This window comes from Ailuropoda melanoleuca, chromosome 2, assembly GCF_002007445.2.
Source record: "Ailuropoda melanoleuca isolate Jingjing chromosome 2, ASM200744v2, whole genome shotgun sequence".
Classification (NCBI taxonomy): domain Eukaryota; kingdom Metazoa; phylum Chordata; class Mammalia; order Carnivora; family Ursidae; genus Ailuropoda; species Ailuropoda melanoleuca.
Genome location: NC_048219.1, coordinates 86369396 through 86441484, shown reverse-complemented (window position 1 = coordinate 86441484; position 72089 = coordinate 86369396). Strand labels below are relative to the sequence as shown.

Below are 72089 nucleotides of genomic sequence, written 5' to 3'. Positions count from 1 at the left end.
GATCCTAGCTCCACCCTTTTGAGCTGCTTAGAATAAGCTCGATCTTCCTTTTAGTGCCAGTCTTTCAAATACCAAGATGCTCTGTTTATATTCCCTCTGTCCTCCAGGCTTAGTATGCCTGGCTTCTTTCTGTCTTACCTGTGGACTTCTTCGCAGTCAGGCCAAGACCCTCTTTGTGGTCTACACTGATCAAACTGGAAAGATCCAAACCCGTCTTCAACTTGTCTCCCTCATTACTTTATCAAAAGTAAAACACAAATAAACATCTTATAAAGTTTCCCCCCAGGGAAGTTCTGTGCCAACAACTTGAGTCTTTGAGCACCATTCCACTACCTGGGCCTGAGGGTGGAGATGGGGTCAGGAGGAGAATGGCATATGAAGGCATAAAGGCACAATAACAGTGGGGAAAACTTCCCACCTCCCCTGCTGGTCCCCACCCAGGCTTGTACAGAAGCTGACCAGACATACTTCCTGCACTTTACCTGCTTTGCCCTAGAATCATGGGCACAGCTCCATGCTAAGCTGTTCCTGGTTGTCGACATGCTACTGACAGGCCTGAATAGTTTCCACTCGTAGGAAGAGCTTTCCTCATGGTATGGGGAGCAAGAATCTGATTGATAATAATATTGGTTGCATGGCACTTTGCAGTTTGGAACACGTTAGTTAATTACAATATTGTGATGGATTTGTCACAGGCAGAACAAAAGGAATTCCTTTTACCAAAGGAATACCTGTTTTACAATGAAGACTTTAAGGTTTGAAGAGGTTAAGGGACTCTCACCCATTCACATAGCCTCAAGTGACAGGGCATGTGTTTGAGCTGATCTTCGAGTACTTTGTGACACACCTTGTTCTGAAGTCTTTGGGGCTGCTGTTGGATTGTTGCTGTGAGTGTGTCACTCTGCCCTGGAGTCTACAGGACCTCTGGTAGCCTCTTTCTTAATGGTCAGCATAGACACCAAGAAACAGGTGGCCTGAGACCTATAAGTAGGTCTAGCCTATTCCACTTATAAGTCAGGGAAACGTTTGAATGTAGAGACACAGTGACTTGAAAGACGCATGATGTTTGGGAAGGATGCAGTAGTGTCCTGGAGAGAATGACAAATGACTGGTGAATTGGAAGTTGTGTTGTTGGGGGAGTCGAGTTCTAATGTCTAGTTATCCTCTCACAAAACCCAAGGGAGCCTTCTGACTAAGGTGCTTATTCTTAGGGCTCTTTCTAGAGATTCTAAGGAAAATAAGTTATTTGCTGGCATCCATTTGAATTTTCTTGGATTTGGGGATCCTAGGGTGAGAGAGGAGCCCAGGATTCCATTGGTGGAAAGTGCTGCCGTGTCCTGCCCAGCTCTGCCTTTGAGCAACTATGTATCCGTCCAGCCCTAGACTGGCAGTAAGACTAAATTTCCCAGCCCTGAGCTCTATCTGTAATTGCTGGGGGTGGGGAGGCTAAAAGCAAGGAGCAGGTGGCCAAAGCAGAAGTGATTTTATATTGGGTGTGATCCAGGATAGGGCAACTGAGAAATCATCCTGTGAATCCTTGAAAATTAGAAGACAGTCCTGACTCATCCCTTTCTTTGGCTCGTGGCAGAACAAATTAATATGGTTTGCAAAGCTCCTAAAAATCTGGCCTCAAACTCTGACTTCTTTGTAAGCCAAGCTCCCACATACCTTTTGGTCTAGCTATGTGGAATTATTTACTGGTCTTTAAAAATGCCATCTCTCTTTCTTACTTCATGCCTTTTCTCATGCTGTCTCATACTGCCTGGGATGTCCTTCTCCCCATTTCTCTGTCTGGAGAACATCTACTCACTCTTCAAGACGTACCACAAAGTTATCTCCTATGTGGAGCTCCCCTGGCACTTTTATGACTTGCCTCATTCTTGGTTCCTACAGCATTCTGATCTTAGCTTTACTGTGGCAGTTCTTACACTGTCATGTAATTGATTTGGTGGTTGAATGCCCAGACATTGAAACCAAACTGCTTGGATTCAAATCCCAGTGGTACCACTAACCAGTGTGGGACCTTGGACAGTCCCTGCTCTTGCTTCCCTCCTAAGTAGAATGGGTCACTAGTACTCACCCTACAGAGTTATTATGAATATTCAATGAGCCACCATGTATTAAGGACTTAGATCACTGTCTGGCACTGTAGGCATTGGTGCTGTTGCTGTTGTCGTTATCATTATCTGTTTGAAGTCACCTGTCAAGTTTCCCTCCTATTCAAGTCTACTTGTGCTTCAGCCATTACGATGAGGCCACTTGCACATCCACGGCCAATAAGCCAGAACTGGAATGTGACTTTCTCTCTCTGCACCCTTGTGTGTTGGGTGAATAGCTGCCAATAGGCAAGGTTCCTAATTTCCATTCAATGTTCCTCTGAGATCAGAGCCCCACCTTGATCCTTTCTACAGTCTTTGCCATCAATTTCCAGCATGTGTTGCCCAGCCCCCTCAATCCAGATATCAGGATATCGTCCTAGACATGGCAATCTAAACCAAGATAGCATTTTTCTTCCAACTAGTTCTCTACGCGCATGGAATGCTTGGCTGGTAACACCACTCATTTGGCTCTCAGAGGAGTCTGGGCCCCCCCGACACCTTGACACCTTAGGTTTTGGTATCTTTTAATGTAGATGCCGTGTTTGAGTCATTTGTACATCTGGTTCCCAACACAGTACCAAAGTCAGTGGGTTTTTTAAATGACTAGATGCATGGATAAATTATGAGTAGGCCATCCAGTGGCATTAACACACCCTCTACTTTCCTGGGCTTTCTGTTATTGACAGCTGAAACAGTCTCAATTGAAACACACCTCCAAGGGTTTGGTCATTTCTGTTCTCCTTATCTGAAGTACCCTTGAGTTTTCAATACAGTGCCGCCATCTGGGATAAAAAGGGTCTAAGGACATCTTTGTGCTCCCTAGAAAGCAGCTACAAGAGCATGTACAGTTGTGCGCCCAATACAAACTTCAGATTCCTCCAAGCTTGGGCTTGGTATGGAGAGAACCAATTGCTTAGAATTGTAGAGATATTGAAATGGAAGGAATGGTCACTGTAATGAAGCCCAATCTCTTCTTTTTACCAACATGGAAACTGAGGTCCAAAGACCATGAGTGACTTCTCAAGGTCACTTGACTCTAAGTGTCAGTAAGTGTCAGTAAGGTTTCCTGAGTCCCTGATCAGCACCTTTCTCCCTGGGCTCACTGTTCCTTCAGCCTTTGTGTCTCACACATGTCCTTGCCTCCATGGGCAGAGCTGCTACACAATCCCAAGGACGCCTCAGAGCTCACTGAAAGCTAGGCGGGGCTGGAGGCCAGAAGCACAGGAAGTAGTTGTGCTGGGGGGCAAGCAGGCTCCATGGGGGAGGCAAGGGTTTTTACAAAGTTTGGTTTAGCTATCCAGGATTTAAACTTCTACCCATGCTTACCCATAGAAGTCTTCTTTCAAGCTTTTTGCAGGGTTTTCTCAGGGTCTGTCAAGGTCACTCTTATCTCCACTTATTCACCACTCATCAAGCACACTTCCTTTTGTGTGTTACATGTGGCGGGGAAGGGGTTGGCTGGATGCGGGAGCCTATATTTTTTGTTTTGTTTTGAATTGTTCTGTTCAGAAATTCTGCTTTTTCCCACGAGCTGTTTGCAAGGCTTTGAAATGAGGGCTCAGAATCACACGGAGAAACCCACGTGGGGCAGAGAGGGAATGTGTCAGCAGCACGAAATTACTTTGTTTTAGAAATTAAAAAGGGCGATACCTTTTCGAGTGATATTTATAGCGACAAAAAATTGAAATGCCCCCATAATAGGGAATGAAATGAACTTTGGTAAATCCAAGCAGTTACCTACTAACTATGTAACCCAAGGATTTAGTGGGGGGGGGTAGGAGACATATCAGTCTAGGGGGTACCATGCAGATGCTACTCTTTGCAAATTCTAGTGCAGTGGTAATATTTTTGTAGAGAGAAAGGCATGAACAGATTAACAGATTATATTGCTATTGGGTGCCGTTTCCTGTCACTATACTCGTGATAAGCACTAAAAATGTGAAGAGGATGTATATCTATTGACATAGAAAATGTCCCTGACATACTGTTAAGTGAAAGAAAAGCAGATTACAAAACAATGTTCATAATACAATTTCAGTTTTATAAAAAAATTATAAAGATAAAAGTATGGTGGATAAAAAATAATTATCAATATATTAACAGTGATTACAGGGGATTTTAAATCCTGTTTACACTTTTTCTGTGCTACCAAAAATTTTATAGTAATGTACGTTTACTTTTGATACTTGGAAAACATTATAAGGGTTGGAAAGAAATAAAGCTTTCTATTTGTGACTGGGCCCAGAGATTCATTTACGAAGGGGATGTTGCTGAAGGGGTCAGAAACTCCAAAGAGGAGGATGTATTCCTGGAGTCCCAGGACTTAGCATCATTATTTCCCATCCCGAGACCATTTTAAGTAGGTTGTTAGAGATTCCAGAACTCTCAGTGCTGTAGTTAAGCAACATTATGCCTTAAATAAACTTTTAGGGGCTAGCCCGCGAAGCTACCTACCCTTTACAACATTATTTCTATGGGAAAACATACTCCAAATTCCACATCACTAATTTACATTGGAGCATTTAAGACACAGCTGTTTTCGGTTTGGAGACCTATTTGACCTTTTCCTCTTTATTCACTAAGTATTTCAAAAACCCCTATTAGTCTGAGAAAGATTGCAAACTTATGGATAAATCCTTTGGTTTGTGCTGCATTTGTTAGCCTGGCACCCAGTCCAAGGGTTTTCAAGGCTGAAGCGTTCTTGGAAACTGGCACCACTAACTAGTTTTTTACTTCTCATTTATCAAATTGGCTGGAGTTGCTCAGGGATCACTAGGTACACTATTGATTTATGTCTCACCCAGCACTCCTTTTCTTACTGTGGTGGTGAATTTTATGTGTCAACTTGACTGGACTAAGGATGCCCAGGTAATTGGTAAAACATGATTTCTGGGTATGTTTGTGAGGCTGTTTTCAGAAGAGATTAGTATTTGATTCAGTAGACTGGGTGAAGAGATCCACCCTTACCAATCTGGGCAGGCATCATCTGATCTCTTGAGGGTCCGAAAGAACAAAAGGTAGAGGAAGGGCAAATTCTCTCTGTCTTCTGAGCTGGGACATCCATCTTCTCCTGCCTTTGGACATTGGAGCTCCTGGTTCTTGGGCTTTTGGATTCTGGGACTTACACCACTAGCTTCCCTGGTTCTCAGACCTCCAGATTCAGACTGAATTATACTACTGGATTTCCTACGTCTCCACCTTGTGGGTGGCATATTGTGGCATATCTCAGTTTCCATAATTCCCAATTTCCATAATTGTGTGATAATAATCTATTGTGTGATCTCTTTCTCTTTCTCTCTCCTCCCCACTGCCCCCGCCCCAAGTATTAATAAATATTTGGAAATGTCATGAGGTAGCAGAAAGAGTGCTGGACTTGGTGTGATTAAAGCTGGGTGCTGGCCTTGGGTAGCTGTGTGAGTTTACAAAAGTTATAAAAGGAAGGGATGGACAACCTGATCTCAGAGGGCCTTTTCCATATCTGACAGGTGAAGACTGAACCAAGAAGCTCACCTCTTGTTTGTGGGATAGATTTCAACCTGTTTGATAAGAGGCTTCTAGGTCAGGGAAAGGATAGGTCATGTTGGCCTCTGTTAGATTTGTCAGCCATTTCAATTACTTTGGAGGTTGGTGAAAAATGACCTTTCTTGACCTTCTCAACCTAGAGCAGGGATCTTTAACCTTTTCTGGGTGGAGAATGCTTTGTGAATCAGATCAATGGTCCCTGTCCCCTAAAGCTTTGTGTATGAATGCAGGGGCTCTTAGGCCCCATGAATGTCACCATAAATCTTCTAAGGGTCCATGCATGTATAGAAGATCCTTCGGCTAAAGTCCAAACCAGCAAGTTCATGATTTGGCCAGAGGTGTTTAAAAACAGCTCAAGAGCAAAAGTTTTGCATTTCCTCTCAAAACCTTCAGGATCTAGAGTCATCCCTAGCTCTTGGAGACAAGTTGTTTCAGGACCTAAAGAGGTCAAGCAATCATGTTTTTCTCTAGTTCTTAATAGGTTAAGCTCCAGGGACTTTCAGCTAAGAGACCCAGGAGAGGTCAGAGGATCTGCTGTCAGTTAACTGGCCTGTTCTGCCCTAAGGGAAGTCCCCAGGTTTCCTCAATTCTTTGAGAGATCTGGCTTCTGCTCCTGACCTTGGACAAGCTGCCTCCCCACTGTGGGCCTCAGTGCCCTCATCTGGCATAGCTGCTGTTTACGTTCTTGTCAAGCTCCAGTGTTCTGTCATTTGTGAGTCCTGATATCTGTGTGGCAGAGACAACCCTCTAAGAAGTCATGATTCTGGATCTTAACTCTGGTCTGCTCCTGTCACTGAGCGAACGCCTGTCCACAGAAATTTTTAGAGTACCCTGCCTGAGAAGCATCTACCTTCCCAGAGGCCTTCAGGGGAAAGGCAAGGAACAGAGTTGTTTTTTGTTTGTTTTCTGCTCTGGGAAGAAACTTATTAAGAGTCATCTTGAAAGGCAGATGTCCACTGGGCACATACCTGTATCCAAATGAAACTCACCCAGAGGACCAGGAAAGGCAGGCTAGTATCAGAAATTTAGCTGTGCTCTGAAGAAACAGAAATCTCTGCTCCACTCTCAGACATTCTCCCATTTCCATGACTCACCTCCTCTCATTCCAGAAAGTCATGCACAGGAATTAATTTATGGGTCCTGTCCAGAGGTCTTTAAGTAAACAGTGCTACCAGTCCTTTCAGCTACCCAGACATGCTTGCTTTCAGGCCCCAGGCAGGAAGCTAATGACTTGTAGTTACTTGGCTATTGTTTTCCGAAAACAATTTGACTTCCTTTCTGATAGCCTCAGAATTCCTTCTTTACAAATTAAGTTGCTGGAGCCAGGGAAAGGCTGAGCTCACCAGCCTGGTAGCACAATGCTCCAGGACAAGCTCTCCTTTCTGTAACAAGTTACAGAGGCTCCTCAGAGGCTGGTGGACAGGCAGCTCTGGGGATGTAAGCCCCTACTGGGAATGGAAGGGGCCTCTGGGCCTCTTCTCTCTTGAGATCTTACTTCCATTCCATAGCATGTAATAATGAAGGTGTATAGTGTCCAAAGAACAAACTTGCGAAGACAATGTTATAACCATTTTACAGATCAGGATGTTGAGGCTCAGTGGTTTGCCCAAGATCACACAACAAGTAAGGGACAGGGTTGAGAGTCCATCTCGTCTTCTGACTCTGAAATATGACCTCTTTGAAAGAGGACATGCAGAAGCAAAGAGAAGCCATCTGTCCAAAGTTCACAGATTTTGGTCCATCATCTGAGAATTGAGTCTGCATGTTAGGTTAAGAATCTACATTTGAAATTCACTGGATGAGGGGTTTAAGTGATAGATTCCTGTCCCTTCTCCTCTTCCCCTACCACATACTCCAAAGCTGGGGTTGGGTTGGGTCTTGTGTTAGGAGAGCTATTTCTGAAACTTCCTCCTGCCAGGGAGGTTTGATGAACACTCAACAGAGTGGCCAGTCCCTTTTTTGCCAATAAAGAACATTCCTCACTGGCTTTCTCTAGCAGTCTGGACCCCATTACAGAGACATGTTAGTTCTTTTTTATTATGGTGCTTGTGGAAACTTTTATTTTTGAAGGGAAGTAGACTTTCTCACTTTTTGCTCTTGTTAACCACTCTGCCCTCTACCCCACCAGTCTGAAGGAAAGCTGGTATAGTAGTGTCTCCATATCTGCAGGGGGTATGTACCAAGACCCCCAGTGGTGGATGCCTGAAACCACCGTTTGTACCAAACCCTATATATGCTCTGTTTTTTCCTATACATACATAACTATGATAAAATTTAGTTTATAAAGTAGGCAAGTAAGAGATTAACAACAATAACTAATAATAAAATAGAACAATTATGACAATATACTGTAACAAAAAATATGTGAATGTGGTCTCTCTCTCTCCCTCTCAGAATATCTTACTGTACTGTGCTCACTCTTGTGATCATGTGAGGTGATAAAATGCCTGTATAATGCGATGAAGTGAGGTGAATGACGTAGGCACTGTGACATAGTGTTGGGCCGCTATTGACCTTTTGCTCATAGGTCAGAGGAGGATCATCTGCTTCTGGACCCACAGCGGACCACAGGTAGCTGAAACCACAGAAAGCTAAACCACAAATAAGGGGAGCTACTGTAACCCGCCCGTACCATTTTGTATATATGCCCATTTTTGCACTCATTACATTGCATCCTACTTATTGGTGCCCAGGGCTCTCTCCCTAGCCATGGTAAGTGTCAGGGGGAGGGGGCAACCTGGGTCTCCTTTATCTTCGCATGCCCTGTCCTTGCACATAGTATGTCTTCAGTATACCTTCACTGAATTAATGATTAGCGAATGAATGACTACAGGGTAGGTGCATTTCTTCAGACTCTGGAGGAGGATGCTGTGAAGGAAATATAGTGTCACCTGGAAAAGCAGTTGTTACGTGCTCTCAGGTACAAAGGGAAGGTTATTTCAATGGCACCTTTGGATGTCTGTTGTGTACAATCTATGTGGCCAGATCTGGTGGCCTTGCTCAAAGGAAGCAATGAAGATGGACATGATAGTTATAGCTATAATAATGATAGCACCATGTTTCCATTGTTAATCTTTAATTTTTTTTCTTTCAAAGTAGTCTCCCTTCCATAATTTAATTTTAATCTTCAGAACAGATTCATGACTCATTGTATGCTGTATGTACGTATATATCTATCTATATCTGTAATCTATCTATGTGGATATATGTATATATATATATATGTGTATATATATATATGCATTATATATAGAGAGAGAATATTTAGCACTCACTACATGCCAAACATGATATATATCTCATTCAACCTTCATAACCAATCTATAAGTTTCTTAGTTACTATGTTATTCTCATTTTAAAAGTGAGCCAGATGAGGCTGCCAGGGAGAAAAAAATATTTCCTCTACCCTTTACGTTCAGTTATTGGAGGCTTGAGAATTAAACTGACAGTAGATAGATAATAGGGGAATATAGGTTTATTCGTATGCATAGGGAAACTAACAAAAGTAACTAGCTCACTAAAAGGTTAAAGTTTAAACTTAGTAGTGAAAAGGGAGGAGGGAGAAAAGGCTTCTGTGGGAAGAACAAATTGGTTTTTTTAGGAAAGACAAATGAGTTAAGGAAAGTTTGTGATAATGTATGTTTATGAAGATGCAGTGGTCTTTCTGTCTTCATGGCCATGCAACTGCCCCCCCCCCCAGACGGTAGTTATGGCAGCCTCATTTCCCAGAAGTTGCTGCTTTTAGTCAGGTAAGGGAAGCTCCAACAAGGCTTCTACCTGTGTCTGATGAATCTCAAGTGTCTTCAGCTTACAATAATCTCCCTACCAACTCCAGTGTGCCAAATAGGTCCCCACATGGCAAAAGAGGGTCATATAGCTGCTGAGTGGTGGAGCCAAGATCTGAACCCAAATACTCTTAACCACAAGGTTATGCCCCAAATCTTGTCCATTCTACCTTGAGTATTTAGCTGCCTGAATGTGAGAGGAAACTTTGAAAAATGGGATAATCTTAATCTCCTAAATGACTCTAATCTTCTGTAATAATTTGACCCCAGAAGCTAAAGTTGAAGCTGGACACTAATTTAGGAGGAGATGTAAACTTTGTTGTTGAATTAGACTTTGAACTTTATTGTCTAAATTATCAAGACAGGCATGGGATATTGCATCTCTATTTTGCAGGCAAGAAAATGCCTCTATCTTGATGTGATTTGTCTGAGGTCACCTGAGTTAATGGCATATTTGGCAGAAACTTTTCTGACCTTGTATTTTATGATTTTTGCCGATAGACCATTTAGACCTTGGACTTGACTGAAAACACCTTTCAAAATAAGAAGCAAGCTTTTTTTGGTCCTTGTGAGGTGGCCAAGGATGAATAATTTGTTAGAGGAAAAAGAGGTGTGCTCCAGGTACTCATTGCAAACTCTAGATGTTGCTTATAATGACATAATAACCAAAATAACATTAAATTCACAATCTTCTGGCTTTCAAGGACTTCTTTTCAGATCTAGAGGGCATATGCCATCCCAATATCTCCCAGAGAAAGGTCTCCCTTTTGTCATAAAATGAAATCCCTGGACCAGGGACTCTGAAACTCCAGTGAGGCTGCATCCAGCTGTTGCCTTCATGCCCTGAATTTAGTAGGAGAGAATCAGGCTTGGCTGATACTGGATACCTCCTTCTCTTCCCCCTCCTCCTCTTCTTCTCACGTCCATGGAGGCCGCTGGCCAAGCCCACTATAAAAGAGTTCTCAAGTTTGTGATCCCAAAAGATCCCATCTGCCTTAAGCCCAAGAAAAGGTATGGATTTGAGCTTTTCTTTGGGATTAAAACTTGAGATTGAGAGTAGATTCATAGACCAAAGCATCAGGGACAAGGAAGTCTGTGTTTCTTTTGCTTTCTGCTTCTTGGAACGGGGTGTTCTTGCCTTGTTTTAGCCACTATCTGGAAAGCAAAAGTCTTAAAGGGGGCGGCTTCTGCTTGTGGTGTATGACCACTGGCAGAAAAGTGTGACCTCAGCCCACTAACCATGGTTCCAATTACCTCTTTATGACCTCCAATGAGGCATGGGGGACTCATCGCTCTCATAATTAGATTATTTGACAGAACTTATTTGCATGTGTTATGGTTCTAAGTTCTAAGGGAGGAGGCTCTTTAAACATCTGGATCACAGTGTCTTGGGAAGGAAACCAGGGGAGTCAGAGAGTCATTGGGTAGAGGGGACATTGAAAGCTCTCCTCATTTGCCTTCTTACCTCTAAGAAGAAGCAAAAAAAAGAAGGAATTTTCAAAATGCCACCTTTAAAAGACTTGTACAAAAAGGAGATTTTGCCTCTGCCTGGAAATCTCAGATGAGGGTTGTGCCACCTTCATTGTCATGGTCAAACACAGTCTGTCTTGCTGGGGTTGGAGCCCATTCTTCTTGTGGCATCTGCGGTCCTGTTTGCTCCCACCTGGAGGGCCCTGTGCCCTCCTCTTTGACCAGGCCAATGGGTTCCATGAGAATTCCTCTGCAGCCATGTGAGAAAGTGCCTGACCTTTTTCCCACTTATTAACTGACTAATCTTGCACAATTTACCAAACTTCTCTGAGTCCAAATTTTCTTTTCTGTAAAACAGAAATAGTAATGTTGTGTCTACCTTGTAGTGTTGTGAGGTGGAAATGCTCGGTACATCAAAGACTTTAATAAATGCGCGTTGCACTTTCTCCTTCACTAAAGCACAACAAAGAGATCACGCTATATGAACCTGTTTTCCAAAAGATTTTTTTCCCTCACTGTTGGTGGGAATGCAAGCTGGTGCTGCCACTCTGTATGGAGATGCCTCAAGATGTTAAAAATAGAGCTACCCTATGACCCAGCAATTGCACTATTGGGTATTTACCCCAAAGATACAGATGTAGTGAAAAGAAGGGCTATATGTACCCCAATGTTCATAGCAGCCATGTCCACAATAGCCAAACTGTGAAAGGAGCCAAGATGCCCTTTAGCAGACAAATGGATAAAGGAGATGTGGTCCATATATACAATGGAATATTACTCAGCCATCAGAAAGGACTAATACCCATCATTTGCATTGACATGAATGGAACTGGAGGGGATTATGCTAAGTGAAATAAGACAATTATCATATGGTTTCACTCATATATGGAATATAAGGAATAGCACGGAATACCACAGGGGAAGGGAGGGAAAACTGAATGGAAAAAAATCAGAGAGGGAGATCAACTGTGAGAGACTATGCACTCTAGGAAACAAACTGAGGGTTTCAGAGGGGAGGGGGGTAGGGAGATGGGATAGTCAGGTGATGGGTATTAAGGAGGGCATGTGGTGTGATGAGCACTGGGTGTTATACAAAACTAATGCATCATTGAACACTACATCAAAAGCTAATGATACAGTGGCTAACTGAACATAATAAAAAAAACCCTTTTTTTAAAGATTTTTTTTCCTCACCTAACTTTTTTATATCATCATGCTTTGAGGACAGATACATATTGAGTACTGCCATTTATACTAATTGTTTTGTCTATATAGCTGACTAGAATGCCAGCTTGCTGTAGACAAAAGATGGCCCTTCTCTCCTACTTAGCATAGGCTGGGCCCACAGGAGTGGCCAGTGAATCTTTGTCTGGGAGACCCTAAGGCATGGTTCATATGATCTTTAGAAGATCATCTTTCTGTCTTTTCATCTCCTAGTAGAAAAAGGTGAAGAGTGCCTCACACAAGCCTGGCACGTAGTAAATGTTGAATGAAGTCTATTTTGACATCCCACTTCTATAGCCTTTCCCTTACAGGTATTGTTGACCAATTCTTTGGCTTCCTCTCTAAATCCTCTCTGAGTTTCTTCATATTTTTTCATGTGTGACACCACTTTGTAAGACCCTGTCTTAAGCTGAATGTGAGGATGAAGGGGAGGACATGGCAGACCCTCAGTTTCCACCCCTGGCCCTGGCCTGACACCTCCTTTTCTGGAGCATGGTGCATCTCCTCATGGCATCCTTAGATAGGTGGTGACAGCCAGATTCAGCCCCTTTGAATGATCGTCTGGGATCCATAGCCCAAATGACATTTTCCTTAATTTTGTCAGAGTCCTTACCTGAGCCTGGAAGAGATCCAGGTGAGAAATAAACCAGACTTCTGAAGGCCTTACCAAAGCAACGTAGCTTTGAGCCATCGAAATGCACTAGGTACCATCAAGAGCGCAGGGCCTGCCTGGAGAGCTGCTCCACTTCACTGTGTTGGGATGAGCTGAGTTTGAAACCTCAGTCTTCTCCCAATACTGACTCAGACTTCCTGGGTCACCTCTAGCAACCCATCCTGCTTCTTCACTGCCCCACTTTGCGACCTGCCATGCAGGGTGGGAGCATTTGTCTTCCTTGCCCTGTGCTCTATCCCAGATCATGGGTATACCTACATCTTGGCAGTTCTTCCCCTCTGGGCATTCAGAGGAAAAATGGCATTCTCCCTTCATCCCCAGCCATAATTCCAGCTAGATTCTCCTTTGGCAGCCAGTGATCTAGGAATTAATACTTCACTAACCCTTCCCCACTCTCAGATTATCTTTCAACAGAGACAAATGTGTTCTTTAACTGGCCCATCTCCTTGGTGGAGATAATAAGGTGATTCCAGGAGCCCGCATGTTTGCTAGAGTAGCTGGGATGTAAGGACAAAGCCATAGTGTAGGGATGATCTCTGTTGTGGAGAAGAAGCCAGTGTCACCAAAGCTTTCTATGGTTTCACATGCTAAATTCTCTCCTAGGAGTTTGGCCCAGCCATGGTAAGTACAGGCAGAAGGAGACAGCAAATGTATTGTGTTGATCGTACAGTCACATGCACAGCAGTTAGTATGCATCAGACATTGTCCTAAGTGCTTTACACATACTCATTAGTCCTCATCACAACCCTAGGAGGTAGTTATTATTATCCTCAATTTATAAAATTAAGATGCACAGAGGTTAAGTTAACTTGCTCAGTGTTACATAGCTAGTGAGCGGTAGAGCCCCGACTCAAACCCAGACAGGCTGGCCCCAGAATCTGCTCTGATGCTACATAGAGGGAAAAAAAGAGTGAAACTCTGACTAAGGATCCAGAATCCAGAATTTGTTTTCGATAGGGCTGTTGCCTCCCCGGACACAGGAAATTTGGCCCCACATTCTCTCTCCTCTTGCCGATCCTAAGCTTATTCACCCATGAAAAATATCACTGCTAAAGAAACAAACAGCTTTTGCAAAATGTTGGAATACGTGTGAGCCGTGCTATGTGTGACGGTGATAATGTGGAGCAAAGAAATGGATCTGGGTTCTGGTCCTGCCTCTGCCACCTACTTTACTGTGTGTGACACTCGCTAGTGGCCTCGACTCCCTGAGCCTTAGTTTCCATGGCTGTTTCAGATGATTTCTGGGGTTTTCTTCTCGCTGTCACAACATGTGGGCTCTTGGTCGTTGGTCTGTCTGGGTTTAGACCACTCACAGCAACCTCTGTGGTTGATATCTGTCACACTCTGCCTCAGTTCATGGCCAAGTGCTTAAGTTGAGGAATTGGGAATGAGGGGAGTTTGAGAGGAGAGATGCCTTCCAGTTTCTGAATTTGCTCGCCTGTGATATATGATCTAACAAGAGATAAGCTTACTTCTATCTGCTGGATTCCAGCTGGGGGACCTGTATGCTTTTGTGGGAGGAGCACAGAGGTGAATTTTGGCTTTGACTCAAACTTCTGATCTCGACCCTACCATTTACCAGCTGGGTCACCATGATTGAATTTCCTCAAATGTAGGAATGTCTACTACTTAGGATTGGAAACTGGAATGATTAAGTGAAATAAAAATGGAATATATATACATATTCTAGCCCAGTGTTGGGCACATAGAAGGTGTTCTCTTTTCTTTAGAGAAGAGGGAGAGAAGAGTATGATCCTGGTCAGTGGCGGTGCCCTCTCCCTGTCCTTTGGAGCTTTCAGTTACCCCTGGCATCTATTCTGAGTGCTGGAGCTCCTGAGTTGTGAGATTGTTTCCTGTGCTAGCTGCTGCTCAGCTCACTGATGGGGACATTGTGGAGGTCCCAAAAAGACCTCTTCCATGAAGAAGCACTCTTTTTCTCTGATAGTAGGAAAAAGATGGAGAAGAGAGATCTCTTGGGTAATGCCAGTTTTCCCCCTGATGCCCCATTACAGCCCTGGCCAGAGGAGCCTGGGGAGGCTCTGCGGAGACTAGGGAAGCAGTGTGTCACCCGCCCCGCTAACGGAGAGGGAGGACGCCAGGACTGTGGCGACAATGACAGTGGAGGGCAGCGGGGGAGGAGGAAGACTCCGTTGTCTCTTCTCTCCGGGAGAGGAGAGTGGTAAGAAGAGCCTGCACGGGGGTGGAGGGAAGAAAACTTTTGAAGCGAGCAGAGATTCTAAGAGCACGAGGGAGAGCGGGGAGGGAGGGACCTGGGGGGAAGGGGGTGGAGAGTGAAAGAGTAGGAAGAAGTGGGAGGAGGGAGGGCGACAGACACGGAGTCAAAAGGGGGTGGGAGAGCAACTGACAGGCTGAGTGAGAGCCGGGAAGAGTGGGCAGCGGAGGAGGCAGCCAGGAACCCAGGACTGGGGAACCCCGTGGAAGTTCCAGAGAGGAGGACCAGGGAGAAGGTAAGGATAGACTCACTTTTAAGAGATGAAACTACCAGTTGGTGGGAAGGAGCCCGAAGAGACAGCCTTGAGTTCCAGGCTGGAGAACAACAGAGCTCCTTCTCTGTACCTGGGGGCTTATTCCCTGCCCCTCACTAGTCCCTGCAATGGTGAGGTTGGGATATATGGAGAAGGATGGTTGTGAAGCAGCGGATAAATTACTCACTTGATTTATAAGGAGCTGTAGAAATGTGATTGGAGGGCCCTTGGAGTTGGTCTACCTCTGGCGGAATTGCTGCCCTCCAGGGGCATCTTCCAAGCAGCTCAGTGGTCCATTTCCAAGAACTTTGGTTAAGGTGAAATTGGCCCTTTAAAAACAAAAACCATCACTGTTTTATGGTGCTTCCTCTAGGCTTGGAATCTTTTTTTGAACTGCTTTCCGCAGCATCTAGGGGAGTGTTTTGGTTTTCCCCCCTAAGGCATGTTGGATGGTTTAAAAATATTCCCTGCTTAGTTTCCTGCAGAGTATCATGTCCCCGCTGTGCTCTGTGAGCACTCTGGCCTGCCACTCACTGTCGCTGTCGGAGGAAAGTGACTGGTGAAGACTCAGAGTGGAAGTGGGGAGAGGTGTCCACTGAAGGCCCCTTTTCCTCCCGGGTACAGGGTAAGGTAGACGGCTGCAGGGCACAAAGATTTCTGTCAACTCCTTGACTTCTCTTCTGAGCATGTGGTGAAAGAACCCAGACTTGGGGTTGACACACCTGGGTTCTTGTGCCCTGAGAGGCTTGTGTCCTTGGCCCAGACACTTCCCCCTTCTGGGCCTCAGTTTCCTCATCTGGAAATGAGGGTTTTGCGGGGTGCCTGGATGGCTCAGTTGGTTAAACGCGCCACTCTTGATCTTGGCTCGGGTCTTGATCTCAGGGCCGCGTCTACTCCAGCGTGGAGCACTGGACAAGGAGTCAGGAGACCCAGGAGAAATCTAGCAAAACCGAAGAGGAGACAAAAGCCAGTATGTGCAGGTGTAGCACCCTCATTTGCCAGGTGGCGTGGCTCACCACTGGGGACACAAGCTGGTATTTATAGGCACCCCAGTCTGACTTTCATATCAGCGGGCCTTCATCTTTTCCACCCAAAGCCTCCAGAGCCCCAGCTCAGCCCAAGAACCTGATTCACTGCTCTCTAGGGACACCTCTGAACTTTCTACCTTCTGGCACGTTCTCCAGGGCAGTGGAGCTGTGGAGCCTGCTCCCCTGGCCATCCCTCCACGTCTTTTCCTCACTCAGCAGCTACCAAGGAGCCGTCCCCTGACCACAGTGCGCATGGTGGAGAAAACCGAGAGGTGTGTTTCCTGGCTTCCAAACGGGTACCCTCTGGCCATCCCCTCACCCAGATACATGAAGTTCATCGAGCCACGGCAGTAACACAGTCATGTTGCCCTGCTTTGCCACTGCCTTAGAACCCCATGGACGTTCATTATGGGCTCTTGAAACTGCTTATTGTTGTTGTTCCCTAGCTGCCTCACTCCTGTCCCCTCTCCTTATCCTGGCCAAAAGTCCTAGGCATTAGGACTGGAAGAGGTCTGTTACATTGCCTGTACACTTCTTCGACTAATAGGGAAAACAAAGCCCAGGAAAGGAAAGTGACCCATGAGGGATGACGCAGTGAGTCAGGTCAATTTGGTTGGGAGAATACCCTGCTCTGCTCACTTATACCTAGGCTCCTTCTGAATTCTGCCCCAGCTGTGTTTTCTGAGCCTCCATTTCTCCCCAGGACTCCCTGCTTCTTCCATTTAAGTATCTCTACGATTTTGTTTTCTGGCAGGAACACTCACTTGCCCACCTGCTCCTCACCGTCTCTGTTGGCTGTTGTGGGGGTGCGTGCAGTGGAGGGTTCTGGGCTCTGGCAGCCAGCAGGGCTACCACAGTGCAGCCTGGCGCCTTGGGGACTGTCTGATTCCACTGCAGCCAATGAAAGCTGGACAGGGAGTCTGTCTGCCTGGATCAGTCAGGAGACCTTCAGTGCTCAGGGCCAGGGAGACCCAAGGCCCAGGCTCTGCTCCTGTCTCAGGGAAGACCTCCCCCACCTGGGATTCTAGCAGGCCTCTGTGCCAGCTGGCCTCACCTTGGGCTTGAGCATTAAGCTTACCAAAGAGGAGAGATGACCATCTTTCCAGGAAAGTTTCAGGTCTCCTAGAAAAGAAACTGATTCCCTTTCTATATAGTCAGATTCTTGGAGAATGACAGCTCGATGCCACTTTTTCACTCAGTTGTTTCTGGGTATTAGCAAATCGTGGGAAAAAAAAATTCAGCCTTCAACAATCCACTTACTTTCATAAGGAAAGGGAGTTAGGAGGTCTCAGAATCAGAGGTATTAAAATAGCACAGAGGGATCTTAGAGTTCCTCTAATTCAGGGATTGGGCAGAAGGAAGAGTCTGGGCATCTGGAATCACATTTGGGTTAATCAAATTTCAGCTGCGTGACCTGGGGTAAATTATTTAATGTCTCTGAGCCTCAGTTTCTTCATCTGGTTAATAAATGTCTTCCTTATAAGATTTTATGAAGATTAAATAAAATAATGTACAGGTTTCCCTACTATCCAACATTTGCTTTATGCCATTTCACTTTTACAAAAGATCTACATTATAGCACCTGTTTTCACTGATGGAAATCTGAAAGAGTATTTTCATGTTTATGAAATGGTCATTGTATCTTTGCTTTATTGCTATTTCGGCTTACAGCTGGTTTCATAGGAATACTGTGCTTTTTTGTATGGTGGGGGAAACCTGTATTTAAAATGGTTATTATGTATTAAGTGCTCAATGAACAATAGAACAATAGGGTAGAATCCAGGTTACCTGGTTCTCAGCCCATTTCTTTGAACTACATCTCGTTTGATGTAAGAGCCTTCCCACAATGAAGGCTCACCATGACGTGTAATTCTGAGAAAGTACTGCTTGGTTTTTATGAGCACAGATTTCTTCTGGGACTATGCTGACATCTAAGCTGGGGGTCAGAAAATCTAGCTTTCCCTTTCAGCTTTGCCACTAACTTGCCATACTATCGCAATTGGTCAAGTCACAAAGTCCTCAGATGTTCCAACTTAGCAACCATCCAGCTCAACGGCTTTCGTCTACACATGAGCAAACTGAGGCTTGGTAGGGCAGGGGGAGGGGGGATGTCTCATCTAGAATCATAGAGAAACAGCTGGGACTCAGAAGAGCCTCTCTTTCAAGGTCACAGATAACTTCCAGGATCTGAATCCATCCTGGCATCTTCACGATTCAGAACTTCAGGAGGGGGCCCATGTGGTTAGGGGTCGGGATGGCCCTTCTCCACAGGTCACTGATTTCTCTTCCAAGGAGAACTGAGGCAGCTTCAATCCTACCCTGTGCATGTGCCTTTGGATTGGTTGGTGATCAGATTCAGAAGTGCTACAGCTTTTCAGAAGGCAGGAATTACATGAAACACACCTTTTATGATGTGGACTCATATGGAGTCCATCTCTAGGCCCAAAGGCTTGACTTAAAGAAAAGTCCAGAACCAGGCTGGAACAATTACAAGAATGAGAGGGGCCTGATCTGAGTGGGGCCCTGTACCTCCTTCTTCTCCACACTTGCCCCCAACGGTCTGCATGCCTAGTAAAATAACAAAGGTACAGTGAAATTAATATCCTTCCCATCACCCATGTTTTCCTCACCTCTGCCAGTCACCTTCCCCACCTAGTGCCCCATAAGCGTTCTTGTTGGGTCACTCTAACCAGCCTGGTGCACTGCAAATTCTGCATCAGCTTGGCTAGTTGGATCATGCTTGGGAGGAGTCTTTATTGGAAATGTCGGAAAAGAAAACAAGGAACTAACCTGATTGAGTGTCTACTATGTGCCAGATACTGTTGGAGGCGCTTCCCACGTCCGCATACACGTCCGCATACTGTTGAATCCCCATGAGTAAACATTCTCTTTTTTCAGATGAGGAGGAAACAGAGAGGCTGAGTGACTTGCCTAAGGCACCTAACTGGAGTGGAGGCAGGATTCAAATCCCACTACTCCTTAGGAAGCACGAGGCCCACCTCCTATTTTTGTTTCAGTTGTTCTTGTTATGATTTGACATCAATGGAACACCAGAGCCTGTTGTTTGGCCAGCCGAAAACCCGGCAGTAGACACGGCTGCAGCCAAGAGCACTTAGTGGCTAAAAAAGGAAATAACTTTCTATATGTGAATTCTGGCCAAATGGTGGCAGATGCTGAAGAGTCTGGGAATCCTGACCACTGTGGGCTGAGGGCTTCAATGGAATCATTAATTCTAGGAACAGCATATGCAAACGATGGCCAGCCAAGAAACCAGGGGCTCAAAGGAAAAACCCTGGGCCTCTTATGGGAGAGCAGGAAAAGCCCTGCTTGGGGAGTTCAGAGACTGGACAGAGTTCCAGTCACAGGTTTGTCACCAGCTGTCAGGGCTAGGGCCTCCTTGATTTTCCTTCCCTTTTAGAGACATAGCGGGAAGGTAGGCTTTGGAGTCAGGCAGACCGGCTGCATGTCCCTTACTCAGCATTTGCTACCTCTGAGCCTCAGTTTTCTCCACTGTAAAATGGGATAATAATTACTTTCCTAGAAGAATTAGTATAAAGGTTAAAAGTATAGTTGTAAAATGCTTCACACATGGAAAACACTCAACTTAGTGGTATCTGTTAGCCCTATTACTTAACTTCCCTGGACCCTGGTCTTCAGCTTGCATAAATATAAGGGATTGATTTTCATTGATGTCTAGATTTCTTTCAGCTCTACCATACTATGCATATATGACAAATGGTAGAAATAATAAAGAAATCTGAGTGTCTCATAAATATAATTTTCATTAATAACTGCATAGGCTTTAATCAACCTTTGGGGGGTAATTAATAAGGACCTCCCAATATTTCATTGTAATCAAATATCTCCATTTGCCACCACCTCCCACCCACTTCTTATAAATATTTCTTCTTCCAACAATTTAACAAGAAAATTACTTATCTCAGCATAATTCTCCTCCACTTTGCTCCCTTCCACCTTCTTGGCTTTGAAACAACAGTCTGCCTGCAGAGTGTTTCTGAGTGGACCACTCTGTCCTGGCTAGAATAAAATAATGAAATTTTAAGAGAGGTTAATTATCTGCCATCGGCTGGAGTCAAAGGAAGGCTAAAGTGACACTCCATCCCCTTCATCTGTGTCCTTCTACCTCTTTCTCATCTCTGTCTCCCTCTCCCCTCTTCAGTGATTGAGGTTCAGGGGTGGAAGCCCCCCACTGGACTTCTGAGAAAGTTGCCCACACAGCCTAGCTCAATAGCTGTAGCTGTATTACCTGCCTGATTGTTTTGCCTGAGGTTGAAGAGGCTACCCCAAAACTCAGTCCGAAAAAGAGTAGAAATTCTAAATGTGGGAATTACCCCCAAGCATTTGCAAATCAACTCCCGATTCTAACAGTCACCTTGAAAACATCCCTGCAGCACTCACCTTATGTCAAAGTGGCCAGCCTCTGACTGGTAAGGATTTTTAAAGAAAGGAACTTTAGGTGATTTAGATGGAATCCAGCACAATTGTTAAGGCAGACGTATTGCTGTCAGACAAGACCAGAGCTGGGTTTGGTGTCAACTCCACCACTTACCAGCAAGTCCCCCTCGAGTGACATTGCTCAGTCAACCTCCCTGAGCCCGTATAAAGGGGACGGGGGTGATCCCTACTTGCTCAAGTTGTTGAGACAATCAAATGAGAAAAAATATATCAAGAAACTTGTAGAATGTCTGGCACATAGTGAGATCTCAATAGCTTAATTTTATTATTATCATTATCACCACATTCAAAGTCTCTTGTGTGTAACTTTAGGTAAACTAGAAAATGGAGCTGAGACTCTCCAAGGATAAGGACGATTGCTGAAGTGCTGAAGATCAAGACCACTTTCTCACGCAATCCTCCCTGCATCTCTCCATTTTAGTGAGAAACCGTTGGGGGGAGGGGAAATCAGAAAGACGTGTATTCATGAATAAGGTACAAAAGAGTTCTTAGATGATGTTATACTTAGTACTTTACTTTATAAAGCCACCTTTGATGTCTGGTTTAGCACAGGAGCTCAATAAACACTTTCTGAACTGAGCTGCACTGACGTGAAACTGTGTCCAAGGATCCTTTAAGTGAGGCCCTTTGGGTCCTTTCACAACAGAATTCTCTTAATTGGGAAGCTCTGTGCCACATTCCATTGTGTGATGAGTGGAATTATAGCATGGGCCCAGACTGCTGTTATTATTACTGTGAATAACAACCTTTATCGAGAACCAGAGATCTCTTAGATAATGTACAGAACATGTGTCATTGTCCAGAATTAGACTCAGACTCTCTGGAGTGGTCTTATAATCTAATTTTGACGAACTTGAGTGAGCGCCCCAGTGATCTGTAGGGTGGAGGTGGAGAAAAAATAGTCCATGGTGAGCGGACGTCTCTGCTCTAGACCCAGCCAGTCCTGCTCCGCTGAGGCGAAGGTGCTGTCACAGGCAGAGGGAAGGCTCAGCGGCTTCTGTCTCCCTGGTGTTCTGCTCACCACAGTCATTGTGCAGGTGACCCAAGGTCACTTCGCAGGGAGTCCCTCTATTGGCATTAGGTGTTTTGAGTGAGCTGAACGCGGTAATTCATTTACTGCAGTTGATTTTTTAAAAGTGCACAAATCAACCTACCAGGTGCAAGACACAATCTTAAGCAGTAAGAGAGAAGAGAGGGCAGGGGGACTTGGGAGGAGGACACAATGATGAACAGATATGGGCCTTGTCTTCAAGGAGCTCAGGGTAGGGTTGGAGAGAGAATACACAGCCAATAAAGCAAATAATTCTCATTATGTATTTGAAACCCCAGTGGTTTTACAGTTCAGTCCAAGTCCCAGCTGCTGACTTGGGGTGACGGTGGGGGACACAGAAATTAGAAAGTCTGCTATGTGTGGCTCTAGAGGACAGAATTAGAATCAATAGAAGAGAATTTTCAAGGCATCCCTATGGTAGCTTCCTGCTTCCTTGCAATATGCTTTCTTGAGCAGAAGAGACAGGGTGCTGTTTCAGCATTGAGCTGGATGGCACCTGTCACCTGCAGCCTACATAGTTTATGCTGCAGCCACTACTAAATGACTGCCGCAAGCAGGGTGATTATTGACTGTGCCGTGCTTTCTGTCCCCACCCCACTTGAGGGCTTTGTCCCATTAGGGTCTGCCCACAGGAGCAAGATATGTACTCAACATGGTCTATTGTAGGGGTTGAGAACTATCTAAATTCCTAGGTATGGCCTCCAAAGCTCTCCCTAATCTGCCTCTGCCTATTCTGCAGACTACCTCCCTGTTCTGCTCATTGTCCTCTAATACCATGCTGGGTTTCACTTGGTGGATTTGTTCATGTGGTTGCCTTTGTCTGGAATGCCCCTATCTCTCCTGTACCTCCCCTCTCCCCCCAACTCCTCACCTCTACAAACTTCACCTCCACCTAACTCCTACTCAGAGTTTGCCTCTTTGGGGAATCCCAGTATATTTGTGTATTTGGTTTTGTTTGTCCCTCACTGGACAGTGATTTTCTTCAACATAGAGTCTAACTGATCTTTGGATCCCTAACTTCTGCTGCATAAGCGGACACTCAGTAAATGTTTGCGAAGGTGAACTGAAGTGTACTTTCCCATAATCCCCTCAGCATCCCACCAAGTCCTGGTCACATCAAGGGAGCATCATAAATATTTGCTCGATTGCTTAAAAACTGACTGCCAGGCTTTATCACTAAATGGCAGTCATGTCTCAAATAACTCAATGCCCAGGGTACAAAGGAACTTTTGAAGTTCCGAACTGGGGAGGCATAAAAATTAATGGGCTCCACCCTTAGAAGGAAGATGGAGGGAAGCTTTCTGGTGTGCACCAGACCTGATCAGAAACTCTGGAGTCTAGGTTCTACCTCCATTTGTCTTCATTTCTTGAGCAAATCTCTTACCTTCTGTAGATGTCTCCTTCTCTGCAAAACAGAGGCAATAACCATCACCCCCCAAAGTGGTTATGAGGATTCTTCCATTCAACAATAAAAATTGAGTATCTATGTGTCCTGAAGATAGTCAGTCATGAACAAAACAAATGTGGTCCACCCTTTTGGAGTGAACAAGAGAAGGGAGGAGAAGCACATCTTGAACTGTATAAGGTTTTATTTATTTATTTATTACTTTTTTAAGAGAGGGGGCGAGAGAGAAAGAGAGGTGGGGCAGGGAGGGAGGGAGAGGGAGAGAATCTTAAGCAGGTTCCACACCCAGCACAGACCCCAACACAGGGCTCCATCTCACAACCCCGAGATCACGATCTGAGCTGCAATCAATAGTTGGCTGCTTAACCAACTGAGCCACGCAGGTGCCCCTATAAGGTTTTCTTTTTTATTGCTGGACTTAAGAAGGAAGATTTGAGCCTCCCTAGGATCACTTTGTAATCTTACTGCTAGATCAAACATTTTTTTCAATCATTAAGAAAACATTTATTATGTACCTAATGTGAGAACTTAATGCAAAAAGAATACAAGGTAGAAGACAGGGCTTTTGACTTTGAGGAGTCTATTATTCATTTGAAGGGAAAAGCTGTTAAATCCTTGAGGGCAGGAATCACGCCTGGTTTTATTAATTCAACAGATATCATTGAATGCATAATATGTGCCAGGTCTGGTGCCCCGTAGATATCATTTTCATTACCCAGAATAGCGGTAGGCACATAGCAGGGACTCAAAAAAGTACTTGTGGTTTGGCTGATAGAAAATTTTGGAAAATTGGTGCAAGGCAACATATAAGTGTGAATGTATCCTACATGTTGAACAGTAATTTGGAGTCTTTATTGTTCAAGATACTTCAAAATGGGCTGAGATCAATTTGAGAAAAGAATTCTCCATTTCTACCTAGGTCTGTGGGGTCAGAGGAGGAGGTCCTCGCTATGAATTTATGTTAACCTAGGACGCGCTAAGTTGGTTTTCTTTGAAAACATTGGCTGTGTAGGGAGGCAACAATGCTAACACTAGATTGGGAATGTAGGTATCTGAATTTTATTCGTAGTCATATTATACACAAAGTAAGGGAATAAAATGATCCATGCTCATTATACACAAAAGCCCTCCTTTGGCCCTTTCCCTCTTATCCAAGCACCATGGCACTATTACTAAACAAGTTCCTTGGTGACTCTTCCAAATGTTTGTTTTGTCCCAGGATGTGACATGTTGAAAGAAGATGCTGAAGGTGTTGGAGTGAAGAAACTACAGAGTGGTGATGTTCTCATCTGGGTTCTAGGGACCATCTCTTGCCTTGGGGATTTCAGAATTTATATCACTTGCAAAGGGCTGTAGAATTCAATTATCCAGGGCTCCTTAGAGGGCCCTGACCTAATGAGGCCCTTCCCTACCCCCCTAAGCCAGAGTCAACCTCCTGGCATGTGTTTCCATAGCACTTCCCTAACGTTAACACAAACCATGCTTTATTGCAATGTGTTTGATCTTTCCCCTTCGTTAACAGATATAAAGGCAGTTAAGTTCAGTAAAGCCAGGGACTCTTTGTTTGTCTTTTTAACTGCTGTGTCTTTAGTGCCTTGCATGATACCTGGTAACCACTCATATTAAATGGATGAATGAAAGCGAAGGACTTTGTAGGTAGAGGGGATACAAGGAGCTAAGACAAAGAGGTGAGAAGGTGTGGGCCATGTACGTGTGTATGGAGAATCATGTAGCCTAAGTATGCAGTATGTGAGAGGAACAGGGAAGAAGGTAGGATGAAGCTGTGCTGGGGAGGATCTCGACTACAAGTTAAAGCGTCTTAACTTTATAAGCAGAAGCAGTAGGAAGGCAGTGAAGATCACAGCTAAAGCAGTGAGGTATATTATTACCATTGTATTTGATAGAATTTATTCATGGCATGGGCAGCTTCCTTTGCCCCTCCTAACACACTTCCTGCCAAGAAACGGATAATAATCTACAAAGCACTTTATATGCTCTACACCCAGTAAACTCAATGGGTATCTAATCTCCATATTTCTTTGGCTGAGGTTGTGGGGGACCTGAAGGGACCCAGTGTAGCTGGGAAACTGACTTTCATATTATAAACTGAGCAGCTGGTACATGGTAGCAATTTTAAGTTTCTCTGCCCTCGCCTGGGTCATCCAGGAAGTCACAAATGAGACTTGTCCTGCACCCTATTTGTTGCCACCCCCACCCTGTCAGCTAGTCTCTCTTGTTCCTTCCCCATGAGGCAGGTTATCTGATGTCACTCTTTTTCTCCTCTTCCACGATGTTCCTTTCTAGTACCTGTGTTTTCCTCCTTCCAGGTGGGATTCCTTGCACCACAAGTGAGGGGGTCAGCAGTCAAGGCTCTTGACAGACCAGACCAAAGTGTCACATTCTTTGCCTGGACCTATTTTTAGATCTCCTGGGGGACTTGCAAGGAATGAGCGTCAGAGTCAGAAGATCAGGGGAAAAGTCTCAATCTCAGGGATTGAGCACAGTTTGGAAAACTTGCCCCAAATTTTTGAAGAATATGACATTTGTTTCTCTTTCTTTTTGTTTCTTTTTTATTTCCATTTCTGTTTCCCTTTCACTTTCTCTCCTTCTGCTCTTACATGTGTTTCTCTCTTCTTTGTAATGCACTTCTCTCTACTTTCTTCTCTCTCTCCCTCATTCTCTGTTCCTGTCTTCCCCCACCACTTTCCTTGCTAGTAAAGGCTGCCTTTTATTCTTTAGCTCTTATATGCTGAGCACTGCGCTAAGTGCTTTTCATACATCACCTCATAACACTGGAGTATCCTTATTTTGCAGATAGGGAATTTGAGATACAGATCCAGTAGCTTCTCCAAGCTCAGCGATATTAATAGGGATTTGAACTCCACTTAGCTACCCCCAAACTATATTCTCTTAACCACTACATGGTCTCTCTTTTTCCATTCCCAACTCCTGCTTGTCTTTTCCCTCTTTTTGCTCCTCCTCTTCCCTTCTCTCCCTCTCCTTCTCCACCCCCCCAGACACTCAGCTCATCCTGGTCCCTGCACGTGTGTGGATGACCCTGAAGGTGCTGAACACTATGCATGTGCCTAGAAGAGATGACAGACCATTCAAACTCTTATCTAATCATCCATTTTCCTTTTGAGCAAATGCTCCACAATTTTCCACATTTGGAGGCTAAGGGAGGGGGAGCCTTCACCAACTAAGGGAAAGGGCAGGTGTCTGATCACAAACCAGAGGAAAGGCCTCAAGACCTGGATGATTCTTTGATGTGGAGCGGGACAGAGATAAGGCCCTTTCCACTCATGTGTGGACTCTCAGGGTTGGGGAGCAGGGCCAAGAGGCTGGTCTCTGTCAAGGTCTCAATTCAGGAGTCAAGGACGCTTGCACCATGAAATACAGCACCCCACCCTGTCCTTCCTTATTTGCATAAAGAATGTTAGGATAGGAACCAGGGGCATATTGGCAGCAAAGATGTGAAGGTCAAGGTTTGAACTTGACAATCTCTAAGATCCCATTAGATTCTGAGGTTTTATGATTACAAGAAGGGAATATTTATGTTCAGTCCCCTCTTTTTTTTTTTTTTCATTCTGTTGATTAGGATTGGTTAGAGGTTTAAGCCATAAGAACATTTATTGCTCATCAAATAAGAATTCTGGAGGTCGGAGATTCAAGAGCTGATTCAGAGGCCTCCCGACATTGGTTGGCATTTCTGAGAATCTCTGGACAGCTTCAGACATCTTGGCTCAAATAGCCCTGTCCATGGGCAGGAAGTAGTGGGGGTGGCGGGGTGGAGGGGCGGGGAGGACCTCCAGTGAGTCTCCCTCCATTTACTGGGGATGGAAAAACAGTTTCTAGAGCACTCCCTCTACATTAGACTCTCACCATACCTTGCTGACCAGATCTAACTGCAGTGGGGACTGAGAAAGTGAAATCTGGCCTTTTCACCCTGCTAACGGGATGCAGGCAAAGAATAGGGAATTGATTTGCCATACCAGAGTCTGCCACCCTTCATTCACTCAACTAAGATTTACTAAGCACCCACTCCAGGCCAGGCTCTTGGCCAGGTGTTGATGATACAGAGGAAAAGGCAATCTCTGTTCTCATGGAGCCCTACTAGAAGAACACAGACAGGCAGAAGGCCACAAAACAAGAAGGCAGGTGCTAGGAGGGAACTGAGTGTCCCTAGGACCACCACAGGAGCTGTAGAGGCTCAGCTTGAAGGAGCAGGGAGGGCTGGAGGGAGCCATGACTGGGTTAAGTTCTGAGGGTTGATAGGATTTAGCTAGGGGTGAGGGGGCATGTAGGAGGTAACTGGGAAGAAGGCATCTGGGAATCTTCCGGGATGTGGCTTGGCAGAACAAAAGGAACTAATGGGGACAGACAAGAAATAAGGCTGAAGAAGCAGGAAAGGGCCTGCTGAGAGAAGGTTCTGTGTGGCAGGTCTGTGCATGGGACTTCCTGCGGGAGGACAAGGAGCTCTACCCCTGAATGGCTGCACTGCCCTGAGGTGTAGGAGATTGGCATTGCCAGCTGCCTACCCACCAGGGGAACCTGAGCACTCATCTGCAGTGCCCAGAGCTGGTGTGGCCCAACACGTTTTTGTTCGCCATCTCCCGGTACAACTGGGGATGGTTCTGAAAGTCAGAGGATGCATTCTGAGAGGCCAGACTTCCCACCCCCACCCTCATTGCTTCCTCTTCATCCAGTTCCACCTTCTGGAGCTAAAATAATTCTTTTTCAACTGGTGGCCATTCAAACATATGGAACATTTGAGTTATGATTCCCAACCTATCACCTCATTTAACCCTCACAACTCTAATGCAGCTGTTTTCCATCCCCACTTTACAGACAAGGATGCAGACTAGTGAGGCACACGGCCAGACTCACGACAGCAGAGATCAGTCCTGTGTGCTTCCTACTTCACCGGTGTTTCTCCAGGCATGGTCTTCACATGGCCTGCCTTAGAGCAACCTGGCCTGTCTCAGAGTGACCTGGGCTGCCTCAGAGTAACCTGCACTGCTCAGGGCAGATCGCGGTTCCAGGGACAGCCCCAGACTTCCCGAGGTAGACTCTCTGGAGATAACAGCACAGAACCCACTTGTAACACGCTCCTCAGTTGATTTCTAGATCCATTCAAGTGTGGGAATCACACTCTAATCTTGTTAACACGACCATTTTTAATCTATTTCCTTTTACTTTTGCTGGCTTGGAAAAAAGAGCTTTTTAGGTGAATTTGGCTCATGAGTCGCACTTTGTTAAAGAATGGATCGGTGGAATCCCAGAGCATGATTGGACCCTCCAGACTTTGCAGAAGCATCCCTCTCCTTTTCTTTCTTTCTCTCTGCCCCATTTGCAGAAGTCCTGGTGGCCATCTCCTGCTGAGCCAGGATGGGTGACTGGAGCTTCCTGGGAGAGTTCCTGGAGGAAGTACACAAGCACTCTACAGTGATCGGCAAGGTCTGGCTCACCGTCCTCTTCATATTCCGCATGTTGGTGCTGGGCACGGCTGCCGAGTCATCCTGGGGGGATGAGCAGGCAGATTTCCAGTGTGATACCATGCAGCCTGGCTGCGGGAACGTCTGCTATGACCAAGCCTTCCCCATCTCGCACATCCGCTACTGGGTGCTGCAGATCATCTTCGTGTCCACACCATCACTGGTATACATGGGCCATGCCATGCACACGGTGCGCATGCAGGAGAAGCGGAAGCTGCGGGAGGCTGAGAGGGCCAAAGAGGTCCAGGGCACTGGCTCTTATGAGTACCCAGTGGCTGAGAAGGCAGAGCTGTCCTGCTGGGAAGAAGTGAATGGGAGGATTGTCCTCCAGGGCACTCTGCTCAACACCTATGTCTGCAGCATCCTGATCCGCACTACCATGGAAGTGGCCTTCATTGTGGGCCAGTACCTCCTCTACGGGATCTTCCTGGACACCCTGCATGTCTGCCGCAGGAGTCCCTGCCCCCACCCCGTCAACTGTTATGTATCCCGGCCCACAGAGAAGAATGTCTTCATCGTCTTTATGCTGGCTGTGGCTGCACTGTCCCTCTTCCTCAGCCTGGCTGAGCTCTACCACCTGGGCTGGAAGAAGATCAGACAGCGCTTTGTCAAGTCTAGGCAGGGCATGGTTGAGTGTCAGCTTCCTGGCCCCTCTGCTGGCATAGTCCAGAATTGTACACCACCCCCTGACTTCAATCAGTGCCTGGAGAATGGCCCTGACGGGAAATTCTTCAATCCCTTCAGTAACAAGATGGCTTCCCAGCAGAACACTGACAACCTGGCCACTGAGCAAGTACAAGGTCAGGAGCCAATTCCTGGGGAGGGTTTCATTCACATCCGTTATGCCCAGAAGCCTGAGGTACCCAATGGAGCCTCCCCAGGTCACCGCCTTCCCCATGGCTATCAGAGCGACAAGCGCCGTCTCAGCAAGGCCAGCAGCAAGGCCAGGTCAGATGACCTATCAGTGTGACCCTCCAGTGTGGGGGAACCAGGACCAGGTGGGAACAGAGGAAGCTCATAGAGGGAAGATGTGTCCCTACCAACCCCATCTCTCAGTCTTATACCTGCTCTGCTCCTTTTGGGCTTCGGATCTCAATGGGATTGCTCATTTATTCCAGAAGGTAGGACCAGAGCTCTTCGAGTGCAGGCAGCAACATGGCTACCCACCCAGGTTGCTGTCCCTACCCATCCTCTACCCCGTGTACATAGAAGGCTTTCAGATTCTTCAGTCAACAGGGTAGAAGAAGAAAAGGGAACAGTGGTAAATCTAGCCTGGGAGGGATAGCCAGAAGGACAGAATGGCTTTCTACATACCAGCCACATACCAGATGGGTTCTCCAAGTTTCTATGGCTTCCTTGACCTGATCACCTTTCTTCTTGCAAGGAAGAGCCCAAAGTTCCCAGCCAATAAAGAGCATCAATCAAGGAACTTACATTAGATGTGCTCTTGAATCTGTTGTCTCCATGGGTCAAACCTTGGAGTGATGGTGAGGTGGCCTTGGGCTGCCCTTGGCTGTCCTCCCTCTACCCAGTCTTACTTAAAAAGAGGTCCTTGGAACTTGACCAGCAGCCTCAACTTTACAAGTGCTTTGGTATGTACCTCTGGCAAATGTCCCACCTTACTGATGCTGCAGCCTTACTTCTGCCAGGGTGACAACTAGCCCATGGGGGTGCAAGCTCCCCCAGGGAGTGACTGTATACACAGGCTCCACTGGAATCCCTGCCACCACCTGTCATCCTGCAGCTCCTTTACAGCTCAACCCGATGATAGAAACCATCCCATCCCTTCCTCCTTTGGCTGTTCACCCAGTGCTCCCTAAAGACCTTATCGACCAGAGTGCCCAAGAAGCCGTCGTCCTCTCTCAGATCCTGACCAGATCACCAGCCACAAAGGCCATTGGAATTTCCCTAGGTCTTATTAAAACAAAGAGGGCATTGTGCTTCTCAGATTCCCTTTGGGAAAAAATAATTCTGCTGTGAAGATAAAAATAAAAAAAAAAGAGAAAATACTGGAAAACTGTTTTTCCCTCCTATTTATTTCCCTTTCTGACTGCCAATTTAGAGTGCCAAGAGGAGGTGTGATGACAGCTATGGAGCTCCCAGATCTCTGTCTCCCTGGAGGGCTTAGCAGGGGCATGGAAGTGGTAAGGGAATCTCCAGCTTTCTTGGCAGGGGCCTCATTTTAGAGCACAGAGATTCCTATGTCTCCCTGATGCTTCTAATGAGACAGCTGGAAAGCAGTGGTGACTGCGGAAAAGCCCTGCCTTCCCAGGGACTGGCCTGGTTTCTCTGTTCAGTCCATCCATAATAGGTGGATACTCAGAAATGGATACTGAGACTTAAAGGGAGATGATTACTTTTTAAAATGCATGCATGTGTGTGTGTGTGTGTGTGTGTGTGTGTGTGAGTGTGTACACTGACAGGGTGTGTGAAGGGGAGGGGAGTCTGAAATAAGTAAAGGAAAACTTAGAGGAACTTGTGACTTCCTGCCCTCACCTACAGATGCTGGCAGAGGGGCTGAGCCTCACTGTTTCCAGTGGCATTGGCCTATGCAGATGAGAGGCTGGGGTAGAGGAGGGAGGGCTCAGAAGGAAGCTCAGCCTCTGCCCCCTCCCCATCCATCTCCAGGCCCCTCAGCTGATGTTTGGCTGCTATTGGTAGGTGGAGAGAAGGATGAGGGTAGAGAGATGTAAGGGACTGACCGGGACACCATTTAGGGAAGAATGACTGGTCATCAGAGGTCCCTAGAGAGGACACCTTTTTATCTATTGTCTGGCACCGGCATTAAGATTCTTTCTCCAAAACAACAACAAAAAGACTCCTTTCATCTCTGAAATGGGTTTGTTTTGTGAAACGAGTGTTCTTGGATTAGAAATCCTATGAGATCAGTCCTCGATGATGGGACTTTCAGGAATGAAATAGGAAATAATACGTGTAGTTTGTCTTAATAAAATTTGGCCCTGCTTCTATCTCTTTTTTGTGTCCTTTCTTGCCATGACCACGAAAGAAGGATGGCAGACTTGGTGGGGGAGGGAAGCACTCAGATTCCACCCATTAGTCAGTAATGCAAACAGGTTTGGAGTCAGGCATGCAAGAGTTAAAAATCTCAGCTGCTGATTTATAGCTGGATTCCAGCAAGCTACTTAGTCTCTGAACCCTGGTTTTCTCATCTGTAAGTTGAGCCTCATAATATCTATGTTGTTGGGTTGTTGAATGAGAGACTCTGAAGAGTTCATCAGAATGCCTGGGAAATATGTCACTAAACAGCAATCATTGATATTGTTGTCATTATTATCTTTATTATTTTCATTACTGTGTTGGATACATAGTATTTGAAAACCTGGGATATTGAGAGATGGTTCTAGAACTTCCCCTTGTGGAGCTCACATTTACCTAAGGTGGTCTGTTTAACTCAGGTCAAATTAATTCAAATTAATTCAGAGGAAACAATTGGAATAAAATTAAATGGGAATTCATTTATTATCAATTGTAAGAACCACAGGTTCCAGGAAGTGAAACATATGACAAAACCACTGGAAGATGACACGTGACCTGGGCCGTAAGAGGCTGAGGTTTTAGACAAGTGAAGACCTCAAGAATGACCCTGTGAAATGGGTCTTGGTGTTCCTATTTTACAGACACAGAAACTGCGGCCCAGGAAATTTCTGTAACAGTGAAAGCTTCTCATTGGCCTCTCTGATTGGGATCACATCTTTGGAAGAGGAGAAATGATTTTTGCTCCAAAAAAGGGTCAAGGGACCACCTAGCCCTTGAATAACACGTGGGTGCTATTTCCTAGAGAAAGAAACAAAGGCTGGGGAATACGTACACAAGTATTATCTGAACTACCAACCAGTGTTGTTCAGCAGGGCAAGAAAGCTCTTTTAAGATCATAGAACGCATCTTATGACAGCAGAGTTGAGACTCGGGGGTTTACCTTGCATCTATCCAAGGACAAGGTGCTCAGCCCAGAGGTGCCTGAATAGTCCAAGTGGAAAAAGCATCTGAGATCCATTTTTTTCCCCTAGAAAAGAAGCAGTGCATCCTCATGGTTTTATAAACATAGCTATTAACATTTAACAGTTTATATTACACCCAGACGGCAAACGCTAAGGGACTTATTTTACAGTGAGTGAGGTTTCAACCTTATGTATCTGTCCTCATTTTCTCTTCCTCTTCCCTTTAAAGGTTTGTCACTGAGGAGGGTTAGCTGGGAGGTAATATGGTGAACATATTCTGGGTTGTAGGCCGCTGCAGGCCTCTTTCCTAATTTCCTCTCTCCAGCACCAGATAAGATCAGAATTTCTACCATTAGTATTTCATGACTCTTGTTAAAGTATCTCAGGGCTTAAATGCTAATAATACTCTTACGGAGAATCATAGTATGAATGAATTTCAGATTTCTTCCTAATAGCAAATTTTCCCAGCAGAGAGAAAAAGAGAACAAGGGCTCTGGGCACCTTGTAGGTGTTTTGAAGAATTGCTTTCATTATGTGCAGGTAAAGAAAAACAGCAAAGTTGGACGGGGTGCCGAAAATAAGCTTCATGCTTCCCAATCCTCTGTAGTTCCTGGGAGCCCCTGCAGTGGGTCCATGGATTGAAGAACAAACAGAATTTACAAATGATAAATATGTAAATAGAATAGGATCAATAGTTTTTCCTCTTGTTGGTTACTTGACAGTCATCAGAAATGAGTATGATCTATAGTTTTTTATTGTTCTTTCCATTGGAAAAGAGAAAAATTTCACTCAACAAACATCTATTGAGCACCCACTTTGGACTGGGCACTATGTCAGTTTTCAGGAATCCAATTTTATAAAACATGTGATTCCGTCTTTTGGAGCTTACAGTCTAGTGGGGAAGACACCCTAACACAAGTAAACAAACAAAATAATTACAAATTGTGATAAGTGCCAAAAACGAAACAGATAAGATGCTAACAAAGGTGGAAGATGGATGTTCCTCAGAGAGGCCAGGCAGAAAGGAGGTAACACTGAGGCTGAAATCTGACAGCTGAGAAGAAGCCAGCCACTGATGACTAGAAGAACCCAAGTAGGAGAGCCCAAATTCCTTCCAGGAAACCTCAGAATACAAGGGACCCTGACTTTGGTCTGGTCCCACATTCTTGAAAGACACAGAATTCAAGCAGCACCTAAATAGCACCTAAAACAACACCACTCGGCACCAACCGTTACAAGACACGTGTGCTTTTTCAGTAAAAGCCTCAAGGGACAGAAAACTCTCTTTACGAAAAGAAGGGAGGTCTTAATTAAAACAACTAGATATCATATGTCAACATTCTAAAAAGTCCTATTTGATGTTGCAACTATTATTTCCACCAGGATTGATTCTTGTAACATGCTTGGGGACTTCTAATTCGGGCCCATTCCCTCGAGTCCAGGCTGGTGGGCAGAGAAGACTGCATCCAAGGCGGCTGGGAAAGAGCCAGCAGGGTGTGGTCCAGAGGAGCCTTGGCATCAGAGGAGTCAAAACAGTGAGACATCAAGTGCACAGAGAAGGGGGCAGTGAGGAAGGAGGCAGAGCACAGCGGCGGGGAAGCCAGGCCACAGAAGTTGTGCAAGACCCCAGGCACGCAGGCATCGCTGGGGACATCTCTCAGCCGGCAGCCGGGTAACAGCCCCTGATCTGGGGTTTTTTTTGGAGCTGGGCCTCCAGACTCAGAGGAGGGTGTTGACCTAGGCAAAGTACAGCTTCATCTTAGGGGCTGGCTTACTAGGCAATGCATCGGGACAGAGTCTTGAACAGAGTACAAGGTGGGTACCCATTATCAGAGTTAATGTGAGGTGCTGCTAAATACATTCATTTACGGTCACATATACTAGACGCCTTTGAAGTCATAAATCTATGGAAAGACCAATAGAGAGACTTCCAGGCACCGCATCAAGCATGGTGGTGGGTGGGAAGATGATTTTTGGCAGGGGATCTGCTATTGCTCCGAAATCACCCCAAGTCGGCACCTCGTCCAACCACACGGAAGGTGAACGCAGCCCTGGGAAGTCATGGCCAGGAAACAAGGTTTAAGTCCTCTCTGTCCCTTTAACCTAGCTTCTTTTCCATTACTCTGACTCAAGGCCCTATGGGAGGGGGCGCACTTACTTGCTAACAGGGGCTTCCTCTGAGAGAAACTGAGAGCCAGGCAGGAACCCATTCAGGAGAGCTCTTGCCCTGGGCTCTGCAGCCTGGCCGAGCTAAATATCCACAGGCAGCAGCTGCGGTTCAAACAAGGGCGGCGGGCATTCACAGCAGCATGGAACGTCGTTGCGTGCTTTTCTGGGACTTTTCTTTAAATGGATTGAAATATTATGTGGAGGGGTTTAAGCTTACAAAAGTTTAAGCCAAAATTGTACATTTGGAAACCAGTGTCAAAACCTGTGTAGGGTGTCATTAGCTGGGGAAAAGTCAATTTAAAAAACAAAAACAAAAAACACATATTTTGGTAATAATTATGAAACAAACTTGGAATTGTTAAGTGCTATTTTCTAGGCCCTGTGCTAAGAGATTTATGAATTATCATTTCATCCTTATAATAATCCTATGAGGTCATTTGACACCTCCCTTACGGATAAGGAAAAGGATTCAGTAACCTGCGCAGCTAGTAGGTGGCAGAAGTGAGATTCAAACACTCTTCTCTTCGTCTGAACCATGCTTCTCTTAAGTGCTTATCATTTATTTTTGTGGAAAAAGGCAAGCTACAAAACGGTACCCACACCATGATTCCGATGTGTAAAGTAGGCACTTAAAAGAACAAAGATTTGAAAGAAACAAACAGAAATGAAAGCAGCTGTGCCAGTGCGACAGATCTGTGGGAATGCTTTAGCTCTCCTTAGTTCTAAGCTATTTTAATGTTATCATGTTATTTTTGCAATTAAAAAATTTAAAATACATTTATCTTCAACCTTCGGGCTAAATTTGGTGTTCCCTTGGGGTGACTGCCGGGAGCTGCCTCTCTGCATTTCCGCAGTACTCATGCCTGGGAAAATCTGTCTTTATTTGGGCTCTGAGTGCCACCCTGAAATGGAGTATGGTTAGCAGGAGGCCCCCACCCCATGGTCGGGGTGGCTGACTCAGAGAGTGGATGGTGGGCCAGCGGTGCCTCTGGGTGTGGCCAAGCATTGGCGTGAATGTGGGGGCGCGACCCGCACCCATGAGTTCTCGCACCCCCTCACTGCAGTGAGTGTGGGAAGCTCTTGCTCTGTGTCAGGTCAGCGTGGCAGGCAGGCGCTGTTTGGGCGGCTTGGGAACATCCTAGTAGGCGATCCCCCAGGTGCTCAGACCTGGCAGGAGACGAGAACTATGCCATATTCCAAGGGAGAAGCTGAGCGTGGTAAGTGAGAGGAAAGTGGCAGTGCGGGCCCTAAGGGCAAGGCGAGGACCCAGGGAGAGGGAAACAGCAGGCAAAGCCTTGTAGAGTTAAATGCCGTTTGAAGTTGGCTGTGAAAGATGAGTATGATGGTATGTTCCAGGAACTACAAGGAACCGGGAGGGAAGATGAGGCCAGGAGGTGTCAAGCGCACATGTGGAGATGGCCTGAGAATGTACCTTTCACTCGGTAGGCAGTAAGGAGCTACTGAGTTTCTTTGGGCATCTGGAGAGTGGGGTCATCAGCTTGGCACTTGAGGTTGGCTAGAGGCAGAAGCTTGTCAACAGGCTGCAGAGGGAAGACCGTGGAGGCTGGGAGGCTGTGGTCATCCATGAGGCTAACTTTTGAACCAGGGATGAAATGAGAGAACATAGACAGAGTCACAACCATGGGGTCTAGGTATAGGATGGGGAAAGTGGTAGGAGAAGGAAGCCAGAGATGATGAAGAGGTTTCAGGTCTGTGTGACCATTTATTCATTAATTTCAACAAAATTCATTCCATTCATTTAGATAACACAAATATAACGTGGGCTTCCTCTGTGCCTTACTCAGTGCTGGGACCTGGGGACCCAGAGCGGAACTCTGGGACAAGACAGTGATTATTATGCAGTGGAGGGATAATGGGTATTTTAGACCCCTTTTCTGTATTACTTCAGATCCACTTGGCCTCACCTGTCTCTTGTTCCAGCTACCTGTGGGCATGGACCAACTTCCCACAAGTGTATCTGACCCCCCCCTCCAGGCTTCCCTTACTGACACAGTGGCAGAACTCTGCTCAGCACCTATCCCAACAAATGAACAACCTGGAACTGTTGAGTAATCTGTGCAATAAAGGGCACATCTCTGACCACGAGGGGACAGAAGCCCTTCCTCCACCCTTACGCCCACCAGCCTGGTGGTTCCGAGACCTGGTTCTTAGCGCTTTTCCAGGGTATAGTACCTTAGATTGAACAACTGGTCCCACTTAGCAGTGCCCAGCTTGATAATACATCTTCCTATTGGCTCTACCTTCTTCCCTGCCTCTCTCCCACGCTTGCTCCTGGAACTGTACACCTTAATAAAGTGTTAGCACATCAGTCTCCTTCTCAGATTCTGCTCCCTGGGGAATCCAGATTGAACCAATGATTCTTACTTGAACTCTAGCTGTTCTCACTCTAGGCAAAATTATATAGCATTCAGACCAAGCCTGGAACATCAAGGTTAGTAGCAATATTTCACTTCTAGAACAAGTACAGTGTAGGAACGTAGGTCAAAAATCCTGACATTTCTGTTCAGCGTTTATAGAGATTTCCATAGTTTCTTATGTGTTAGTCTTGTCTGCCTGGGTAGATCTTACCTCCAAGACCCTGTGCCTCACAGCATTTAGACAATGTTGGGCAGGAAGAAGATGCCAGAAAACATCTGCCAAGTTGAACCAAAGTTGTTCTCTTTAATTTCCCTGGATTCCACATTGTCTTTTACTGCCTTGCTTTATCTACAAACTAGTTTCCAAAAGGGCATTTCCTTCCTCTCCTTGTACTGCTTGTGCATGGTAAGATAGCACTATTGGAAACTTCCATTTAGTGTGAAAGTGTGACCATGCTCTAACAGATACTGTGTGATTATACAATGGTTTATCCAAAGAGTTTCCCTGTCCCAAGCAGTGGCTTGACAGGTTCTGCCTAGGAAATATCCAAGCTTGTTGCTGCTGTCATGCCCCTATGTCCCTCTTTCCAGGACAAGTCCACTCTCCCATCCACTCCTACCAATAAACCACAACCTCCTAGTTTTGTTAAACTTTTTAGTAGGAAAGGAAGTTAAAGTGTAGAAAGAAATTGTTCTCCCTTCCCCAGTAAATCAAGGACATCACTGCCACTAACTTGTCTTTCATTTTCTTCATCCCTAAAATAGTCTCAAGATTTGGGGGAAAAAAAGTTCCTCTTTCTCTCTCTGTCTGTCTCTCTGTCTGTCTCTCTGTCTCTCTCTCTCTCTCTCACACACACACACACACACACACACACACACACACACCTAGCAGGGCCCCTATCTTAATATTTATAGCAGCCCTTAACCCAAAAGGCTTTCTGGGAATGGGAGGCAGCCAAAGCGATGGGGGCCTTTCTCTCAGCCTCCTCTGTCAGGCTCAGGCAGGAGAGCAGGAGAGGAGGTGTTGAGTTTGGGATGGCCAGGGCACTTTGGCTGGTTAGAGAGAGTGAAAGGTACCCTCTGATGGCTGCGGCTGGGAGCTGTCAGGGCATGGAAAGAGCTGCTCGGGTGGCAGCTAAGCTTTCAAGCAGAAACACGTTAGGCTTTTCAAACATGCGCCCTTTCTGTTTCCTTTTCCTGGCACCCACTTAGACCCTGCCATTCAAAGCCCCCTGCTCATTCCTTCCAACACTTTCTGTCCACCCTGCTGACTTTCCCTGCCCACCCAGCAGAATACTGACTGGGTCATGGGCAGCTGGGTTCATGCACAAATGACTTGTCTTCCCAACTAAACCCTGGGATATAAGAGAGTATATATGACATTTCTTTCTGTCACCCTCTGTCTCTAGCACATGCATCATCAGATTTTTAAAACAGAAAGGAGCCTTTAGGGGCGCCTGGGTGGCTCAGTTGTTAAGAGTCTGCCTTTGGCTCAGGAAGTAATACCAGGGTCCTGGGATCGAGCCCCACATTGGTCTCCCTGCTCCGCTTGGACTCTACTTCTTCCTCTCCCACTCTCCCTGCTAGTGTTCCCTCTCTCACTGGTTGTCTCTCTCTCTCTGTCAAATAAAAAAATAAAATCTTTAAAAAAAGAAAAAGAAAGAAAGAAAGAAAGAGAGAGAGAAAGAAAGAAAGAAAGAAAGAAAGAAAGAAAGAAAGAAAGAAAGAAAGGAGCCTCTAGCAATCAAATTCAATTCTTACTTTCCAGGAAATTGAGCCCTGGAGAATGAAGAGTTCTCAGTGTTAAGCAGTCACTCAGCCCAACCTCCTAATTGCTACTGTGATCTCTCCCCTGCCTGCCAGCCGTCATCCAGTTTCTTCTGAGCACTTCCATTTGCAAAACAGCGGAGTGGTTAGGATTAGTCAGTCTGGTTTCACAGAGCTGGGGTCAGAGCCCAGTTTTCTACTTATGAAAGTTTTTGAGCTCTTGTTTCTCATCTATGGAATGATGTGATAGTATCCAACTCATAGGCTTGCTCTGAAAAGCAAGTTAAGCAAATAATACCTATTATCAAACGATTATGGAATAAATGTTGACTATTATTATGCCATTTCCCAAGACAACCCAGCCTATCTTTAGATAGCTCTGTTAGCCACTTCTAAGTTTTCTTTTAGTTGAAATCTGTACTCATGGAGTTTCCATGTTGTGTGAGCTGCCCTAAGTCATCAAGTGAGTTAGAGTTAGTGGCAGAGTTGGGACTAGAATGGCTGTCTCTGAAATACATGCTGCACGAATGAAAAAGGAAAGCAATTTACTCTAATAAACTGTTGTTATCATTATTCCCATAGAAGCTAAGACAACAAAGTGATTTCCACCAGCCTTAGAGCTAGTTAGTGATAGAATCAGTTAAAATCATGTGTCCCCTCTCTAGTCTGGTGCTCTCTTCCACTACAGGTATGACTTTAATGAGTTTCTTTCTGTTCTTTCCATCTTCACAGATCAGAGAGGGAGGTATTTGTAGATATAGGTAGATAGCAGCCTACCATGAGATCCCATCCATCTCCCCTGCACACATTTTCTTATGATAATGAGTGGGTTAAAGGACAGGAATAGTTCTGGCCTACAAGTATATTGGAAAGACCAGATTAGTCCTTCAGTTCCATAGGGGGTCTTGCATCAAAACTGCAAAAACCTTCTCCTTCCAGAGAGTTTATTCTGTAGAAATGATGGTGCAAAGCATGGGGTACAACACTGGGAGCATCCTGGGGAGTCAAGGACAGGATAAACACCCTGAGCCTCTGAGAAGGCTGCCAGAAGTTTGTTTGGAAAAGCACTTACCAATTCTATGGCAATGGGGTGGATTGAGCACAGGCTGAACCTCACACTTTAATTCTACGTCGCATAGAACATACAAAAATCCATCCATACATAAAGCACTAGAAAGAGAAGTCTTGGACCAGAAATAAAGTTGTTACCCTAAAAGAGGAGAAGAAAATATATGGAAAGAGCCTACAGTCACAGGCAAGGGCTGGAGCCTCATGATGCATGGAAGGAGGAAATAGATAAACATCATCGAAAACACAGTTTTGATGCCCAAGCAAGGATAAAGGCCAATGTTCTAGTTGGTAGCTCCATTACTTGCAATGGGTCTGAATCAGAATTCTTGAGTAAGCTGATACCTAAAAAAGGAAATTAGAATAACTCTACCTTCCCTCCTGGAACTGCATGCAAAAATGAGGTAACTACTCTAAGGAAGAAGAGTCACCTGCATGATACCCAGACATAAACCTCTACGATGAGTTCAGGCCTTAGTATGACTCTATTTTCTCAGATCCTGAGTCTTGAGCCAAGCCTCAAACAAAAGATCTGCTTCACTTTTGGTGCTATGCATCAAAATTGCAAAATTGTTCCACAGGGAGGTCATCATAGAACAGGAGTGCATAGGGCACAAAATGTCATGGAATGGGTAATGAAAAATTGATTGCGGTGATGGACGTACAACCTTAAATATTCTAGCAGCAATTGAATTATACACTTTAAATAGGTGAATTGTGTGGTAGATAAGTTATATTGCAATAAAGCTGTTAAAAATGTTACGGAAGACAACTTCTCAATTCTTAATAAAGCATTTGAGGAAAGGCAGGACCGTGATACAGTCATCATATCCAATAAATCGAAAGAAACACATCTGAGGAAAGATAAATAACAGAGTAATTTGAAAAAGGCTTTAAAAATGAATGTTTAAAATCCTCAAAGGATTGAAGGATGGAGAAACATCCACAAAAGAAAAATAGGATTTACAACACAAGAACATGTAAATATGAAAAAAATTCAGGTGTATATCTTAAAAATGAAAAATAGAGGATTAAAATTAAAAAATGGTCCAAATTATAGGTGGGACAGAGCTGAAGAGAGAATTACTAAATTGGGAAATAGAACTGAAGAAATTTTTTTAGAATTTCAGCAGGTGAGTTAAAAAATAGAAACATCTAAAAAGGAAATTGAAATACATGGAGGGAACCACGAGAGACTATGGACTCTGGGAAACAAACTGAGGGTTTTAGAGGGAAGGGGGGTGGGGGGATGGGCTAGCTCGGTGATGGGTATTAAGGAGGGCACATATTGCATGGAACACTGGGTGTTATATGCAAGCAATGAATCATGGAACACTACATCAAAAACTGATGATGTACTGTAGCAGTTCAATAAAGTCTCAAAGGATTAAAAAAAAAGACATAGAGGCAGTCAAATCAGTCTAATAAAAGAATTTCAGGAGAGACTGAAGAAAATGACAAAGACACAATAATCGAAGACAGAATGGTAGATATTTCTAGAACTAAAGGAAGAACCAAGAATTCAGCTTTATAAAGCTCATAAGTGTTAAATATGATATATCTCCAACATAAAGATAATGAAAAATCCCAGAATTTATGGAAGAGATAGATTAACTACAAAAGAACAACAGTAGACTTCTCATCGACAACAACAGAAATTCTTTGGTATAATGTGGAGGTAGGAATACAAAAATTTAGAGAGATAGGAACTGTTGGAGTATATTTATCACATCGAACCCCACTCATTCACCCCTTAACTTTGTCCCTGAAGAGGGCTCAAAGACATTTCTTTTTGCCACCATATTGAGAAACATGTGCCTGTTAGAGTAAAAAAGTGACATGACCCTGGAGAACTGATGTAATTCTGTAGCAAGATGGAGAAAACTGTCTTTTTCCTTGATTGTGGTGTTTTCTTATTGTTGTAGAAATAAAATCATTTTCCAGATGAACAGTTGCATGCTGAGTGCCAGGGCATGTATTGACTTACTATGCTAAAAAGATTATGTTTGGAACAAAATGCAGCCTCCATCTGATTTGGTTTATGAGAGTCCACTATCATGCTCCAAGATCTGTCTTCTACATAAGCCAAACAAGTAAAGTAAACGGGAGTATAATGAGGATTGTCCTCCCTGCCTCTTTCAAGACTTCGTTAGTGCTAATCTCTGCAATTCCACCATAAACAGGGTGCTTTGGTTTGTAATTTCAGTAGGGTAGCTCCAAGGATTCCACTTTCTTCTTACCATGATAGCCTTCACTGTACAGATCAGGAGGAAACATAAGGATTTTTTTAGTTTTTGAGTATCTTATTCCCAGTATATACTCAGGAATATGGGGGGGGTGGAATATGTTTGTGATCTACTGGGACTACTGTGATATGAACAAAGCCCCAAATTCCATGTTTCCTTCTTACCATCTTGGTCAGGCAGGAAGCCTGAGGTAAAGCCACCTACCCTGATACTCTTGATTTAAAAACCTGGATACCAACTACCCTGATACCCTATGACATGACACCCTCCCCAAAAGACTCCACCCTGACTTATGTGTTAGAGTGGTATTCTGGGTTCTCAGAGTTTAGCTCAGAGCCAGTGTTCAACAATCTCTGAAAATGTCTGGGTATTTCCTTCCCCCACAGCGTAGAGTTACCTGGGAAATGACTATAGAAGGCCCACTTGGGGAAGGCTAGAAAGATTTGTAGTACATACTGGTGGCAATATCTCCAGGTACAGTCTCAAGGGTTTTCAGCCTTTCTTTCATTCAATGGGCTCTGGGTCTTTGAGTTGATCCTGGTCTAGGTTCTCTACTGTGGTGATTCAAGTCAGAGTTATATTTTTCAGACCTAGAGTTCCTTTGGTTATATAGGTCCAGAAGGAATGTATTGAGCTGCTCCTCTATGTTGCTCCTAGGGATGCATCATTAGCTTAACACTTAACAATGATTCCTGTGGGTCAAACTTGCTGATTATACTCTGGCCTTGATGCCCGTTATGGTAACCATGACCATCCTGCCTCTGATGGCTAAGTGCTGCTACATTGCCTCTCCTACTTCAAGATCCCATCATCTCCTATGAACTCACGGAGCACATTTCAATTGCAGCATCTCCCCCCTTCAGTCCTAGCCTAAAAGAATGTGGTTTACAGATGGATCTGCACAAGTGCTGGCACTTGTGCAGGAAGTGGACTCCTGTAGGGTTATAGTTATTAAACATATTAAAGGGTGGCTCCAAAAGACTTTAGAGGAGAGAGATCCTTTCATTGTGCAGAGCTTTAAGTGGTACTTTGAAAGGAGAAATGGCCTGAGATCTAGATCTAAGCCAATTCATGGACAGTGACTAATGGTTTGGAAAAATAGTTAGGGACTTGGAAGGGGCAAGTGAGGGATTTGTGACAAAGCATTTTTGGGAAAGAGGCATATGAATGGATCAATCATAATGGGTCCAGGATGTGAAAATATATTTGTTCCATGATAATGTTCTCCCAAAGGTGTCCACAGTGCAGGAGGCTCTCAAACAGTATACAAGATATCTTGCCCTATGAATATCAGTGAGCCTCTTTCCCAGTCACCCCTGTATTTAATCAATGAGGTTATGAACATCATCATAGTGGCAGGGTTACAATTATAGATAGGATACAACATGCATTTTCCTTCTTGGAGGCAGACCTGGCCATCATCACTGCTGAGTATCCAACTTCCCAGAAGCAGTGACTAATCTTGAACCCTCAGTATGATACCATGGTTGAGAGGTACCAATCTAGCGCTTGCCTGGAAGGTTGACTACGTTAAATCCTTTTATCATGGAGAGGGCACCAATTTGGTTCTCACTGAAATAGGTATTTATCTGATATGCATTTTTGTCTCTGCCTACCATGATGTCAGGAACATCAGTTAAGGGCTTAATGAATGCCTGATTCAGTGTCATGAAATCTTACATGAAGTTTCTAGCATTATCGTAATACTAGTTCGTATAACCCCCCAAACTGTGGCTTAACACGATCTATATTTATTTCTTGATCATGTAATGTCCAATGTACATGTTTCATATGGGTGTATTTCAACAATCCTTTATGTGGTGTTTAGGAGCCATCTTGTGGCTCCACTATTCCCTGGAAACTCAGAGTTCTCTACATTCAGATGGCAGACAGGAGAAGAAAATGTGGATATTCCTCATTACCTTCTTCAAAGTCCCAGACCGGAAATAATACATATCATTTCTACTCATAGTCCATTGGTGATAGCTAGTTATATGAATGTAAGGGGTGTTGGGAAATGTAGTCTACCCCAACATCCATCCCATACTATATGATTATTGGATGGACAGCTAGTCATCTAGGTCTAATGTTATCATCCTTCCAAGGAGGTAGACTGGTCATCAAATATTAGTATACACCTTTCTTTCCATACTTACACACTTAGCATGTACACACACACAAACACACACACACACACACACACCCCAAATCCCACCCAGTCACTATATCCAGCTCAAAGACCAGGATCTCTGGGTGATATACAGTCATCTCTAGGAAGTCTGGATGTACCTCCTTGTGGTACAGAGATTTTATCTCAAAGACAAGTATCTTTTCTCCACTAACCACCACTCAAAATACAATATGGAGGCAGGAACAGGAAAGCCAAAATAAAATTCCATTTCAGAAGAGGGAAGAGTGGGAGCTAGAGGGCAGTCACTTGTCCACAGCAATGATAAAATTTTGCTGGGTAGACACAGTAAAGACTGTTTGCTCCAGTGTGTGAGGGTGGAATTCCTAGACTAGACCTTAATTCTGATCTCTAGAGGAATTTCCTTGTCCATTGTTCTCTCTGGTGTCTGACTATAGTTTTGGAAGATTGGTCCATGTCCGTTTTTCTCCATGGCTTTATATGAAGTGAGGATTGCTGAGTTGGCCATCCTTGGGAGTATATAGCATTCACAGCTTGCTTCCAGCTAGTGCAAATTTAGAAGCCTGAGAGTTGTTTTATACTAGAATGTGTTTTGGGGGGGGGTTGCTTTATTTTTGTTTTTGTTTTTAGAATCAGGATCATGATTTCTCTGACAACAGAGTTCTCTCAAAAACAGTACACTCCTAATCTCTTTGCTTCCAGTCAGTTACATGTGCCTGTAGCCATACCCAGAAATCATTCCTAGACCATAAGTCTGGATACTGTCTCATTTCTTTGCTTCCTTGTACTCATGACTCTGTCAACTCATTGGAGGCTACCCTGAGGCCGTCTGAAGCAAAAGTTTAAATATGGAGGTTGAAGTTGATCCTTCTCATAGACTGAGTCCCTCTATGTAACTGTGAAATCTTAATGGACCTTTGTTGCACACACATATTTTGTGACTTAACTACCATTATTTGGGGCCCAGATGATTTGACTTTTCCTATCCTACAAAGTCCTATATCTCTACTATCCCTATCACCTTCTGTTTCCACTTCATTAATAGATCCCTAACCTAAATCATTTCAGTGTCTGCTTGTGAGGAACTTGACCTAAGATCCTTGTGTATGTCTGTCTCTCTTTTAGGATATAAATTCTACCATGGTGAAATTTTTTTATGTTCATTACTGTATCTCAGTGCTTAGACCAGTGTCTGGCATGCAATTTAAGGTGCTAAATAAATATCTATTGATCGAATGAATGGATTAGGAACAACTAAACATTTATTTGGTAAATGAATGAAATAAATTTAGTGCTCTCCTTGAAAGATGTTCTGGTAAACATATTTTCTCTCATTTCATCATACTCAGTGATGCTTTATAGCCCAGTAATGCAACCCTTACGGATTGGCACTTTGGAAGTCTGCCTGGTTGGCCTGTGCCCAGCTCTAACTGAATGAATGAACATGGTGTGTGCCTACAGCTAGGAAGAGAGCAGAGAACACACAATGGGGGGAAGTGAGGTAAAGCAGGGCTTGCCTTTTAGGTGCAGTCGCGTTGGAGCAGCTCTACCATTGGCAATCAGTATGGACAGGGAACTCTGCAAGCTATCACCACCCCTCTATACAAGTAGCCACACTTCCTTTTGGCCAAGCAAAGAAAAGCACCCTTTCCTTGTGGAGATGTGGGAGAGGAGGGATTATGGCAGTTCTAGGTGTTTCCCCCTGATAAGACAAACTCTGGGGCCTGATGCCTGGTTCCATTGTTATTCCATCGCTTCTTTAGAACTTTGCAGAGGGTGGAAAAGGGTTGGGTACAGTTGAAATTGGCTAAAAATAAGCCTTGAAACAGACACTGTCAGGAGCAGGTGTTTTGGGAAAGTCGAGTTCGACTTCTGAAAAGGAGCACTTCATAGGGCCTTTGTAAGGGGATAGTGGGCACCTGATGGTAGCGGTGGAGTCTGTTTTCCTATCCCATGTCCCCTGAAGGAAGGAAGTCCAAGCTTTCCATTCCCTCGTGCCCCCCGCCTCTAATATCACCACATACCACATCCCTGTCATGGCTATCCCCCATTGCTTTACCACCTCCTGCTCAATATAGATTCACAAACTCACCACCTTCTGACTCAAGGATTATAGAGTCTCTCAAAATAAGTTGTACTGAACAACTGCTGTACCCAGAAACAGACTGAATGTAAATTCCAAGGCCCTGGTTCCAACTCCCTCATGCACTAGCCCCTGCCCTGTGCCCTTGTAGGCACCTGACCAGGAAGCAAATAGAAGGAACAAGTCTTTTTGGCCCTGTACTCCATTTTTACACCAAGAAGAGGTTGGCTATGTCTAGGTCAATGCATTTCAGTCCTCTATAGTGTGAAATTCTTCAAATACAATGCCCTATCAGCTCACATATAGAACTCCTCAAACCTAGCAGTCCTGAGTGAATTGTGGAACAGGGAGAAATGTGTGGCTGAGCCTGACCCACTTTGCTCTTCCTCTGTCTCTCCCTCCTGTGAGCCTGGACAAGCTATAAGAATCCCTTCTGTCATACTCAGGGAAGAACAGTGAGAGCCCCAGCAGAAAGGGACACACTGAATAGAGCCAGGACCTAGAACTCAATCCTACCTCATGTCAGTATTATAATAAGGAGGCTGGGCCAAACTAAGATTTTAAACCTGTAAGTATATGTAGGGGTGTAGATGCAGGGGTCAGGTGGCCTCAGCTGCAAGGAGAGAGGCCTTAAGGGTCAGGGATTCAGGAAGGGCCAGAGACTATGAGCAGATTGTCTTGGCCCAAACAGGACTACAATGTTTACAATGTTAGCATTTGCAGATGACAGTGGAGAGGAAATCATGAAGGATCCAGTTACTGGACAACTTTGAAAGTCAGAATGGGAAGCCTGGATGTGATCCAATGGGCAATAGGGAACCACTGCAATTTTCTGAGCAGAGGAATATCTCATGAAATAGACTCCAGAAGAATAGTGTCCATGCTGTCATAAAATCAGCCCTAAACGGGCATGTGTCTGGACTATAAAAACTTATGACAAGCCCTTCATGATGTCTCTTGCATCCTCTCCTTCCCTTCCATCATCTCTGCCCCACCTAAGTTTAGATGCCCAGTCGTTCCGCCTAGGCCCTCGCTCAGCTTCCTACTGGTACTCACCTTAGATCCCCCTGTACGAGTCCATCCTCCATTCTGATGTGGTGGTCTCCCTGAAACACAAACCTGGCACAACATGCCACTGCCTCCTTCAGCTCCTAACCCTGGCTTTGATGGTCCTCCACAGTGATGTTACAGCCTCCCATTCCAGCTTTTTCCTCATTACTCCCACCTGTACCTGCGGCTACTCATGCTCTTTCCCTGGCTGGCGCATGCTGCACCCTCCACCTATACTCCTTCCCCTCTCCAGCATCCCTTACCTTCTCTTAGAGTCTCTGCTGAAGATCTGTTACTCTTCAAGGCCTGGTTTTAATCTCGTGCCCCTCAAAAACCCTTTTAAGATCCTCTGAAATAGTCTCTCAAGGCACTGTGTTTGTATATCCAGTGTATCTGGTCTAGCACTTATCTGTCTGCCTAGTGTCAGGGTTATTTATAAATGCCTGTTTCTCCTGTTATGCTGTACATTCTAAGAAAGCAAAACCAGAGTTAACAAAACATATAGTTGAATTTCTTGTATTGGCTAGCAGAGCTTATTAATTTTGGTGGGTGGATAACTCTACAGAAATTTTTAAAACTAAGAAAAGCCATGCTGAGCCCAGGACACTCTGAACTTTCAAGACCCACACACTTCCTAGCCCTGTTCTATGGTAGGTGAGGTCAGCACTAGATAAGAAACTCCAAGTAGGCCAAGAATCTCCCGCACCCCTCCCAGCCCAGTGTTATGTCTAACAGTGGAGCCAGGCTGGCGATTTGGGGATAGGCATGGCGTCAATATCATAACACTGGGACATTACCCACCACGTGGCTTAAGTCCCTTTGCTCCCACTCAGGATCTATCATCTGATGTTGACACACTGCTTAGTCTATGAAGACTTTGGGGGAACACAGGCACTTAGCAATGAGCAGAATGGTTATTTAGGAGAAGCAGTAGCCATCTGCGATAACTTACTGATCATGTCTATATGCAGGGCCCTGGACCAGAGACTGCAGGAGACACAATCCTGAAAGGTTAAGAATGATGGTTAAGTACAAGTCAGTCCACTGCCTACAGATAGATTGTGTTCCTGGACCACATGTGTTGAAATTTTATTAACTTCCAGGATATTCCATAGGAGCCTATTAAACTCACAATGTAACTAACTATAGTACCTTACCATTACAGACCCTAAGCAGCCTTTAGAATCTGATTCCAGCAGAAAAAGCCATTCTGCATTCTAATATGGAATGCTGTCTCTGCCAAGGGCAGCCCCAGCACAGGCTTGGAGATCCTGTCCTCTGCACAGTCCACCACAGTGACAGAAGTTCTGAGGTCCCTGTGCCCTCTGCTAGCATAATTGGCCAAAAGGGAGAGTCTCAGGAGCTTCCAGTGTTTGTAAGTGGGTGCCTAAGTGTCCCCGGCAGCAAGGAGAAGAGGGGACTGCTTCCTTCGGAGATGGGAGTCCTTGCCCAGAATGGATGCTTATATGGAGTAAGTGTTCACTGAAAATGATTTGCAAGCTGAGAAGAGCCTAAATACTGAATTAGGTGAGCTGAAGAATGTGAGAGGTGAAAAGACTGTTTAAGGTTGGCTAATCTAGCCCCCACATTTTATAGAGGAAGAAGTTGACAGTAAAGAAGCCAAATGACTTGCCTGTCGTTCCACAACAGAGCTGTGAATCCAGATCTTCCATGGAGCAAGTCATTTCCCTTGAGCTCAGTCTCTTCACTCTGAGGGTTGTTGAGAGGGGTCACATGAAGACCTGCACAGTTAGGAAATCTTTACAAACAGCAAATGCTATGGAAATGGGAGATACCGTTACTTCCTCTACTCCCAACTGTCATTCTTTTCCAATTTAGTGCTACAATAAATGACACAGGGGCCAGGATATATGGTGGCAGGACCCCCCAGAAGCAGCCTCCAAACCCTGCTGGCCTGCCAGCCTAAGAAATTGTGTGGCTGACACCTCTCTTTGGATAGGCAGTAGAAATGGGCCCAAGCAAGAGGGGCTGATCTCCTGGAGAAGGTTTCTGAGCTTCACAGAAGACATGCTTGCAAGGGACAACACTAGAAGCACCCCCAAGTGTCTATTAGAGTGGCTCTAGGAGCCCCTTGATGTCCCAGGAGGAGGCTGTAGAGAGCAGGGAGTGAGTCCTTAGCAGAAGACCCTCCATGAAACAAGCTGCTCTCCTCCATGTGCCCCCTTTGCCCTTTCAAATAGACTGGTTTAGGTTGTCTGCCCATGTTTCATTCTCTCCTGCTTGTAGATGTTCTCACAATAAGTTAAACAGTATTTTGTAATTGCTTGCCATTGATGGGTTCCTTGCTTTTTTTCAATCACTCTATACCACTTCTAGAAGTGTTCCATCCACTACCGCTATTCAGTTATAGAGTTCCAACAGCTGGTGGGAGTCCACACACCTGGGTGCTGATGGCTTGCTGTGTTCTGGTTGATTGATTTTCCTTGTGGCTCTGTTGATCCCAACATCTCTCTATGCAGTGTGTTCACAAGATGGCAGGAAATGGTAATAGCCTGTCTGACAGTGAACACATGGCAAGCGTGTTATCTCTTGTAAAGCATGGAACAGTTGTAAGTAAAAATCATAGTAGGAGTTAACATTTATTGAGCAGTGGATGTGTCAGGCCCTGTGATGGGGTGTTACTTGGAAGATCTTATTTAAACCTCACAACAGCCCTTTGAGGTGGATTGACTATTTTTACTTACATTTCATAAATGAGGAAACTGAGGCTTCAGTAACTTGCCCCAGGTCCCACAGCCATTGGAGGAAGCGGGATCTGGTAATGTTCATTTAGGCCAGTGGATTTGGTATGTGAAATTCCCTAAAACTGACTTAAAAGTAAAGGCACCTTTAGGCCACATCATTTATGAAAATTGCTCTTATGTGCATAAAATGAAAAAATGATCACCCTTAACTGTTCCTTTGTTTCAGGTCAGGAAGGGGTTCACTGTGGTCCGACGTGAGCCTGCAGCCTGGAGAGGATCTTGCATGAGGCAGGCTATAGATGGCTACCAAGTTCTCATGATGGTAATCGCCTCTGTAGGCCAGTCTAAGGTACCCCTAGAGGGCTGAGCTGGACCCCTCCCAGAGTTCACATGACTCTGAACAACAGGAAATTGTGAGAGAATTCCAAGGAGTGCCTACCTGCCCAAGTCACCTGTGTGCTTATCCTCATGGATGCCTATCGAGTCTGAGTGTGGGCCATGTGCTCTTATGGGTACGGTGCCCAAGCCAGCACTAGGGGTTGCACCACACACGACAAGGCTGATGCAGACCCTCACAGCCTCTCCTCCTGTGGTCTCTCCCCCTTCCCTTGCCCCCTTCAGGACACCACAAGGTGGGTTATTTTGTGGGCAAGCTCAGTGAATAGGGACCAGTCAGGATAGGAAGGGGGCGGGCATGGCAGTCTCCTTGTCACCACAAGCACATAGCTGAGACTGGGCCCCATCCAGTCACACTCTAACACCAGCTCCCACAGCAGCCACACCCTCAGCTCAGTTTCCAAGAATCAAAGTGGCTTTGCCCAGTGACTCCTGGGGTGCTGACAGAGCTGAAAACTTTGACTGAGAAGTGACTCAGCACAAAGTCAGAGCTTAAAAATGATGCTTTCCCAGCCCACATCCCCATTCTGCTTCTGTTTCCGTGTCTTACTCAGAAGGTGCTCAAGCTGTCTGTTACATGCAGAAGAGGAGTACCACACACATAGAAGTGTCAATGTTGTGATGGTCCTATAGAACTTCTCTGGAAAGGATCTCAGACACACAGGAAGCCCAGGAGGCCAAAGGTTTGTGTCACAGAGATCATGGGTGATCACATGACTTCTGCCAAACTTTGATGTTTATTGAATATTAATCCACAAAAGCTCATTCCCTCTCCTTCAAAATGGGATGGCATGATAAAAATCTAGGAAGACATCTGGAAAGAGGAGTATTCCAACTACCAGACAGAAACCTTTCACTTCAAGGTGAAACTGTACCCCCCTTCCCCTCCCCTGAAAAATCCTACCCAGGCTCCCATACAGGCAATAGTGGAATCTACAGATGGCTGAGAGTGTCTAAAGCAATGTTATCGCTAAGCTTGATAGTGATTGTCCAGGCCAAAAAGGGACTAAAGGCAGTGAGTCCACAGTTCTGACCTCCTGTGAGCTGGAGAATTCCTTACTCTTTTGGGGATGCTGAGACCACCAAACTTCATGGAGGAGTGTCTGTGATGAGAACAAGGCAGGCATTGGGGAGCCACTGAGAACCACATTTCCTTCCTCTGGTGGATGCCTTCTGCACTGTTGCTTTGCTCACTTCCTGATTGACCAGCAAAACAAGGTCAAAGTAACTTGAGCTCAGTGTGTGTCACTATTCTGGCCAGTCCTCCAATGAGACCCACTCTAGGTAATAGGTGTATGGACAGTGAATTGAAAGGACATACATTAAAAATACAGAAGCAGTGGGGGACAGGGTGGGGGGATAAAAGGGAAAACAGTGTGGGACAGGGACCCATGGGACAGGGAAAAAACAATTAACAATTTCAAAGGTTCTTGAATAAACCAACAGTGACAATGAGGAGCCATGAACTGAGTAGTGTGACCAAGTCAATTCACTACACCTGAGGGCTGATAGAAAATAAATTAATAAATGAATAAGTAAATAAAGTGGCCTGCTTCAGAATTAAACTCTGAAAGAGTGCACTGGATTGAGACAAAAAAGGTGTCACCACTCATTCACAAAATAGCCACTGGAGGTTTGGGGAAAACTCACTCATATTTACACCTTGGTTCTGATTTGATATCTTCAAAAATATAAAAAATAGCCCCTGTAATTACAACACAGTGGGAAAAAGTTAAAATCATTGTAGAAAATTCTACCACTTTTCTTCTGTCAAGTGGAGAGAGATACAGTGAAGACGCCAAGAAAGGAAGAAATACCATGTGTGTGCCTGGTATACAGCAAATGCATAATAAATATTTATAGCACAATGTACAAATTCAGCAATGCATAGTTTGTGTACCATATGTATTACAGATACACACTGTTGTGCATGCTTTATGTATGTTTTTTTGCATTGTCTTTCTTAAACTAACATTTTCTTTCCTTTCTTAATTTATAGAACTTATGAAATCTTCCCTCTTCATATCTTTCTTGCTTTAGTTTTTTAATTGGCATTTGCTTTCACAAAATAGCCTCAAGAAACTTATTTCAAGCCTCTCTTTGCAATGTGTCTTTGTCCCATTTCCTCCCTTTCTTACACACACACACACACTCACACAACACATACCACAATCTAGTCCCCATTTTTTAAACTCATACATAGCTCAAAATATACCTTTTTTATCAGAATTTAATAGTTATCTGTAAGATATTGACAACATTTTATTGAGTTATTCATATATTTTATTGTAAACAGAGTCATCTTGTTCTTCCCATACACTTAACAAGCCCAATGATAAGTCTTAAGAGAGCAACATATAGTTATTAATTAACACATAAATAAATATGTTTTTGATGGCATAAATTGTTTCTATAAAGTGACATTTCCTGTGACAGTTTTGAAGCATGTTCAATTTTCAAAAATACTTTTAAGTCCTATATTACATAAAAATGGATGATTAATAAGAATTTTAAGATTATTTTTTAAAAGGCAAATAAAAAATGCTTCTAAATAGAACTTCTTACCTGTTACTTGTCAAGATCTAAAATATGGTTTTCTTGCAGGATACAAAATCTATGTGCAGAAATCTGTTGTGTTTCTATACACTTATAATGAAGTGGCAGAAAGAGAAATTAAGAAAACAATTCCATTTACAAATACACCAAAAATAATAAGATACCTAGGAATCAACCTAACCAAAGAGGTGAAAGATCTGTACTCTGAAAACTATAAAACATTGATGAAAGAAATTGAGGACAACACAAAGAAATGGAAAGACATTCTATGCTCATGGATTAGAAGAACAACTATTGTTAAAATGTCTGTACAACCCAAAGCAATCTACAGATTTAATGCATCCCTATCAAAAGACCAACAGCATTTTTCACAGAACTAGAACAAATAATCCTGAAATTTATATGGAACCACAAAAGGCCTTGAATAGCCAAAATAATTTTGAAAAAGAAAAGGAAAGAAGTAGGTATCACAGTTCCAGACTTCAAGCTTTATTACAAAGCTGTAGTAATCAAAACAGTATAGTACTAGCATAAAAATAGACACATGCATCAATAGAGCAGAATAGAAAACCAGAAATAAACTCATAATTATATGGTCAATTAATTTTCAACAAAGCAGAAAAGAATATCCAAGAAAAAGACAGTCTCTTCAACAAATGGTTTTGGGAAAAGTGGTCAGCTACATGCAAAAGAATGAAACTGGACCACTTTCTTACACCTACACAAAAATAAACTCAAAATAGATTAAAGACCTAAATGTGAGATGTGAAACCATAAAAATCCTAGAACACAGGCAATAACGTCTCTGACATTGGCTGTAGCAACTTTTTTTCTAGATATGTCTCCTGAGGCAAGGGAAATAAAAGCAAAAGTAAACTATTGGGATTACATCAAAATTAAAAGCTTCTGCACAGCAAAGTAAACAACCAACAAAAATAAAAGGCAAACTACCAAATGAGAGAAGGTATTTGCAAATGGTATATCTGATAAAGGGTTAGTATCCAAAATATATAAAGAACTGATACAACTTAACACCCAAAAAACAAAGAAGCCAATTAAGACAGAAGACATGAACAGACATTTTTCCAAAGAAGACATACACATGACTAACAGACACATGAAAAGATACTCGGCATCACCCATCATCAGGGAAATGCAAGTCAAAACAATGAGCTATCACCTCACACCTATCAGAATGGCTAAAATAAAAAACACAAGAAGCAACAAATATTGGCAAGAATGTGGAGAAAAAGGAACCCTTGTGTACTGTTGGTGGAAATGCAAACTGGTGCTGCCTCTATGGAAAATAGTATGGAATTTCCTCAAAAAGTTAAAAATAGAACTATCCTACAATCCAGTAGTCACACTACTGTGTATTTAACCAAAGAATGCAAAACCACTAATTCAAAGGGATACATGCACCCCTATGTTAAGGCAGCGTTGTTTATAATAGCCAACACCCAAATTATGGAAGCAGCCCGTGTCCATTGATAGATGAATGGATAAAGAAGAGGTGGTATATATATACAATGGAAAAATATTCAGCCATAAAAAAATGAAATCTTGCCAGATGCCACAACATGGATGAAGCTAGAGAGTATTACACTAAGCAAAATAAGTCAGTCAGAGAAAGACAAATACCATATGATTTCACTCATATGTGGAATTTAAGAAACAAAACAGATGAACAAAGGGAAAAGAGAGAGAGAAAGAGAGAGAGAGAGAGAAACCAAGAAACAGACCCTTATCTATAGAGAACAAACTGATGGTTACCAGAGGGAAGCAGGGTAAAGGAATGGGGGAAATAGGTGATGGGGATTAAGGAGTGCACTTGTGATGAGCACTGAGTAATATATGGAACTGCTGAATTAATATATTGTACATCTGAAACTAATATAATGCTGTATGTTGACTACACTGGAATTAAGGTTTAAAAACTAAAATAAAATACAATGACAAACTAACATTAAAAAACCCTAAAAACCAAAACAAACAAATAAATTTAAAAAATTATAGTCTTCATGGTTGCTGAATGTCTGTCTACTCATAGTCTTGGATAGTCAATTGAGAGTCACGCCCTACTGAGTCCTGGAGGAAATACCCTGAAATATTTTAAGTAAAGTGTTGCCTACAACAATACTAGATTCTTCCCCATCTGGGGAACATTGGTCTGGACTAATCCTATTTCACCTTTAGTTTTTCACCTTCATCCACCCTCCCTTCAGGTCTGGCCACCTCTGTCTATGAATGTTCATGGCTTTGTCCATGTGGCTCTCTGTGCCTCTAATGCCCTTCGTAATTAGACTGAAACTTGCTTCAAGACCGGTTGCAAGATCACTTCCTCTGTAAGGTGGCCTCAATAACCCATGACAGTAAAAACCATACTTTTCTCTGTGCTGCTTGGTACTCCTGTGGCACCTTTCATGCAGGGATGTCTATTTCCCTATGTGACTTCTCCTTTGGCTTCAGGATTCTTGAAGACAAGGACTGGGACTTATTTGGCATTTTATCTCCACATGGTGCTTGACATATGGTAGATAGACAGTAAGTAGTTGTTGAATAGGCCTACTGAAGAATTTCTGGTCTGCATTCAGCATTTCTGTTTAAACCTCTACTAACTAATGATGCCCTACAGCTGTGGTCAAAGCCAACCCCACCTCAAGAAGCAGAAGCCAGATGTCCTAACTTCTTTGTTGGGTCTGCTTCTTTGGCAACAGCCTCTAGTTCTCCCAGTTTGCTCTTTCATTCTCTCTTCTCTACTCATCTCTCTTATGTGTTTCCCCAGAAGTGAGAATTCAAACAAAGCCTCTGTAATGCACACTATTTGAAAACGTTTTCCTGCTAAAAATTGTTTTTGTAGAAATCCAACTAGGCTACATCTTATATAATTTTGTAGCCCTCCCAGCAAAGCCTAACATGATTCTTGCCTCGAAAACTATTTGCTCAATTAATACATGGTTTTATGTAATGCTATATAATTCCAGGGAACTTAAGATGTTTAATATAGTCAAAATTATTCATTATGAGGATAGCATTTTTGTGTGGTATTTAAGTGGGGTTGGGGAAATCAAGTGTCTGAAAACTCTGTGCCTGCCCTAATATTAACCTGACAAGCTACTGGGAGACTTGGCATATGCAATTGTGGTTAGCAAACCTGTTTCATAAACTTAGCAAAGACAAACTTCCATTCAACCCATGTGAAAATAACAGCATTTTTGAATCATTATATCAAAATGGATGAAGGTTGATAGTCCTGTACATAGAAGCACAGCTAGCCCCCACATGCCTCTTTTGGTTGAGCCTCTAGCCTCCAGCCCACTAACAGCATAAGGATGTCATAAACTTAAAGCGCTTTTGGAGAAGGGACTTTAGAGATCACCTAGCCAAGCTGTTCCAGCTCAGAGACTGTACATGCTCAGGAATATACTAAAGGGACAACGGTAGAGCCAGAGCTATTTTTAATATTTCAAAAAGTCCAGTGGAAATCAGGCAGTTACCAGGAACAATATGACAAAACTTCTAAAAAAGTTTTGTCTATTTATATTTGCTTCTAGTTAGGCTTTTGTCCGTTCAGGGTTATAAAACTCTCTCTTGATGATTAAAGTCTCTGATTAATAACAGATGGCAAAATAAATTCTTTAAAATGCAAAGAATTTTTAGAGGATGATTAATCTTTCAAAACATGAAGTGCTTGCAGAGAGAAACAATAAAAGAGGTCCATGGTGGTGAAAAGTTTGCAAACAACTGACTTCACCCAACACTTTCACTTTATGACCCAGAAAAGGAAACCTGGAGTAGAGAGACTTGCCTGGGTCACATGGCTAGCTGGTGGCAGAGTCAGGGGGCACCTGTCCTCTATTTCCTGGACCAGTGCTTTTAAAGCTCCCACACTAGAACATTATCAGTTGCCTGCCCTTAATCTGTTTTTGCTTCCTGGTTTTCCTAACATCATTGGATGAGAGGCAGGAGTACACCACACCCAGAGGGAAGGAGAATGAAGCAGATACCTGAGAGCAGGAAAAGCTGGAGACCAGCGACACCCACTGCTCAGGCTGTGATGAGAAGCACAAGTGTCCTGGGGAAATGTTCTCAGGACAGGAGCTCAGGGGGATGGTAGGGATGACTGACAGTGGTGGCTGAAGGAAGTACACCGGACAAGAATAAAGATGGTTCTGTTTCCTGGAGGCAAGGTCTTCCTCATCAAAGGGGCATTGAGAATGGGAGACTCTTATCTGCTGGCTCATGATGGCAAATCACTGGCCTTGTGGGGTGGGGTGAGTAGACATGTGGTTTGATAGAGAGCCAAAAAAAGATAAAGAGAAATAAACACAAAGGTGTAGAATGACCACCAATTGTGTAGGGGACACACTTGCCTCTTGAGATTTCTAAGATTCCAGGAGCCCCCACTAGCTGGGATAGATTTTATCCCATTATCTCCACCCCAAACCCTAATCACCCAACAGGCTTATTCTCATAAGCAGTGTTCCCTACTCAGAGTATTTCTTTCTCTTTCTCCTCCCTTCACCCCCCAAAACCCTACAGGACAATTAGACAAAATCCCACACTCAGCAATCAGAAATATTAATATTTTATAACATGTTGCCTCTCTTGGTGGGATTTCCTAGCTCAAATGGAAAAATACAAATTCATTAACTGAGACAATTCAATTCTTTACAGTCTGATAGAAAGACAGGCCTTTAAAGCTCATCAAGTTCAATCTCCTCATTCTACAAAGCAGAAATCTGAGTCCTGGAGAAGGAAGTGGCTGGTTTTCGATCATATAGCCTGTTGGAAACAGAGCCAGCTCTCTTTAGCCTTTACTGTTGGATAGGAAATATTTCCTTCCCTTCCGGAAGTTTGTGCTGGAAGAATTGCTGCAGGTACTAGCAGGGTAGGATTGGGGTAGAAAGACCTTCCCAAATCATTTCCATGTAGGTGGCTACCTACTAGGTGACTGTCCCCTGCCTTGGGCACCTAATGGTGGTTCCTAAAAATCTGGGCGAGAGCTGGGGAGCCTGCAACAGGTAAGTAAGGTATCATTACAGCCAGAGCCAAATATCACAAAGTCCTCATGCCATGTATGCTTATGGTTTCAGTGAAAGCAGCACCAACTGTCTGCAAACTCATTTTCAGATCTTTGAATTGACAGAGCAGATCAAGAAGAAGGCATTTACTTGTCTCAAGTCTTAGATTTGGGGGAACGTTCCAGTTCAGTACAATTTTGTTTTAGCTAGTTTTCTCTATCGGCTGCCTGTAAAATGCTGTATTCTTCATGTCTCCATTCCCCTTTGTTCACTTATACACTTCTTCTGACTAATCTCATCCATTCTTTCCCCTCATTTGATTATCTCCTGGCAGTTCCCCTGAGCCCCAGATCTCTATGTTGAATTGACATCTTCCCTCGGATGACGCACAATCTATTAGACTTCATAACTGTCAGGGAGCCTTCATCAATACTTTCCCTCCAAGGTGTGCCCTACACCTATCACCCTGACTGATCAATATCCTGTGATCTACTCTTATAGCACCCTGTGCCCACAACTTATTATCACTGATAATAGTTATGATGGTTAATTTTATGTTTCAACTTGACTGGGCCGCTGGAAACCCAGATAATTGGTCAAACATTATTCTGGGTTCTTAGTGATGGTGTTTTGGGATGAAATTAACATTTACATCAGTAGACTGAGTAAAGCAAATTGCTCTCCGTCATGTAAATGGGCTTCATCCAGTCAACTGAAGTTTTGAATAGAAAAAAGGTTGACCCTATTTTCCAAAGTGGCTGTACCAACTTGCATTCCCACCAACAATGTAAGAGGGATCCCCTTTCTCTACATCCTCTCCAACATTTGTTGTTTCCTGCCTTGTCAGTTTTTGCCATTCTAACTGGCATAAGGTGGTAGGTATCTCAATGTGGTTTTGATTTGATTTGATTTGGCTAATGATTTTGAACATTTTTTCATGTATTTGTTAGCCATTGAAGTAGGAAGATCGGTAGGAGAAGAAAAGGAAGAAGAAAGGGGGGAGGTAAAGAGAAGGGGGAATGAACCATGAGAGACTATGGACTCTGGGAAACAAACTGAGGGCTTCAGAGGGGAGGGGGGTGGCGGAATGGGATAGGCTGTGATGGGTATTAAGGAGGGCACGAATTGCATGGTGCACTGGGTGTTATACACAACTAATGAATCATGGAACTTTACATCAAAAGCTAGGGATTTACTGTATGGTGACTAACATAATATAATTTAAAAATATTATAAAAAAAAAGAAAAAAGGTTGACCCTAATAGCTAAAATAAACAACTCAGGAAAAAACAGACTTTGTTGAAGATGCAGAGAAAGGGGAGCCCTCTTACACTCTTGGTGGGAATGCAAACTGGTACAGCTACTCAGGGAAACGGTATGGGGGTTCTTCAAAAAGTTAAAAATAGTACTACCTTATGACCCAGCAATTGTACCACTGGTATTTATCCAAAGGATATATACATAGTGATTTGAAGGGGCACATGCTCCCCAATGTTTGTAGCAGCAATGTCCACAATAGCCAAAATACGGAAAGAGCCCAAGTGTCCATCAACAGATGGACAGATGAACGGATAAAGACACACACACGCACACACATACACGATAGAATATTAGCCATCAAAAAGAATGAAATTTTGCCATTTGCAATGATGTGGCTGGAACTAGACTATGCTATGCTAAGTGAAATAAGCCAGTCAGAGAAAGACAAATACACTATGATTTCATTCATATGTAGAATTTAAGAAACAAAACAGATGAACATAGGGGAAGGAAAAGAAAAATAGAATAAGATAAAAAAAGAGAGGGAAGCAAAACATCAGAGATCCTTAACTATAGGAAACAAACAGGGCTGCTGGAGGGGAGGTGGGTGGGGGGATGGGGTAAGTGGGTGGTGAGCATTAAGGAGTGCACTTGATATAGTGAGCACTGGGTGTTATATGTAACTGATGAATCACCAAATTCTATCCCTGAAACTAATAATACACTGTAGGTTAACTAAATTGAATTTAAATAAACAATTTTTTAAAAGAAAAAAGGCTGACCCTCCCCTGCCTGATGCCCTTTCAACTGGGACATTGGCTCTTCCTGGTTCTACAACAGTCTGCTGGCTTTGGGACTTGAAATGAGATATCGATTCTGCAGATTTTGGACTTGCCAGCCTACATGGCCACGTGAGCCAGTTCCTAATAATAATTCTCATATATCCTATTGATTCTGTTTCTCTGGAGAATCCTAACACAAGAGTTATAGTTATTTATTTCACTGTTTTACTATGTGCTAAGCACAAACACATCCCAACTGTACTTACTCCTCTATATGCCCATACATGGTAGGTATTATCTCTATTTTATAGGTAAGGAATCAGGCTCAGAGAGGGACGGTAATGTGTTCCAGGTACTCTCATCCCAAAGTCCAGCACCATGCTGTACTGATAGGACTCATTAGTTTTCTGGTCACTTGTGTGTGACCCTCACCAAAGGGGAGGTTTCTTTTCCTCTCTCTGCACTGTTGACACTCATTAGATTCCAAACCAAATATTTTAACTTTTTCTCCAAGTTGCTCTTGACAGACATACCAGTCATCTAAGGAAGGAAGCTAGGGAAATGCACTAAAGATGCCAGATTTTGGATGTGCTGTCAAGTGTTACTCTAGAATACTTAAAAAAAAACTGATGGAAAGTTCCCACCACCACCCTTCTCAGTGTAATGCTTCATGCCTATTCACCATATTAATTCTTCCTCATCAAGATCTTCAAGTCTGTCCATTAATTTTTAAATGTTAACCAAGAGAAGACAAAACTACAATTTCATGATGAAAGTCAGTGGGAAATAGAATGCATTTCATTCATGCATTTATTCCTCCATTCATCACTATCGAGTGGCTACCATTTGTCAACCATTGGGCTAGGTATTGAGGTTGACAGATATTTCTAGATTGTAGAGGATAATATATTCCTGTATGTTACCAGGTATACTTTATTTTCAGAAATATAAATGATATGGGATGCACTATACAAAGGCAAGATTTTTTTAAAGGAAATTTGAATTAATTGGAGGTTTTTGAGTAGTATTTGAAGTCTGACAGCATTCTGCAGAATGAATTAGAGAAATAAATGAGAAAGAGAGAGAGAGAAAGCAGAAAAGTCAGGGACCTATATTAAGGAGCAATTGTAGTAAGTTGGAGAATTTTGTAATTAGGCCTAAGTTAATGTTCTGGCCCCAGGTACTGAAAACAGAAATGAAAAGGGGATGGAATGGGTGAAAAAGTATTACAAAGAATATATAAGATGTGGTGACAAGCAGATGTAAAGAGAAGAAAGAAAAAGTGGCTCTTGGGTTTTGAGTGGGGTGGCTAGAAGAATGGAATTTGGAAGGAGGGAATGGTTTGGAGGAAAAAGCCAGGTTTGAGATATACTGAGGGTGTGGGAATTTGGTCTCTGGAGGGGCTACGTGGTGGGAGATGGAAGAGGTGGAATACAGGATCGCATAAACCATGCTTTCTTGTTCCATTCACATGCCTTTAGTTGATTCACAGGAATATGATACGATCATTTAAAGTGATATATTTGGAGGGTGATGCATGGAATTGTTGAATCACTATATTGTACACCTAAAACTAATAAAACACTGTATGTTAACTAACTGGAACTAAACTTAAAACTTTAAAAAAGTTTAAAAAATAAAAACATTTATATCTTCATGAAAAAAATAAAGTGATGTATTTGGAAGTATATTTATTAATGTGAAATAAAGTTTGCATATTAAGTGGAAGAAACCAGTGTGGAGAGAGTCTGGAACTTACCTCATATGTTAAGAGTGGTTATCTCTGGATGGTATGATTATGGGTGATTTTTCTTCTTTCTTTATGAATGGCATTTTTAAACTTTTAGCATAAATATGCTACTTTTTCCCCTCATCTGATACTGTCCCCAAGTCACAGAATGAATGGGATCTGCTGCTTCCTTCAGTCAGTGTGGCTCATTCCTCCTGGGCTGGTGTCCGGGAACTTCCCACAGCTCTCTTGCTGGAGAACAATTCCTTCCCATTGCAGGGCAGTCAGCGAAACTGCAGTGGCCGTAGCGCAGCCCTCCTCAGCAACCTCAGTCCTCTCCCCTGATAGTAAAGCTCTCCAAATGCAATGTGCAGTGGGTAGGGGAGCAGGGACATCTTGGGGCTATCAGGAGATAAGGTCTGCCCTCAGCCCCACACTAGAAGGCATCCTCCTCTTTGAAGAAGTCAGACTAGGAAGCCGTGTTGGGACAATTGGTGAGGGAAGTTTGGCCCCTTTGGGGAGAGAGAGCTCAGAGCCTCCTTCTTCTGAATGAGCTAGGAGTCCTCTGAGTGGACTTGGATGGCCCTGCTCAATCTCTCTTTTCTCTCCCCATTACCCAGGAGCTCTCTGAATGTGGAAACCTTTTTCTAGGCCTTCCTGATGTAATTGAATGAGCATGTGATTGGCACCCAAGGATGAGAATATACATTCTGGCCCCACCACCTACTAATCAGGTGTGTGCCAGGCATCAACCCTCTACCTGTATTTACTCATTTAATCATCATACCAATACTAAGAGGCTGGTGACTATTATGTTAATATTTCTCCCAGAGTTGGGCCGCTGGAATGCTATTCACTCCAACTGCATCTGCAAAGTCCTCCAATGATCTTCATGCTGCCAACTCATGTATGTTTTCCTCGTTTTACATCATCTCTCTGTGCACGTAAGCTGGCCAGTATCTCTTATTCAGCTTCCAAGATTCTCTGTTTCCCTCAACCCCCCCTGCCCTAGATTTACCTGTTGTCTTTCAAAATCTAGTTCAGACTCCACATCTCTGGAAAACCATCTCTGATGCCTGCCTCTTCTCTCTAACCAATGACTCTCTCTCCTGTGTTACTTCCTGACATTATATTGCTGTACTTAACACATTATATTAATTTGTTTACCTATCTGTGTCCCCTGTTAGGCAGAGAGCTCCTTGAAGTTTAAACCATACTCCATTGTTCTATTCCCAGTATGTTATATATAGTAGGTCCTCAATAAATTGCTTATGTGAATAAATTAGTAACTGAATAAATTGATGAGGAAGGCCAGGCATATGAACAGCTCATTTAATAAGTTTGCTAAGGAAAGACAAATGGTGATTGGAAATGGGACCAAGTGGTAGAGGAACGTGGTTTCGTGTGTGTGTTCATTTTACCTGGGAGGTGGCTAAGACCTGAGGAAAAGTGGTCTGAGGAGAGAGGAGAAGTTTTTAGAAAAGGGGAGCTCTAATCATGTTTGCAGACTGAGGGGGAAAAGTTTGTGGTAAAGAAAGAAGCAAGGAATGTGTATGGGGAAATGGTTGAAGCAGGAGCATGTGAGAGAAAGTCAGGATGGGCCCAAGAGCACAGGTGCAGGGAACAGCTGTGGATGGAGGAGAAGCCAGGGCTCTCTCCTCACCAGCTCGCCCTGCCACCTGCTCTTTCACTACTGTCCTCAGCTGGGATTTCTACCTCCTCAGGCACCAGCATATCCCCTACTACCTCAGCTGCCCGCCAGCACTGCCAAGACCCGGCAGGGAGGAAACAGATGCTGCTTCTCCTCTCAGTAATTCCTGAACTCTGGTGGTGTCCGGATCACCACCCAGATACTAATAATTCCTCTCTTAGACCACAGACAGAGCCACCATGTGCCCTTGGTTCTCTTGCAGCTACCCTAACCCCAGAGCTCCTTCCTTTGACTTGCTCCTTCTACTTACCATCATTCCTTCCTTAGCTATCTAGGCCTGACTGGGAAGATATTGTGAGTGAAATCTTATTACTTTTATATATATACTTACTAGGCATGAAATGGTCAAAGAAAAATAGTTACTTACTGTGTGAGTGTGTATAGTGGAGGTGGTGTTGGGAGGGGTGGGCTCCAATGGGAGAGAGTTTGTTTTTAGCTCAGATCTCAATCAGGAAGTTATTCACTCCAGCAAAGGCACTAAATAGATTGGGTCAGAAAACAAAGATGGGTCACCAAATGCTCAAAGAAGTGTGAAGAGTCTGCTGTAGCTGCAGCTCCTTGCAATTTAAGAGAGAGAAGCTGCTCCAGAATAATAATCAGGTAGGCAGACAGAATTTTACAGAGCTTTATATTCAGTTGTTCATTTGACAAATATCTGAGTGCTTACTATATGCCAGACACAGTGTATACACTAGAGATATAATACTCAATAAAACAGTCCACCACTCTCAGGGAGCTTACATTCCAGTGTGGGGAGACCAAAAGTAAACATCTGCTATAGGTAAATGATATGGTTTATCAGAAGGTGGTAAGTAATATGCAAAGAATAGAGTGAAGGTGTGGTGGTCAGCCTTCAAGATAGTTCCCAGTGATCCCACCTTCCTGTGTTTCCTCCCACACCAAATAGGTCTGGCCTATGTGACCAACAGGATACTGCAGAAGGGATGGTGTGTGACTTTCAAGGCTAGGCTAAAATTGATGTTGTAGCTTCTGCTGGCTGTTCTTTGGATCACTTGTTCTGGGGGAAGCCAGCTGCCATGTCGTAAGGCATACTCAAGTACCCTTGGAGACGTCCATGTGGGGAGGAACTGAGGTCTCCTGCCTACAGCCAGCTGCATAAGCCATCTTAGAAACTAATCCTCCAGCCCCAGTCAAACCTTCAGATGACTGCTGTAGCCTGGGGTGACATGTGACTGCAACCTCATGGAACAGCCCGAGCCAGCACCCACCCAGCACTCCTGATTCCTGACCCACAGAGACTATGAGAGATAAGACATATCTGTTGTTGCTTTAAGATGCGAAGTTTGGGGTAATTTGTTATGCAGCAATAGTTAACCAAAAGGAGAGCCAAGAATGACAGCAAGGTGGGGCAGGGACTGCAATTTTAAGCAGGATGGTCAGGATAAGCCTTCTTGAAAAGGGGACAGTTGAGCAGAGCATTAGGAGAAATCTGGGAGATAGGCATGTATATAGCTGGAGGAAGAGCATCCCAGGCTGAGGAAACAGCCAGTACCAAGGCCTGTGGAGAGAGTGTGCTGGAAGATTTGAGGAGCAGTAAGGACTGTGTGGAGTGGAGAGAGAGGGAGCAAAGTCGAAGGTAAGGTTGGAGAGGTGATGGGGGAGGGGCAGTGGCTGATCATGAGAAAAGAGAAATGACTAACTGGACATAGCTCCATAGAAGTCATTGTTGACCCTGAGGAAAGTAGTTTCAGTGATCTAATGGAGATGACCGCCGGCTTGAAGTGGGTTTATGAGATAATGGGAGAAAGGAACTGGAGGTAGCAACTCTTTCAAGTAGTTTTGCTGTAAAGGGGAACAGTGAAATGGGATGTAGATGTGGAAGGAGGTGGGTTCAAGAAAAGATTTATTTTTTAGATGGGAGCATAACAGCATGTGGGCATGCTGACAATAGAGGGTAGGGAGACAGGGACAGGGAGAACATCTGGAGCACCGTGCTAGAGTAGGTGAAAGAGGATAGGATTGAAGGTCCAAGTGGAGGAGCTGGACTTGGAGACAAGACAGAAGGAGGGTTCATCTACACTGAAGTCAGAAAGGCAGAGCATATGCAATAGATTTGGGTAGGTGGGCCAATGTGCTGGCGGCAACTCTTGTCTGATTGTTTCTCTTTGTTCATAGGGGGAAGTCAGTGATTTTCTTGGCAGTACACTGATAAAAACTGTGCATAAAGTGAACCAGTGTATAATAAAGACAGGAGAAGAGAGACACATCTCAATATGGCCTCTTATTTAGAAAAAATGGCATGGCACATAGAAGAGAATCTACAGAACTAGAATAAGAGAATCATGGATTGGACAAGAACACAGGGCATTCTCTCAGCCAGACCTGAGGATTTTTACCAGTATAGCAAGTCTACTTTTTATCCTTTGCAGTTTGTATAAGCATTTATGTGTGCATTAGCCATACGGTAAAATGTAGGAAATTCTAATTCCAGAATGTGAGCTTAGTCATTCTTAAGTCTTCCATCTTCATAAAGTCCTGAGGTAAAAAGATTTTTTAGTTCTTTTTATAGGGCAATATCTGGATTGGACGGACCTTACCTGACTTTTGAAATCAGTATGCAGGTGTCCAAAATGGTCAGAACCAGGCAAAGACAGAGAACCCCCTGAAGTTTTACTGTCAGGGATATCATACTCTACATCATTATGCAATGTTATACTCAAAACCATCCCTCCCCTCACCCTATACAGCATCCTTGGATTGACTTGGTACCCTTGTCTGTCCTTTTTCTCCAGGTAAAGTGTTTCAGTTTGGGACATTAAAAAGTATCCTTTTCACTGGCTGCAGTTATTAAAATAAGGACCAACTCCAACTGGTCCTGGTCCTCTTCCTTGAGGCTCATTAAGCCCACACTCAAACAGAAACCATGATGAGCTGCCCTCAAAGTTCTGACGTATCTGATATGCTTGAGCTCCTTAAATGGACAGGCCCACTCAGCTCCTCCACCCTGGACCCTCCTACACTTGCTTTGTGCTATAAACTGAGGAGAGGATAATTCTTTATTAAGACCCATCTAGGATAAGTTAAATATCCTGTTGATTTTCCCTGAAATACCATGAGTAATTTTCAAGTCTCCTTACATGGCACTGGGGGAGGGGAGAAGGGAGAGAAAGGGGTGGGGAGAGTGTTTGACTCATGTGTGAGAATTGTTCTACAATAGAGATTAAAAAAAAAAAGACTCCTTCTGTATGTGACTTTCATTCAAACACAAAGCTTTTCTTTATTTAAGAAAAAAAAATCCTTAATGAGCTAACAATTGTGTGTTACCAAAGCCCTCAAATTAAATTGCAAGAGAATTGAGAAAATAGGGCTATTAAAATATTTGGCTTATTTAGTGAAGTTGAATGAGGAGGAAAAAAAGACTATTGCAGTTTCCTCCTGCCTTTTGCCCTCACCCACATTTCTCTCTCCGTCTCTGCCTCTCGTCTCTCTGTCTTGCTCTGTCTCTCACTCACACTGACAGGGGAAATAGCTTTAGAAAATGATACAGGGGTACCTTGGGAACAATGTCCTGCCACAGCTTTAACTGACCACCATATGGACCCTCAGATGGAGTGTAGGGTTTGTCCTCTATCCTGCTCCACTCCTCCCTTTCAAATCATTCCAATTGGAATCATTCAATCCATATGCATTGAGCTCCTGCTATGCTCAAAGCACTATGATCTGTAATTTGGGACGAGGAAAGGCTTAAATAATTGAAACACATAGTCTCCTTAGAAGAAAACAATTTTATATGAAATAAGCAATGCACTAGATTAAACAAGTCTATAATTTTTTTAAGATGCTGTATCGTACTGAAGGAAAGGAGAACCAATATTTTTCCTTTGCCTCCTATTTGCCAGGCAGTGTGCTCTAGAGGCTTTATCTATTTCATTGATTCTCCACATAAAAACCATGTCATAGGTACAGACCATGTTAGAGTTAGGGAAAATAAGTCTTGGGAAGAATGAGGAACCCACCAAGCCTCCACAGATGGTATGGAAGGAGGGGTCACTTTCAGTAAGAATATGTGAAAATTTAAAGGATTGACAGCAAAGAGAGGGGAGAGCAACTCAGGTTGAGCCTAGAAGCCAGGCCAGAAGCAGTGGAAGGCTGGGCTGACAGGACTCAAGGAACAAAGTCAAAAGCCATCCTACACACAGTGCAATGAACCATTATGGGACAGAGTCCTGAGCTTGCTGGGAAATGCAGGAGAGTAGATCCATGAATCCTGAGGGAAAAGAGTCTCATACTCACCACCATCCAACATCTATTAAAATCTAGACAAGCAGACCTTATTGAATTGGCTGCCTGGAGAACTGCTTTTATTGAACTGAGCTTTGGTGTGGTCACCCCTAATGAATTCCACCCCAGTACCTTAAGAATTGTTGCTGTTGGTGAAGGCCTTTGTGATTACATCCACAGGATCTTCCTTAGGACATTCTTTCAGAAACTTTATCTTTCTGGTTTTAGTATCAGGAATAGGTTGGTTTGGCTTGGTTGTATCTCATGACCCCTGTCACTACGGCAGTTGATTCACTCTCCTCTTTCTGAATGATCTCCAGCAAGCTTGGACCAACTGAGGGCCCACTAGTAACCAAGAGTTGTGACTCAAAGGGATATACCCTTGTATCCCCCTTATTACCACCCTTGTTTTTCCTTTCTTTTATTCATCTACTTTTAATTTAATTTAATATTTTAAATTAGCTTAATATATTATCTTGATCAACTATATCTCTACAGGCACCTTAAATTCTTTTCTAGAACAGGGAAGAGAAGGAAGAAAGGGGGAGGTAAGGAGAACAGTCAGAGACCACTAAAAGTCTGAGGATACCATGACAGGCTAAGTCAGAAGGGACTGTTTGGACATTTCCATATATTGTCCATATTCCATATAATGTCTTAATCACAGGGTGATGAATAATGTAGAACAAAGCAAAAGTCAAAAATAGAAACTAAATCAGGGCACAGCATCAGAGCTAGTCAATTACGGAAGCCATGAAGCAAGATGGGCATTTAGAAGGAGCTCCAGAGAACACGGAGTCCTATAAGAACCATGAGCAAGGGCTCTTTGACCCCACCCAGATTTCCAAGTGTGGCAAGAGAAGAGAGGGGAAAATAAATGAAATATCATTCTTGCATTGCTTGTTATTAATAATGGTTTGGAAATGCCAGATCACTAATATTATCCTTGGATTATGCTTCTGTTTGTGATAGTGTCAGTGATTTTTTTAGCCCTATGGTATTGAAATGTTAATACTTATGTAACCCAGAAGTGCTCAAACTCTCTGACCTTTAATCCCCAAATAACATTATCTCGAGCCCCTGTCCTCTATGGCTGCAGAAGTCCAGCCTTTTATCAGTCTCACCTTCTCAAGCACCTCCAGTGGTCACTGACAAAAGCTTAGTTGTTCCATAAATCCTCTCTGCTTGTCACATGTCATCTCAACCAAAGTCCTTGCTCTAGACTATCAAGGGGTTAAGACCCTGCTCTCACCTCTTGTCATCTTGTAACTTGATTCTCCAGGAGTAGCAGCTCACTCCACACACTGTACCTTAAGTGTGAGCATAATCATATTCTTTAACCCTCATACATGGCTCACACTGGTCTGAATGTGTAATAAATGCCCTTGGGACAAGTGACATACAACAGAGAGAGTAGCTAACAGATGTCATTATATCTCCATGTTCAGAATCTGGGCCCCCCTCCAGCAGACCCAAAATTCTTCCCTTCTTCAGTGCGAAGCCCACCTCATTTCCTTGTCTCTGTGTCTTCCATCCTCATACAAGGTACATCATGGCCCCTGTTTGTGACCAATGGCACACCACCCACCAAGTCCAGACCTTTTCCAGTTTGTTGTCTGGTGTGTAGCAAAGAAGCAATCAGGCCTATGTGTCACACCTTTGGAAACCTAGTCTCTTGGCCTTAGAGTGCAGGTGCTTGAGCAAACCCCACCTGTGTCTTTCACACACGCACAATTCAGAACGCACAGCTCGAATGCAAGTGTAGAAGAAAATGTTCTAATACTGCGGGTAATAGAAAACAGATCTAAATAGCATACTTAACATGTGTGAAGCAGGCTTCCCCCAAGGACAATGAGTGGGTACGTCCATCTCCTTGACCACATTGATCACTAAGAAGACCCTCTCAGAATGAGAGGAAGGTATTCTCAAGCACACTCCAGCTCCCCCACCAAGGAGTGCAGACACAGCCACAAGTCCCCAGCTGGCAGCGTCCAGCTCCATCAGCATTAGAATCCATTCTTTACTTGGTAATCTGTTACCCCTTTATGACTCCTTCATTGCATCTATTCCTGATTCTGGTTTTAACACTGTTCAAGGCAGCAAAACATCTTACACACAAAACATGGATATATGGAAATGTCCAAATCTATCTGCAAACTAAATAATTATCACCATAAGCAGTGCAGTGGGTCTTGTGATATGTTGTCATTTATGCTTTCTCAATGTAAGCTTGATCATTTTAGCTTAAGGCTGTGTCTCCATATATAGTCGGTTGAACATGAAAATAAGTGACTGTTTTCTATCTAACCTTAGTACCAGTTAGTGACTGAGTAATGGATCAATCCCCGGAAGAGTGAGTCACTCTAGTTAGCCTAAAGATTAAAATAACTATCTGAATTGAGTTGGCATGAGTCAGCCTTCGAAAGCTTGGACACTCTGAAAGTACTGATAAAGTGGGCCCTGTGAAGCTGAGGACCACACTCCATATTCCTGACGAGCTCGCACAGTGCAGCCATGGCATGAGGATCTCTCTGAGCCATCACTTGTCCTCTCTCTGTTTGACATCTCTTCAACAGTAGGAGCACTCAGGTGCCAGTCAAGGATATTTTTCACAAAATAACAACAAGGTCCTTTTCATCAAATGTGGTTTGACTGAATAATACTCAGCTTCAGAATGCCCTAAGATTTATTTTCAGCTCTTGACCACTTGCTGCTGTTGTGATTAGCTATCATTATTGAGTTATTGCTAAGATAAGCTATTTATGTATCTCTAATCTCTAAGAAAGTCCCATAAGTGGACATTATTTTCCCATTTTATAGATGATTAACAGGCAAGTTCATAAAATTTACATGTCTTGTCTGAGGTCAGATTGAAGTAAGTTGTAAAACTGGGATCCAAATACACATCTGTCTAACTCCAAAGTTTTTTCTTTTTCTTATTTCTTTCCTGAGTATTTCTTACCGGCCTACCAGAAAATAGATGTTAGTAGCTACATGTATAAATCAAAATGCAATAAAGAGAGATATCACATACTAATTTGAACAGGGGAAGTTTAATATAAGGAAATATTAACTATAACAGGGAATTGGAATAACAAGGAATTGCCTAAGTAAAGAAGCCCTCTTACAACTCAATAATAAGGAGAAAAACAACTCATTTTTTAAAGGGGAAAGGATTTGAATAGATACTTCATCAAAGAAGATATATGAATGGCTAATAAGTACCTGGAAAGATGCTCAACATCACCAGTCATTAGGAAAATGTAAATTGAAACCACAATGAGATACCACTTCATATCACTAGAATGTTTATATAATAAAGACAGATAATACCAAGGGTTGGCAAGGGTGTAGAGAAACTGGAACCCTTATACATTGCTGGTAGGAATGTAAAATGGTTCAGCTATCTTGAAAAACAGTATGGCAGTTTCTTAAAAGTGAAAAAAAAAACTTTCTCATATAACCCAGTGATTCCACTCCTAGGTATTTACACAAGAGGAAAGAAAGTATACGTGTATACATACATGAACGTGAATGCTCAGAGTAGCATTATTCATAATAGCCAAAATCTTGAAACAACTCAAATGAATTGCGAATAAATAAACGGGATAGATACATATGTAGGCCATTATTCAGCCATAAAAAGGAATGAAGTATTGAAACATGCTCGACACAGATGAGCAAAAAACATTATGCTAAGTGCAAGAAGCAAGAGACAGAAGACCACATATTGTATGATTCCATTTCTATGAAATTTCCAAAACCAACAAATCCAAAGACTCTGAAAGTAGATTAGTGGTTGCCTGGGGCTGAGGGAAGAGAATGGGGATTGGCTGAAAATGGGTATGAGGGATTTTCATGGGGTGATGGAAATGTTGATAAAATTGCATTGTGATTCTGACCGTACAGCTCTGGAAATGCACTAAGAATTGTGAATTGTACACTTAAAATGGGCAATATAATTTTTTAAAGCAGTAAAGGACACTCTAAAGAATACAGAAAGAGCAGATATAAAGAGCAGCCATTACTTCTGGGGCTTAGATAGAGCCCCCAAAGAAAAGCACTCTCCACACCACAGATTCCACACCCCAATCCTCTCCT

General features: G+C 43.7%; 1 protein-coding gene across 1 annotated transcript; it reads left to right on the top strand.

Annotated features, from left to right (window-relative positions):
- Positions 1-15120: 15120 nt before the first annotated feature.
- Positions 15121-31667, top strand: GJA5 (gap junction protein alpha 5). Its single transcript, XM_002924551.4, has 2 exons — positions 15121-15241; positions 28576-31667. The coding sequence occupies exon 2, from the start codon at positions 28608-28610 to the stop codon at positions 29682-29684; it is 1077 nt and encodes a 358-aa protein (XP_002924597.1). The 5' UTR covers positions 15121-15241; positions 28576-28607; the 3' UTR covers positions 29685-31667.
- The last annotated feature ends 40422 nt before the right edge of the window (positions 31668-72089 follow it).

What these genes read in the sequence shown, in the direction of transcription:
- GJA5 (XM_002924551.4), top strand. Translation starts at nt 28,608, where the DNA reads ATGGGTGACTGGAGCTTCCTGGGAGAGTTCCTGGAGGAAGTACACAAG.